The 72,089-nt window shown below is 32.7% G+C and overlaps 2 protein-coding genes across 2 annotated transcripts; one reads left to right on the forward strand and one right to left on the reverse strand.

Annotated features, from left to right (window-relative positions):
* The first annotated feature begins 10,802 nt into the window (after positions 1 to 10,802).
* On the forward strand, positions 10,803 to 12,262 carry LOC119835743 (acyl-coenzyme A thioesterase 13-like). Its single transcript, XM_038360724.1, has 3 exons — positions 10,803 to 11,003; positions 11,154 to 11,341; positions 11,740 to 12,262. The coding sequence occupies exons 1-3, from the start codon at positions 10,920 to 10,922 to the stop codon at positions 11,894 to 11,896; spliced, it is 429 nt and encodes a 142-aa protein (XP_038216652.1). The 5' UTR covers positions 10,803 to 10,919; the 3' UTR covers positions 11,897 to 12,262.
* A 6,034-nt stretch (positions 12,263 to 18,296) lies between these two features.
* Positions 18,297 to 58,899, reverse strand: LOC119835485 (peroxidasin). The gene is made up of 7 exons (XM_038360332.1): positions 58,661 to 58,899; positions 24,273 to 24,488; positions 22,559 to 22,630; positions 22,252 to 22,484; positions 21,872 to 22,165; positions 21,525 to 21,797; positions 18,297 to 21,431 (listed from the first exon to the last, which is right to left on the reverse strand). Exons 1-7 carry the CDS (start codon positions 58,819 to 58,821, stop codon positions 18,586 to 18,588), a joined length of 4,095 nt encoding a protein of 1,364 aa, XP_038216260.1. The 5' UTR covers positions 58,822 to 58,899; the 3' UTR covers positions 18,297 to 18,585.
* Between the last annotated feature and the right edge of the window lie 13,190 nt (positions 58,900 to 72,089).

Here is a 72,089-nt window from a genome sequence, read left to right on the forward strand (position 1 = left end):
AAAGGTCAATCAGCTCGCTCCAGATTGAACTTTAAACCTGTTTTTGTGAACATTCACCTCGTGTATTAAATGTAGATAAAATGTTATAATTACTTTAACATACTTTAATAAGGATTAAAATTACGCCGTTTAATCGCATTTCAATACCCCTGGTTTCGATAATCACTCAGACGAACTAAACGCAACTTTAAAGAAAAGCACCGCAGCGCAAACACGAGCGGAATATAAAAAGTTAATTAAAAATAACACATTACATTCACCTTTTAGCTCACAATCGCCTTACGTAATGTTTACGGATATACATAGCTTCGTAATTGAATAATTGAAACTGCTCCAAAAATGCGCTCTCTGTTTCGACCGTCATTTCACGTAGGACCGGTTTCGGTGAAATTGTATCGTGTTGCAGCTTAAGTTGATGTCAAATGTCTCTACAGCTTTGTGCGTTTGTGCCATAACATAGTATAGTCATGTGTCAGGATTTATGAAACTTCGCCGCTTGCAAAGACGCTTGCTTGTGATTATCGGTAAAGTTTGGGGAAATCAATAAAGAAGTTTCTATTTAAAGGGCTTGTTGTATACAAATTATAAATGAGAACATTATCCGTATCCTTTTCTTCACCCTTCCTAGGCTGTTTCTTTTATCCCGTTTTCAAACCTTATTTATTATTTTCCCTTTGAAAGCTGAACACCCGTGTACTGGGTGATGGTTGCATTTCATCAAGCGAACCACCCTCTCGTTTTCTAGCTCTAGTATAAAGAATAAATTATATGTGACCTTATCCTCTACACTTAACCTAACATTTCCATTGAATGTAGAAATATTTCCTTACGAGAATATCGATTAACTTTTATATATTTCGCATCTAGAACGAATTATGACAATACCCAAAAACTCCAACAACACTTTCCCACATTTTCTGTAAAAGTAGGTAAGAGTTTTTATCTTAATTAAATTTTAAAGGCACTAAAATTAGTGCGTAGAGAAGATGTAACTTAATTAGATCGTTAATAAATAGCGCTATGGAGCTGTGGCTTGAATGGGATTCATTTAATTAATTTTAACTCAGTTTACCTTAAATTTGTGTTATCTTCGAATCCTTTAGTACTTAATACGAGATAGGTATCAAGTCGAACGTCTAAAAAGAATATATAAGAGCATTTTCTAGTACATATCTACCTCCGTGTTGGGCTTTCCCGTTTCAAAGTTCATGCTTTGCAGCAGACTGTTTAACGTTTGGATATCAAACTATATCGAGACAACATTCAGTTTACATAGGAGCTCAAGTTCACGACTAATGATTATATAAACGACGCTGTATTTAAGCTGATTGGGCTTTGAATTTTTCTGAAGATTGCGACAGAAAATCAGTATGAAAAGTAGTAATTAAAATAGAAAATTTTTCTTCAACAGATTTTCCCAGGGAATATTCTTGAAAGCGCAGGTCAATAAAAATCAATAACTTCTGTACGGTTAAATTCCCATGAAGCGTTTATATTTGGCTCAATTAATAAGTTCACTCCAAGTAAAAGCGTCATTAAAGTGGTTTTATACTTTCAGTATTTGGGCCGTACATAGTTGATTTAACGAGCACGTGAAATTGGTTGCTAATTAAAAACGTAAACCCATCGTTTATGAAGTGGACTACAAATGATGGCTATTGAAAATATAAGATGAAAAAGATGTGCTGAAATAACGATTATAACCAAACACGCAAGTTCGAGATATTTATAAGTATTCGTAAATATAACTATCTATTTTACATGTGAAAATAATTTTAAAGTGTCAAACAAATGATTAGGGACTATATATCAATCATTTTTGTTATGAAAATCCCTTTTATCATCGATATCATCCTGCTAGTACATTTTTAGCTATACTAAGGGAATAAAATTTTACTAAACAAAACATTCCATTCTTTACGGATACGATGCTGAAAAAATTTAGTCAAATATATATTTATTATTTATATTATATTGGACGGAGAGATTTCCAATGGCTTGGTCAGCACATCTTACCTAGTTATTAGATGCTCTTGATTTATCATCCTTGAAAACGTAGAATCGTGAGCTTATAATAATGTCGCGAAGATTTTGATAAATGTTTACAGAGTAGCTCGCGAGATTGCAAGCTGTCGAAAATTTGTGCAGCCAATATCCGCTTGCGATTTTATTGCGACATATATATCAGTCATTCTAAAAGTGGGCGATTACGCCTCCTGTAAGCTTTGGAGACATAGGAGGGGAGGAAGGCGGCGGAAGAAGGACCAGAAAAAAATTTAGGGGGCATTGAAGTGGTATTTTAAAATTTACAAAAATTAAAAACCTTACCACCTACATAACAGCCTGAAGACATAAATTCTAGAAAATTGATCTTGTGTAATAAGTAACTTGGATAGTAGTAGTAGTAGTAGTTGGATAGTCATGAAGAGTCATGATTTCACCAGTACACATTTAACTCGTATCGTAACTCGGATTCAGCTTTTTTTTCAGACTTAGGTGTATAATTTGTTGTTTGTTTTGTTAATTCTTTTATATTATTTTTTTTTTCTATCACACTTGACGTTAACGTGAATGTTGTAATTTCCTGTAATTGAAGGTGCAGAAATCTATGAATGTGGCAGGCTTTGAGAAAATGTAAACTGTGTCCTTTGTTGGAAATCATTATTATTAAATAACTAAATAAACAATTTTTTTAGTGTGCGAAATCGTTGTTGATATTGTAGTTTTTAAAAGCAATTGATTATGACAGGGAGCGCTTGGCGAAATAAGTTTGAGGATCTGTATGTATTTTGCCGTTAATGTAAAAAAAATCTAGAAATTGTATATAATTCCAATATCGTAATCAATACAAATAATATTTTCTCTGAATAAAGTAAATATAACGTTGTTAAGCTGATAATTATGACACTAATCATCAGTATCCATAAAACTGTTTGAGTGGAATAAGCCCTAAATGCCCTAAAGTGGCATTGGCCGGCCGTTGCCGCGGCAGGCTCGCATCGTTCGCTCGGTGCATGCGGAGATTTAAAGTGGACCTCACACACATTTTGCTTCGCTTCTATCTAACCTTTTTTCAGTCTAAACATTTCCATTTGTTTTAAGGAAATGTAAAGGAAAGGAAATGTAAAAATTTCCTAGTAAATATGTCGAATTTATTTCACACATTTCTGGACGACATAAGGAACTATAATACATTTCTTAGAAATTTTTTACAACAATGGATTACATACATTTCTGTTAACGTATAGGAGAAATGCTAAAGTTGAGTCGAGAAATGTGAAGCGATGCTTACAGCTATGAAATTGCATCTATTGAAAATTGTCCTTCTTTACATTTTTGTACGAATCTTTGCAATACCTACAAACGTCAACGATTCTTATAATAGATACGCTTATTTATTTTTATTTCAAATTTCAAAACATATATTTGTGTTAGGTTTTTATTTATTTACTTCTCACATGGTGAATGTTTTGGAAATGATGAAGGCTAATATTTTTATTTCATTAAATTATGCCTAGAAAAACGGGATTGTGTTGATTCTCGAACACAAGTTTTTAGATTAATGTACCTTTATATATATTCTTTTATTATTTATAATTAAGGCAAGTAAAATGCGATTGCGTTTCATTAAGTCCGTTAAATACTTCCCTCACCGACTCTAAAATCGTTAATTTTATTAAAAAGGTGTCATGTTGGATATTAATAGGTATGTATAATTTAGATCATACAACAGTGAACATTTGTAATAATTCGTCATCATATTTTTATGTCATATTTTTCACGCGTTCTAAATTAGAAAATTTCAGTTCATTTTTAAAACAAATGTCCGAATAAATACCAATCGTAATTAATCTGAATTCGGATTATTTCAAAAAACTACACCGAATTACTAAATACAGACTGAAAACGTGAATCCGCTTAAAAATTCAAGCCGTTTAAATTCTCACTTCAGTGATTGTCATTAGCGCATGTTACGCGACCCAATTTTATCGTACTTGGCCTAGGACTGTCACGTTGTCCACAGCGTTGGAATTGAAAGTGTGTCAATATATGTAATGTTATATAATAACGCAATACGTATACGTGTCCTGTATGACGTCAGCTTCTTGCGAGTTAGCGACGATAGACCGAAATTTGAAATGTTAAAATCGCGTGTACGTGTTTGTAAAATCGTATTTTAAGGACAACGGAAACAGGGAAATGGGTTTACGGGAAATGTTAATACAATGAAATTTAGTTCTATTGTACCTTTTGTGGTTATCCTGCTATCGCAGCTAGCATTAATTAATTCAAGAGATGCTTTGTCCTGTTTGATAAATGACAATATTTTGGTGTTCGCTATAAAGCATTTCTAATCTCATTCAGAGGTTTCGAACGTCGATATTGCTTTGACCAGTGCTCTATATTAATTCAATGCAGAAATATATATTAATTTATTTAGAGAACTCATAAATTCAATTTTAATGCAAATACTATCTAGCACCTGCTGATTAATTTTCAGCGAATTTAATATGACCATGTAAAAGATTGTACGCCAATATATTACGTATGTTACCTGTGAAGAATTCTCGTATTATTTGAATAAAATAGTATGTAAAGCATCTTCGATCCTCGGGGAAATAGAATTTAGCTAAGGAAATAGGATATAACCTGCACTCTCAATACGATGTATATTTGTATAGTATTTAACGGATAAAGTATCTATAGGTAATGTATGTATGTTTTTTTTAATGGTTAAACTTATATGTTGACAAAAAGGGCCTAGTGATCAACAGATTGAGAATTATTTATTTATACATTGTTTGCACTGTATGCGCACCATCTTGTAGACCACAGATAACATAATACTATACCAGTAAGAGTCCTTTAATTCATCATTGCGCTTCAGTCGCGAGAGCCTAAGAGTAACTAATGAACGGGGTTTAAATATCGGGAGAAAAGCTGCGCCACGCGATGTAATACAAACCAGCAGCTGTATCTGTTGTAGATGGTTGAAATTAAAAGTAAAGTATAGTTATTAATTCATGAAATGAATTTCGCTTTAATAACATTAGATGAAAATATAAGGTAGATTTTTAAGTGGAAGCGTAAGCCCGTAAAGAAAGTCAATGTATGTCAGTCATGATGAATAATGTATTATATAATTCCATATAACATTAATCCATTCAACGTCAAATCTAGCATTTTCTAGATTTGACGATAGGAGAATCGACGAAATTGTGAAAAAAGAGTATGCAATTGTGGTTGTCCAGTACTATCTGGAATACTGTCATGAAATTATATTAATTACTCACTGAGCCTTAGTATTTTGAAGTACAAAAATTAACATATGCCGATACTAAGCACATCAAATTGCATAATAATCCGTCCAGCCGTTTCGAGGTAACACCACATCACGACAATTTCATATATCAAAATAGATTCTTAAATTATTTTAAACTTTGATACTAAGAAAAGAAAAGATTTTAAAAAGATTATGGTCAAAATTTACATCGATAATTATAATAGTCATTAATATATATAAAAACTCGTCACATTGTTTGTCCGCGATAGACTCCTAAAATACTCAACGATACGATACGACTTTAATCAATATATGCACACCACGTGCAGTTTGATCCAACTCAAAAGATAGGATAGTTTTTATTATTTCCATAACGGTAAATGACATCCCAGTCGGAGCCGAGGCGTGCATCTACTAGTGATATAAAATGAAATAAGCCTTAACACTTGTTGCTCTACAAACTCAATTAAACTTGACCTATGAGCCGGGACGTGCATATAACTGAATTGCCATATCGCATAATATAATCGCCGGCTAAATCCGTCAAATGAAAATGAGCATGCATTTAAGGACACGAGCAAACTGGAGAATGAAGTGAAACAGTTAATCAAGGCATCCAGCCCGTGATCCTGGCACGTACGACTTGCGACGTGACACAGCCCGCTATTGTTACGCAAACGTGGTCGAATTTTATGCAATAAATATGTTTGGAGAACATGAAACCATTTGATGACGGTTTGTGTGGATTTTTAAATAACTCTTAACCAATGAATAGATTAAATTTGAGTGTCTCTTTGTATTCAATATTGAAAAAACGTTTAGTAAATGCATATAGATGATGGGTAAAATGTACCTGTTACCAGAAATCTGTATAATCCGGTATTCCATGCAAGATAGATAGCCCTAGGTATTGTATAGAATACCGGATTGTGCATATTGCCGGTAACACAATATTCTCGGTGCATATCTTATATCTAGGAACATTTATACAACAAATCTGGGATTTCTGTTCGTTATATTAAAATAACCGGGCTAACAGCCTAATGTCATGAGGCATACTTCCTATCCTACACGCGGACAAAGTCACGGATACAGCTAGTCTACAACACTTGTAATTCAAGACGTCTAAATGATTCCCTAATTTTTTTTTATTTATTGGATATAGCTCAATTACTAAAAAGGTTACACTATCTGTACCTGTGGTTGTCTAATTTATCGAAGTAGGTACGTTATTAAATAATTAATATTTTGTAGCGCCTTGTGTAAATTAAAAGCATTGCTTTGGATTCAATCGATTTTAATTCGAATCAAGACTATTGAGATAGACAATGTGTTGATTGATATAGATAATTACTTTATTTGAAAAATATTATGAAAGCATTAAAATAATTGAATTGGGAATGGTAGTGGTGATCATTGCGTTTGGTAATTATTTTTTAAAAATTTAATGATTGACCCTAGCGGCGATGCGGTTTGATTATTCTGTACTCAAAATAGCATTTCACCTACATATTGTGATTACATGATATTTGGGGTTTGGTGATGAAGACAAAGGAAAATTGCGGGAACTTTTTGTCGGCTCACAGTAGGTACATTTTGAGCTAATTACAGTCAGTACGAGAAATGGTTGCAGGTTGAGTATGTACAAAAGTAATACAAAGAACTTGGATATGCAAAGTACATGGCTTTGTTAAAGTTTTAACAGTAAAAATATACAAAATGTAAAATATTTAACATCAAATTGAACCGCCCTCAAAAAGTAAATGAGAATGTAAATCGAAATATTCGGTGCTTTATATTGAATATTTGCATTGCTTTGAGCACCGACTTAAAAACCATTTCACAAAATAGCTTTGTGTTTTTCAGCGGCAATGTAAACGATACCTTTGCAAAGTTTAAAATCAACACTACAACCAAATATCCGTTATTTAAACAGGCCGTATTTGTTTATAGCTTTCAAAAATCTATTTACGCGTCTGTGAGCTGGTACTAATAAAACAAAAATATTTTTTGTAAATATTCAATGAACAACGTATGTTTGGCATCTGATTAATATAATCGTGGAGAATTAGAGTCTGTCTAGGATATCTATTCACGACGAGACATAGAAAACACTAGATTTCTATGACCTGAAAAAACTTTATGTTAGTCTTTCAAAAATGCTAAATGTAACAATAAAAAAAATTGCTTTATTCGTCAGATAATTATGGAAACTACTGATTTTGTGTCGTCTATTGATGCACTGGTCGACGTTTAGCGTTTATAAAACCAGAAAGCAATGGGCCGGTAAAAATAAATAATAGAAATAATAAAAAAGCTTTTATTTTTATAAATTATCCAGAAATAAAACCAAAAATATACAGTCTAATTGAGAACCTTATTTGGGAGCGTTGGTTAAAAACAATATCTAATTAATAGACACCTACGCATGCATTATTGATAAATAATAATAATAACTATCTCCTTGAGACAGGTTCATAACAGGATGTTCGTGGGTGACATTGTCGGCAATTGTTTGCGTAGTATCATCTCCCCTCCTAATTAACTGTTTATGCTTAATTGTTATTACAGAAAACATATTCGTAGTCAGTAAACAATTCTATGTATTCTTTTTTTTTGCACCTGACGAGGGCGTAGAAAAACAAAACGATATTAATTAGTGCGTCCTTCCTGTGTCATATCTAAATATCAGACGATTCATCTAATTAATATAATATTGGACATATTATTGATAATATTTAGCAAGATTAGTTATTGTTACAATAAATATATAATTATATAACGGAAAACTAATGACATTTATATAATTAATTCATGGAAGTATACAGTCTATTATACTTATTATTTGCGTCTAAGTATTAGCTACCTACGTTAAAGATTATAATTGATGTTATAAAACGTTTAATTCCGTTCTAAATAGGTTACACAACTTAAATATTCAAACCTTAGAACGCTAATTTTACACTAACCAATACTTCCTCTTCTTCTAAAATGATCCCAATGGCGTCGGTGGGATAATAGGCCAGATTACATTATGAGATTACACGAAGTCTACAGTGGGTGCGACGACACACTTAAAATTTACAACAATTTTCGGATTCCCGTCGTCGATTCTGGGTCAAATAAATAATATTATCTCCTGCACATTCCTACATCCCTAACTACAATATAAAAGTTCAATAAAATAACAGACTCTTATTACACTCTTATCAGAATGTGGTTTATACTCTTCTTCTGATTTTTAAGAATTAAAAAAAAAAATGCAAAGTACATATTCTTGTTTTATTAAACTGATGTATAAGAAATTATTATGTTTCATTACTAAACAAAATTTCTACACTCGTATTGAGGAACAATTGTTATAAACTAAAACAACAAACTATAAACCAGATATCCCGCAACTTAGTATAATTTGGAAACTATTAAACCTACATTGCAAATTCTCTTAGCATCCTTAAATTTGATCCTATCCTAGTACGTACGAGATATAATGAAATGGCAGTAAAAGGAACTAAAACTGAGCCTTGTGCTTGCGGGCTGTGCACAACCGCTAAACGGCTTACTTCCTCCGTTTTACTACTAGCATAGTTGTACATAATAATGTTATCTGTGATTTTAGTTTAAACGCAAAGACGCTGAGAAGTCATGAATTTTCTGTAGATTAACATAACCCTATATTGTTGGTTAGCACCCATTATAATTTATGTTAGGCAATTTCATTTTTATACGAAATGTAGCAAACTTTTTCACTAGGAAGTTATATTTTTTCATTTTTTGATGAATGATTTTTTGATGTTGCACATCTTCTTCTTAAGGTATTTTAAAATTTAAGTGTGATATACTTTTTTTTATTTTATTTATTTATTTATTTATTTTTTTTTAAGTGGGGAAATCTTGCATAAGATACCCACTTAAAAAAATGCACGGCACCCGGGGAAGGAGCCGTGGGTTATGTCGGATTCCTACCGACTAAAACCCCACTGTGTTCCAACGCGCTGCTTTAGACGGGACTGCGGGAACACATTGTACTCTACCGCGTGTCCCGCCCAGCAGTTGCCCGTTTCCAGGCCCTCCACTTGGTAGACCACCCCGAGGCGACGTAACCTGGAACACAAGCTTACGCCGCCCGCTCGCCAACGGTGGATTGTTCCCCGCTCCACCATCGGCGTTTCCCAAACCCCCGGCCCCAACACCGTCCGACCGGAGGGCGCACGCCGAAAGGCCCTCCTAACGTGTGATACACGCGGGGGGCCCTCCGGCGCACTTTTATAAGGGTTTCCCTCGCAGCCCCCACCTCACAACCAGAGGTGGCGGCCCTCGGTCTGGCCCCACGGACCGGATTACGAGTTGGCAGACGGCCGTCAGAGGACAGCCGTTGCCCCACGCCCACCTGCAAGGACTCACCGCACGTCACCAAAGCGACGCGTCGGGATCCCGCCAAACTGTGCTGGTAGTTTCACTACCCACGCACTAAACACATCGCACGCGGCCTCTGGCCGCCATCCACCGCCGCACAAGTGCGGCACCCTGCCAGTCGGCCGGATTGAGCCAAACGAGACCCAATCAACCAGCCTCATTATTGCCCAGCGGAAATCGCCAGGCCGCGACCACTAGCCGCCATCCCTCGCCGCATCTAAACGGCACCAAAACCAAACCTGGCCCCTCGGGGGATCCTAGCTAGCCAGCCAGCCAGATAGCCAGCCTTACAAGCAGCTAGTCAGCCAGCCGGGCAACCAGCCGGTTCCAGGCAGCTGGCCAGCCGGCATTATAGCCAGCCAGCCAGCCAGCCAACCGGTGGGGCAGCCGGTTCCAGTCAGGCTGCCAGCCGGTACACCAGCCAGCCAGCCTTCAGGCCAGCCAGCCAACCAGCCAGCTATAAGGTCCCCTGGCCGTCGGGTCGGTCGAGTCTCTCAGACCACTGACCGGCCGTCCAGCCCCTCCGCGTCCAATTAGCTTCACGCAGAGTGCCAGAGTGTAATCTGAGCTACTGAGCCCCCCCCGCCACGACAAGGCTTGGAACCGATGGGGGGGAAGTGTGATATACTTACTACGTCTCTTTTTACATTAATTATTTCCATAATAGTATATTAATACAATATTGAAGCTTTCAATGACAAAATAGACAGGCCATGAATTTTCCACATAATTCCCGATCCTGTGAGATTTCCAAAATAAAAACTATCATTTGTGAAAAAAAGTCCTTTCTTGGGAACTTACTGCCTCGGTAACAAATTGAATCCAAATCAGTTCAGTGCTTTCGCATATTTTATAATTAGTAGGGATTAACGTTTTCCTTTAATATTATAATGTTATTATAGCGGAACTGAATGAAATTTAAAATATTATATTGTGTAATTATACCTTGTAAAGTATAAATATAATAGTATCACATATTAAATTAAATTAAATATTAAAATATTACATTTAAGAACGCGGCCATTGCTTGAATGACGAAACTGTCAACGTCAAAAGCTGTCACATAGCTATTTAAAATTTAAAATGCTGTCATAATGTTGCATGTTTTTAATATGTTCACGAACCGTGAACCCAAAAGTAAAGTAAATAAAATCACGAGAAAGAGATTAGAACAGATACTATGTATTATTAATTGTAAGATAAATAATACGTCTTCAAAATGAGTAGTAAAGCGGCAAAAGTAGCGGAATTATTCACTAAAACAATAGCAACTACCAAGTGTTTTGATCAGAACTTACGTAAGGCAAGTGGTTTTGTATTATTGTCGATATGAAAAAACATATAAAAAACATAACATAACATAGATATTATTTTGTTCTTTGTAGGATCTAAATAGATATAGACTACGATTTTCAAATAAGGAATTAAAACAAATGCCTTATTTATTTGATAGGTTAAAGTTGTATGCTGTACAAATGGTAGGCTACTCACAGAGTTCAAAGTGGGACCAGAGCACCTGAACCAAAGAGGAACACTCCATGGAGGTTTTATTGCACACCTTGTTGATGCTATCTCAACTTATGCCCTCACGGCTAATGAAACTGTTGAGACAAGGGGTGTTTCTATAGATCTTAGCATAAGGTAATAAATGTTAATTAATAAATTTCTGTGCACTAGCCATTCCACTCAGGAATAATGTTGGTTTAATTTGTGTAGGAATTTTGAAATTGTGACCAGAAGTTTCTCGGCTTATGTGGTATGGATGAATAATCTTTTTACTATTTTTTCACAAATTTAAAATTTAACAATGATGTTGTTTTTTTATAAAAAATTATCAATACAAAATGAGTATATATTGTAGAAAATGTGTTAATACAGGTTATGGAGCTGTTGTAATGAAAAAATATTTATATCAAATAGTTTTTTTTTATTCAGGATAATTATAAATAAGCATTACTTACAGTAATTATTTGGTTATTTAAAAATAAAAAAAGTTTAATTATTTAATTCAGTATATTACATTTAACAATTTCCTTTAGTTATTTGAGTGCAGCAAGAGAAGGTGACAATATAGAAGTGGAAGCAGTTACGAAGAAATTAGGCAAGAAGATTGCTTTTCTAGAAGTTGAAGTGAGAAATAAAGATAAAAATCAGCTCCTGGCTACTGGCAGACATACCAAATATGTGGGAATTTAAATCTTTTTTTTTACCAGTACTGGTATACTACTATATTATCTGTATCAATACTTAGAGAAAATTTGACACAAAAATATGTATAAAGTAATGAAATGAAATAGAAAAAAGGATAGGTAGATAAAAAAGATTTTCAGTGATCACTGGAGAGTTAGGTACCAATATAGTAGTTTCAAACATTTATTAATACAAACCAAACAAAATTTGTGTTGCATTGTATACAGACTTTTAAATGGATACATGATTATAAACTCAGAGTACTAAGTGATAGTAGAAAATTGTAGAAAGTGAGTAAAATGTAAATGTATTTAAAACTAGAGCTCCACTCTGGCTTCACCCAATACATATGTAAATAAAAAATTATAATAATAATTGTTTTTTTTTTATTTAATCATAGACTATCACTTTCATTAGCCATCATATTATAGCCATAGGCTAGTCTATCATTTCTGAAGTTGCAACTTTCTTACAGTGAAGGAATTTTTCAATCCAATACTCAATATTCGGAAATATAAATGTTGAATTTGCTTTGAGAAATCATTAGGCACATAAAAATATGTATAAACCTATTTATTAATTTCTTAAAATTTTAAGTGTGGATGCGAGATTTTTGTAGAAAAGAGATTTTTTTTAAATCTCGACCAGCATGTACATGTGTGCAAGGAATCTTTAATATGTAATTATTCATGTTGGGATTAAAAATGAAACAAGAGAATTGGGTTTTATTTTTATTTTTTTTTCACTACACATCAAACATCAATATCTTAAAATAGTAGCGCCATATAAAACCACTCCTTATGTGTTGTAGTGAACATTATGACAGGATGATAAACATGGAATTAGTTTGGGTTTCCGATACGACCATAAAAGCTCAGATTAGGATATGAATATGAAATGTTTGGAGCTCGCGTCTGTTGAGTAAGGAATTTTCATAAATGCATTTGAGAATTTAATGATTTAAGCAGTGACAAGGTCAATGCTGAGTCCACTGCGGCGTGTTTTCGTGTTTGTTAACTTAAGTGGCAGGTCATAAAAATATTTAATTTTACAATTGCTAGAACAGCCGCCACGTCTTCTACGTTGAAAATACAATGAAAAGCAAGCACTGATTGCTTTGCTTACTTTATTTTAACATGTTCTGTTAATAAATGGATTCAAGGGCTCTCGACTTAATATATTTTAGCGATCACGAAATGAAGTTTCGACTTTTTATATCCGTTTCTGTTACGTGCACGCCGATGTGTCGTCTCGGAAACCCATTACAACGAAATACAAATAGAAACGAGTCAAAATATTAAACAGCATACGGCAATTATATAAACATATCTGATTGATTTAATTGATTAAGTCGATTATTCACAAATTAACTATAACAAAATTAGTAATAGGGCATTACATTTCGTATTTTCAACTAAATTTTGTTTCGTAAGAAACTGTATAAACATTTTATAAAACTCCCATGAGATATTTAACTGCACACTATGCCCCAATAGGTTTGCGTATGCCGTGGGTCAAATACAAGAACTAAATGCCGAAAGACAAACAATATTATTCTGTCATATTTAAGAAGACATGCGGAAAGTTGTTAGATAATTATTACTAATACCTTTACCATACAATCATAAAAATATACAATGATTCTCTTGTTCAAATGGGACACAGAAACATTTAAATAAGTATAACACTTTTGATACAACGTAAAGTAAACCGTTACATATATTGAATCAAAGTTACGTGTACACATCTTCAATCAAAATGAAATTGTTAGGTTGCTAATAAATTATAACAAAAATAATTTAAAAAATGCATATGTATTTTATGGCATTTTAGTCAATTTTGATATGTGTCTACAATTAAACATAACGTAGTATACCTATACGTAAAATTGATAATTGAAATTAAATTAATTAACATAACAATCATTTTTATAAAATAAAATTATCATCCTGTCTTCTCCAGCCTCTAGGTGAATCCGTAACACACCATAAAATAGTAATGTCCAAAAGATTCAGGCTTAACTACAATATAGCGATAAGAGACAAACAATTAACTACGGTGATGAGCACACCTAGGTATGGATATGAAGCCAATACCCGCGCCTTCATTCCACTTTATACATAAGTATCACCCCAAAGTTACAAACATCTTTATTAGTTTAGTAGCTCTTACACCAACATTCTCATATACTAACGAACTTTTCAATTTGTAATGATAGCAATGATAGGTATACAAATTTAAGGATGCATTATTAATGTGGTCGGAACTTTACTGAATTTATAACCATCTCCGTATGTTTCAAGCTTACCTACATATATCATAATTGACATCACAAATTCGATCATTCTTTCTATATTGAAGGTATCCACTATTCCTATTAGGTCTTAAAATCTCTACCTTATGTAATCAGTCAGAATTTTTATCACCTTTTATACTCAAATGTTCCAAATCCTCAAAGGAACGATAAGCGTATGACAATTTGATTAGCATTTTGCTATTTTAAAAAATTTTGATGTTTTTCTATCGATCACAGATGACCGTTTTGAAATGGGATCAAATTAATGAAAAATAAACATACAGCGTTTTGCGAATTTTACTGGTACGCAACCCATCGTTTAAGGCAAAATAGTGAAGATGCAAGCATAAAATTTATATTTTAAAACGTACTTTATTATGTACCTAGATTTAAACACATCCCAAAAATACATTTCTCTAAATACCCTTCATCACCGGGAACAAACCTATTTATAATGCTACAGTTATTGTATAAGGTCTAAAGTCTAGTATAAATTTAGATTATGCAGTTAAAATAGTTTGATTTAGGTAGAGTTGCTCAAGATCTCTTATATTAGAGTTTCATTTTAATAGATATTTAAATTTTAATAGTTTTTATCAGTAGTCTGAATAATGCACTGTAATTTCATAACCAATTTTCCAGGGAATTCAAAGTAACCAAATTATTTTAAATGCATAAACGACACGACAATGTCATTAGACATGTTTATATATATTTTTACAATATTGCCCTTGAGCGGATCCTTTCAGAAATTGTCTACTAGAAATTCTGTGCTCCTAACATTTTTGTGCAGGCATCTACGAAGTTAGTCGTAAGTTTGTAACATGTTGCACCTACGATTAAAAGTATCACAGTGTACTATAAACGTTGAACATGAAAGCGTAAGGACATAATGTAGAAGCGTAAGAGGTAACTTTACACTCTACGTATAACATCGCAACTACAAACTCCACTTCGCAACCGTATTGTTAACTTTACTTCGATAACCTTGCTTTTCATATTAGTACGATATGATACCTAAACTTTCTTAATTTAGTGCACGAAGCCATCTAATCGTAATCAGGGCTTTAGTTCACCTACAACCACAGCTGTTCATTGGTCCTACCTTTCATTTCATTTGTATTCGTACAGTCATGATAAATTGCGAGCCTTAGGGCTTAATGAGTTTATATTGTGTTCGAATGAGTACCTCTGACTTCAAGTGCAAAGTTAATTTATCATGTTAGCTTAGGAAAATAGACGGTAAGATGAATTTACTTGGATTTTTTTCTCACCAAGCATTTTTATATTACCATATAGAAAGCATCTAATATTTTATAAAATAAAGTTACTGTTCTCCATTGAGAGAATTTTATCAGTTATTAACATATATAAACACCCCTAATGGCACTGTTGTTTAAATTGAGCCAGAACTTTTGGACACACCAAGATTAAGCGACAATAAGAACCTATTCTATTCCTATACTAGAATACGTGATTAATTTACTTTAAATATTAATGACTATTATAGACACCGATTTTCTAAAAAGCATCAATAATGCGCATGATTGCGATGAAACTATCCATTTTCATGGCAAAAGTACTTAATAGCAGAACATTGATTTTGTATAAATTATTGAAATATTATTTTTCGCTTATCCATACCATTGTATTTGAACCTTATATTGTATTTCAGCTGCAATACTCCGTTTGATATTAAATTGGTTCAGGATTAATTACGCCTTGTGAGAAAGACGCAAACAGAATGTCATAGTCGTTTTGTGGTTATGAATCTCACTACTGAGTAAGTCGTTATAATCGGTATCGGAGTCCATCCAAACGGATTAATAAATGATTCCTGGTGGGTATTGATATTGATTATATACGTAGTGGCGTGAAGAGGTAAATTAAACCGAATTAGGATGTTTTTCTGTCACCAGTAGTAGCCGCTGTAAAGTCTTGTTTTGCTGACTCTACGCAATACGACAACAGAATGACGGTTGAATTATATTTTCTATAAATTTCTTTTTAATTCATACTAGTCTAGGAAGGTTTTGCGCATGAGTACCGAAAGCTATTCCTAATCAATTTTTAATCGATTCTCTTCAAAATACCCTACTGATGACATAAATGCATATTGCCATGTAACAACACCGTGCAATATTGTTTAAGCCGAAATTGTTTCATCAACTGCGAGAGTTGTTACTTTTCAAGCGCACAATTTTTCATGTTCTTTATTGATTTAGAAATAAGAAAGGGTCCAACGACTTTTGAAGATAAAGTTAATATTTTAAGAAATATCTGAAGAAAGACCTAGCACAAATATTATTAAAAAAATCAATGTAAGCAAGACGTTTTTTAAATGCATTATAAAATATTTTAATAGTGATAAAAAAATTTTTACTTTCGCGCGGTCACCAATAGGTAAATAATATAGTTTGAGATGCTTTGAACCTTTAGAAAATTACATTTCTTAAAAAATGTTAGCTTTATCGCGAAAAGTCATTGGACCTTTTTTATTTGTAAATCAATAAAGAACGTAAATAAATTGTGCGCTTGAAAAGTAACAACGCTCGCAGTTGATGAAACAATTTTGCTTAAACAATATTGCACGGTGTTGTTCCATGGCAATATGCATTTATGTCATCAGTAGGGTATTTTGAAGAGAATCGCATAAAAAATTGATTTGGAATAGTTTTCGGTACTCATGCGCAAAACGTTCATAGACTAGTATGAAATAAAAACGAATTTTTAGAAAATATAATACAACCGTCATTCTGTTGTCGTATAGTCAGTATAGTCAGCAAAGAAATAAGTCGCCGTTACTTTATCGGTCTTAAGATTGCAGCGGTTAGTGAAATATTGTTTTGAATTAGATTTGATTTTAAGATTTTGATTTATGAATTTAATTACGGTTTTCCATATAACGTACCTACGTACCGCTTATCAATTATCAAAAGCGCAAATAATATTTTTCGCGCGCGCACCTACGTAAATAAAGGAGAATATTCAGTGCTATTAATATAATTTTAATATTTCGAATGTGTCCGTACTCATGATTTCAGCCGATCTTTATAATACCTTCCAATTATCGTCACTAACCCCAAAATTTTGAACAAGGACGGAACCTGATAATAATTATTGTGCTTATTTTAGTTTAAATCGATGAAAATGCAAATAAGGAATACAAATTGTCGATCGTCACGCATAATGAATGCAATGTAATAATACTGACTGAAAGTAATATTTTTGAAATCAAAAACAATTGATAATGATAAATAAAAATGAAATGAACTTAAGAAAATCAAGTCTAGAAATGCTGTAAATTAGGATATGAAAGTTAAAATAATCATAATGTCTTACTTATCTATTTCTATATATTATTTTGAGTAAATAGACACCACATCGATATTTTTAATTAACTACATTACTCATACCTACTTTATCATCTATGTATATAACAGCAAGAGGTTGGATATTTAACATAGTAGGTAATAATTGTAATTAGAAAACCCTGCAATAAATACTTAAAAACAAGTCAACCATAAATAATATAGTCAATATTTTACATAGTAACATTAGTAAAAACTTCAGACGAGTTTTAGTAATTAATCTTATGATTTAATATAATTAGATAAAAAATAAATTCTTAAATATTTGGACCACATAGGAGAGTATAGATTTATTGTAAATATTCCGAAGTATTAAAATATGGGTAAAACACAAAAAAAGATAGAACCTCCGCTAATTGTAGAACATTGAGACACTTTTTTATTTTTTTTTCCACTGATTTTTGTATTTTTTTTTGGATTTTTATTTTTTTATTATACACGTAACATTACCAGGTAATATAATAGTCCAATGTCTAATAAATGCAGAATCAGTACCGTTTGAGTGGCTCAGTCGTCGGGTTATGTCACCGTTCTTATACTCTACAAGTACATCAATTTTTTTTTGTTTTTTTTCTTAATGCTTTTTATATAATTACGTAATCAATAATTGCCCAATAAGTAATTGTCAATTGTATGCATGATCAAATCCATTAGGCACGCTTTGTCGTTAGATGGATACCACGGCTCTTACTAACTAAACACCAATTTTTGTTTTTGGATTTTATATATGTATTTTGCATTTTTTTTTGTTTTTTTATTTTTTACTGACATTTATATGATTTAGGCTCAAGTATTAAAAACTTCACCTATCAACCACGGACTGGTATCTGTAATTGATGTTGCTCTCTGTGAAGTTTTTACCACATCGAGGTTAACGTTATTTGTATTAGTATTTCTATGAATTATGTGAACAATATCTATTTTAGTTTAATATTTACAAATGCAGCTTTCCAGTATCGTAACGCCGTGTCAATGGATGAAATATCTATAGGTACAATCGATCGTCACGGAAAGTGTTAATGTCTACTTTATACTTTTTGGCAAGTGTTCTCGAGATACTCCACTTTTCTTTGCAGATCTTCGACGATTTTAAACAAGTCATTTTGAGATTCTTCTAGAATTTCCAAGCGGTGGTCATTTTCAATCAGCTGGTTGTGGTTCGGATCCATTGAAGCTTCTCTACGTACTCGTGTCTTTTCTACGTCATTGTCATCGCCGCAAGATTCGCAATCCATCCAATATCTTAAATCAATTGACGGAAGATCTTCGCACGATGTTAGACCGTCTTGTATTTCTGGTAGTATAAATACGTTCTCACCAATCGTGTCAATATTATCACCATTATCGCAGAAAATTCGAGCCAAATTTGTCTTTTGGATTTCTTTGAATTGATCCGGTTTGAATGTAAGGGGATTCTCAAACCAAAGTCGGTCTCCGTCACGCAAACGCTTAAACTGTTCGATAAGAATGCAGCGGAAAAGTGGCCCGACTTTAGCACCTTTAGACATATCTTCCAAGATTCCGCCGACCCAAACATCGATATTGTGTACAGAGCCATAAAGTTCCTTCAACTTATCCCTAACGCCTTTATCTGATATTTCACCTGCTAAGTCATCAAAATCATTCACTTCAGACATGTTACAAATACTGCGCCATTTAGTATATGGCGGAATAGCATGATCACGCCCTCTTTGAATGTTAATAGCGGCCAAATCAAGTGCCACGGCGTGAGCTGTATGGAAGAGTTTCTCAGTCAGTTCCGAATTCAAGTTCTGCGTTGGTGTTTTCAATTTCACTGGTGTCATAAACATGCCCCTTATAAGTGGATCAACTCCTCCTTCGTCAACAATTCTCCATGGAGAGAAAAACGCGTTTCGCAATAGTAAATGTCCCTGTGGTATAGGTTCAAAATGTTCATCATAACGATGTAGAATTGGGTTAATAAGCGAATGGCCAAATCTAAGGGCTGCAGTTGCGAATACGTTAGAGATAGACGGATTTACATCAGGGTTGTATTCAGTGTAATCACCGAGAAGGGCATATCCCTCACGACCAAGAATCAATGGTAACCAATGATAGTAAGTTATAGCTTGCATTTCAGCACCAACAATTTTCCTGGCTTCTTGATAAACCTTGTCGCCGTCCCAGAATGGATTAATGGCTTTCAATTTGTTCGCAAGTCGGTTATGTTCCCTCATCCATATAGTATGCATGGCTACTAGTCCAATCTGTTCATTAGCTCGTATGTCACCAGCTACAAAACAGCTCCGTGTGCTTTCAACTAAATTGAGCCTACAATCCATAGCATTGATACCAGTTGTTGGTAAGAGTGGTTTTGTACCATGATACGTAGCTCCAACACGTAATGTTCCATTATCGTTGGTCAGATCTCTTAAATCTTCAGCAACAGCGTTTTCAAAACCATATACTTGGGAAGCATCAATGAAAGAAGTTAACTGATTGATTTGTTCCCTAGCTTCAAGGTTTCCAAACAAAACTGAAGTCATGCCAGATCCACATACAGCACTTGTTCTAATAAAATCTATGCATCGACGATTTGTAATACGAGGGTCATTTGGAGGAACATCAATGGGGAAGCATGGTGCCGCATAATCACATGTCTTTTTGCAGTCAACTCCATCCCAAGTCTGGTCACTAACAGATGGTAAAGCATGGTCCAAATCATGGTCTAGCCATTGTCCCCACTGCATAAGCATATGAGTCAGATACTCGTCCCCAGTTATGTTTTTTGTCGAAATAACCTTTGTGGAAACTAATCTGGCACTGGGTAGGGAAAATCCATTATATTTTAATCCTTTATTCCATCCTACTGGCTGGCTGAAACCGTTTTCATAAATCGGATAAAGAATTCTCCTAAAAGGCGTCAAAGATGATCCCCATGTTGGATTTTCAAAATTATTGCAGCTTCCATCGATGGATCTGTACTTTTTATGGAAACACATATTAGAACAATCTTGTGCTTTCCTGTGTGCCACACAGCCAGAGAGACGTGAAATAATATCCAAGTGCTTAGTTGATAAAATATTTTCATAATTGAACGGTTCCACCGTTGTTACCTTCAATCCCCTTTGAATATATTCACGAACTTTGTCTAACGTTCTCTCATAGATTTCCGCTGCCCTTGCAATTTCTCTGGCGGGTGCATTAGGGAATCTTGTGAATCTATAAAGGTCGTGAACACTTGTTCCGCTTCGATTCGTAAACATTTGTTCAATTGTACGCGCAATAGCCTGGTCTACATCGCGTGTCGCTTCAGTCAAGGCTATATTGACATATTCATCGCCAGGCAAAATATGATCTTTCACTGTTAAGTATGCTGATGCGGTATCTCTGCCGTGATCATTATAGACTGAACATTCGTAGCTTCCTGTATCAGTTAACGATATATTATTAATTACCAAACTTCCAATCAAGGTGATCGTAAATCTTTCATTCGGTATTATTCTGTTTCCATTTTTTCTCCACTCAATATTAGCAAGCGGTTCACTTTCATATTCACATGGCATTTGTATTGTGGTTTCTTTATAGGCTTCAATATCTTCTGGGCGTGTGACAATCTTTGGTGAAACTACTGGCACTTCCTGCACCTTTAAAATAGCAGAGATTTCAGTCAAACCTTCCGAATTTTCAGCTCGGCAGTGGTAAATACCATCATCGTCTTCAGTAACTTCAGTTATGGTCAAATTTTGATTATTGTTACTCAAGATAAGGTTTTCTTTTGGAGGAAGAATCATAGTATTTCTATACCAAGTTATGACTGGTTTCGGAACACCACGAGCAGTGCAAGTAAATTGAACCTTATCTCCAACAGCTACCTTTTCGTCCTTTGGAACCAAAATAAATGCAGGAGCGACTGAAACAAACAAACATTATTTTATTCTATGCACTCACCTTTTCTGTACTGCCGGCGTAATAAAACTATCGGAATTATTCTTGCAATGCTTACCCATGACTTCAAGTGTGCAAGAAGCTGATATTTTTCCATTGATGTTTTCCGCTACACATGTGTAGGTACCAGCGTCTATGTCCTGTACATTTTCTATGACAATTGATCCATTGTGTCGCAAAGAAAGTCGATCGGATAGAAGAATTCTTTCTCCATTGAACAACCATGATATGTGAGGTTTTGGGTTGCCAGTAGCAACACAATCGAAACCTACATATTTTTGATTGATTCGAACCATTTGCTTTCGCGGCAAAACTGTGAAGACGGGATAGTCTGAAAAAATATTTCTATTTAATAATCAATTCTAAACTACTTTTGTGTATTATGCGAGTAAGAAATATCGTTACCATTTTCATTAGGTTTACTCTGCATCATCATTCTTGCAGGTTTAGAACGTATTTCCCCAGCTGGGTTCTTTGCTGTACATTCAAAGATGCCGACATCATTTTCATCTGCTTGGTGAACCATAAGTGTTCCATTATTCATTACCTCGTATCTTGACGTATCTACGTTTATAACGGACGAGTCGCGATACCAAACAATTTCTGGAGTTGGCTCGCCAGTTGCGTAACAAACAAACATAGCATCATCACCGAAGTTAACAACGACGTCTTCAGGTTCCTTTTCGAATTCAGGTCGTTCTGAAATATCGATATAATGAATAATATGGCTCCAAATAGATATTACCCACTATAATGGTGATTTTTTATATGACATGGTAACTTACTACAATTAAAGTCGGATTCCTTCATTGTTGCTAAAGATGTCCCCATATTGCCCGATGGGCCATAGCACGTGGCAGCGATGCTCATGTCAGTGTGTTCGGAGAGCATTCGAACAAACCAAAGCATAGAGCAATCGCAAATAAGAGCATTGCTATCCAACCTTAGCTTTTGTAGTTTCGGTAGACCCCGGAATGATCCGGGCGGTATTGTCTTCAAGTTATTATTATGCAAGTACCTAGAGAAACATAAAATTAGTTCAAATGATCTGTAGCATTGAGAAAATTTACGTTGAATGTGGGATATACTCACAGTCGTTCCAACCGTGGCAAATTCGAGAAAGTTTCGGGCTCAATCTGATGTATTTCATTGACATGTAAGTACCTGTAACAAAATTAAATATTTAATTAAAAGACATCGTAGTTACATATTATGTAGTATATTTTTCTAATGTTTAAATTGGTTTCTTGATCGAAGTATAAGAAAGTAAATCCTGAACAATAAGAAACTAAACATGAAGAAGGGCACATATGTTATTGGAATTGATCTTGCATTTGGCTCTATATATTTTAGAGATAAAAAATCTATTCAATTGTAATCGGACATATTCCACGCGATATATTGCCATCAATTAAAATACGAGTTTAGATAGCAAAATTTTAACCAATAAAGTAAATCTATTCTAGTCACCTAGATGCTTAACGTGACATAACATTGTGTGTTAGGTATTGTATAATTCTTAGTATGGATTTTATGAAAAACTAATCATGCTATATCATGGGATACTTTTATGTCAGACTAGCTGTCCTACGCGGTTTTATCTACGACATACACGATGTTGTTTCATTTATATTCCTCCTTCTCAGCCTCCTTATAATTAATTATCTATACCTAACACTAACATAAGTTTGAAATCGGACTATTAGTTCCTGGGATAAAATGATTGACAAGATTAAACTGGACGAAAACGGGACGTGATGATAGTACTGTATGTTTAGCGCACGTTAAGACTCAGTATTCTTGGCTGTTTGGACAAAAGGCATATCGCAAATTTCATAACAATTCCGATTAATGTTTAGCGGCGTCTCGCCTCATCGGTTTCTTAAACCCCTGCTGAAACATGAGCGCAGATAATTCTTTGAATCGCTATTATTTATATTATGAGAACAATTTTTTAAATGTTTTGTATGAAAATTTATATTATTATCCACCCAATAAAATAACACTCAATTTTTTAAATTATATATAACACTGTACCCCCAAACTGTTATACGAATTATGTACCAAAAACCGAAACCGAAAAACCGAAAAAGATCATAGTAGTACTATTTCTAATCGACAGTAAGGAAACAAATTTTCTATTCGAATTAAAATTTTTAATCAAATTATCAAAATACAAGAATTTAAAACAACGATTGGGTCAGCTAGTATAAACAATCTATTTCAAATATATCAGACCGCATGCAAAACGGTGACATCATTTTCTGTGAAACTCATTGAGGAATGGCTGGGTCGCGTGGGCTGTTTATCTCTACTTAGAACCCGGGTCATTGATATTATATAAAATGTATAATCGATCTCTTATCAGCGTATTATTATAACCACTGCTTCAATTGTATTTTTTTAAGTATGTATTGAATAAATTGAAGTGGGGTCCATTATATAACAATAACATTATATATATATTATTATATGACTGATAGCAAAATAAATTAGTGTATTTATCACCACAATGTTATCAGACTGTGTTATAAATCATTTGGCAAAAGAAATACTAACAAGCATTAGTATGTATACTGGAATAAGAAATTATAAATTTATTCAATGACAAACGGCGGGATTTTTCAGATTTCCAGAATTTCATGGAATTTTACTCTTTAATTTGTCTTTCTTTTTTTCAATACTAGATATTAAGAATACCACGTCACGTCAAAAATAATATTTATGAATTGTTATTTTTAAAACTACCACCGACATAACCTCCGACGAAACGGGGAATTTCATTATAATTATATCATATACTCACAGTTGTTCCAAGTGGATCATGCCCTGGAATACATCGGAATCGATGTGTCGGATCCTGTTCCTGTACAAGTACAGGTACTTCACCCTCCGGAGGCCATGGAAGGCGCCCGAGCGTACCTCCCTGAGCTGGTTGTCGTTCAGCAGCAGGGAACGCAGCCGGTGCAAGTGACTGAACACTCCTGGAGCGATGTCGTAGATGCGATTGAAGCGAATGTCCCTGAAACAAGATGGCGGAGTCATACCTTTGTTTGATACTTTTACAAATAAATCAAAACATTATAATTTTAATATCCATAAGGTTTTAGATATTCAGAATATAGTTGTGTATGTTTATATATTTAAATTAATGTTTGAACGTAATATAGTTGTAATGGTTAGGGAGGGGCGACTGAAAATCAATGATGCATCTACGCATCATACCAATATTGAATGTTGTAATTTAATAAATAATCTCGTTATTTTCTGCAGGCGTGCTTGATCCTACAACAGATCCTGAACAGATTTTGAAGAAAATTGTCATAGATGTAGCTTATGCACCCGATGCATGATACTTGCTTTTACCCGCATGTTCGATCGCGGTTGAAATCTTTCAGCACAACCAGTATGTTGGCATTAATAATGCTATATTTGAAACAACGTAAAAAAATAATTAAGAATGCTTTTTTGTTATGCTCTATTCAAAAACAGGCAAGCAAAGTAATGCACTATAAATATAAGAACAAAATATATAATTATTGATACCAAAAAACTAAACCGCGTTCAAACTGCTGGAACTAGGCTAAATATAAATAGGACCACATCGAAGGTACCAGCGATCAAATAAAAAAAAAAAATCATAAAGTCGGTTCACCCAGTTGTGTGAATACAAGAACAAAAAATACAGTAGAATCGCTTGAAAAGAATTGAAAATAATTTCGCGTGAATAATGTTACTTAAACCAACAAACATTGTCAAAAACATTAAGTAAACGAGCCTCAGGTATGGCCTAGATAAATGGTTGTAACTCATAGTTGTGATAAGTTGTACATTGTATCAGCGTGTGCTCGTGCATATATTCGCAAAGCTCAGACTAGTTTAAGGAATAATAATTAATCTATAAGGTCGTTTAGCGAAGACGCTTAGACATGTCAATCGTGCGCGAGGCTTAGGGCGGGAGGAGGTAGAAATAAGCCCGAGCTACCTATGTCCTGTCATAGCAGCTCGGGACACTAGTTACGGCTGCCGTGTGAATGTTTGAATTTATATTAAGAGCAATATGCAATTATGTTGTAAAAATGGTAGATAAAATCTCCGTTTTCGTTATAACTATCTTAGCGAATGTTATTGATTTGTGACAACCGCAATATTGCCTTGAAGTTTGTATATAACGATATAAGTGAACGTTGGACACAAAACCATTATAAATAACACACAACATATGCTTTTAAATATTCTTTTTCCACTCAACGGTAGAAACCAAACCAAAAATAGAATTTCTACCATTTGGTTTACCTCACATTTAGGTACTAATATCTTAATATTATTACCTATATATTTTTTTTTTCTTTTTATAAAAATCTCCAAATTATATTGAAAGCATAAAGTATGTTTAAATCCGACTAAAAATAGCAAATAATCTTTATTCCCAACGCAGTGTATTCCGGGTAAACACAATTCAATATTATCCATTGCATTTTGCTTTTGCTCATAATTTCGCAGAATATACACAACAAACGTCCAAAAATAAAATATCTCGCACAGCCATTTTAATTCTCGATATAAAAGATACACCAAAACAAAAAGGTATTAAGGATATCACATTTATTTCCTAGAAAGGTAAAAATAGATAATTTGGTGCAATATTATAATCATATGAAAATCTTTAAATTTATAGCTACAAATTTTTTACAGTCTGTCTTACTAAAGACTTTTTTCACAATTATTAATAATATAAATTATATAGTGTAACAAACTACTGTTAGAACAATACGACACAATACGCATAAGAGATTTAACAAGCATCATTATTGGATCTTTCGTTGGTTAAATACTTGCTTATATTTTATACATAAAACTAAAGATACATCGCTGTATATGCAATCTGACTTAATAATTACTAAGTGGAAGAACGAAAGCTACTGCAGGCATTAACTATTTATTCAGAATTTCAGACAATAATCATGTCATGAGCTGCGCTATTCAATAATAATATGACTTATAACAACATTTTCAAAGTCAACTTAGTGTTTGTAGTTTTTTTTAATCATTCAACCGGTTTTGAGGCTTATACAAACGAAAAAAAAAATACATTCTTTAGACTTACTAACGTAATTTTACTATTTAACTTCAACATGTTTATTTTAGATCTATTGATAGACCATCTCCATTTAGAAATAGGTTTTATTTCCTTTATATACTTATTTAATCATTAAGTAGGCGTTTGACCGATACCATCTTTACCACCCACCGGAATATTTCATAATGCACTGTATAGATAAGGTTTTTAATATGCGTTGTATACTTGATTGTGCCACTATCACGACTCAAACATATATAATACTTTTTTGCTATGACTTGTAAACGAATTCTTCCACCAAGTCCTTAACTAAAACAAATTTCTCACCAAAACAGTCGGACTTTAGGTGAGGACACAATTTACGTGTAATTGTTATTAGTGATCGAAGTATATATATATATATATCATACTAGGTTATCCAAAGATGGTATATTGAAAAAAGACACGACGACATTTTATAACGTATTTAAAATGTAGTATGAACCTACTGAAATTTAACGAGCTAGTTCAAATTTAACAATGGTGTAAATCTTTGAAAGTACGTATTTTAATAAAATCTTTCAAAATTCGTATCACAACTGAATGCGTTTTGTATAAATGCAAATAATCCGATTGTTACGACCACAATTGTTATATAACTCATGCAAATTGTATTTGTTTAAATATAAATATTTCCAAGGGAATTAAGAAATGTTTAATGCATAGTACGGTTAAAGTAAATTCAAATTTGCTTCGAACGTTATAATTCAAGGAAGCGGGACCGCAGAGATAAGCTTTCAAATTAGCGCATGAAAATTATGAAAAATTATACTTACACCATTTCGTTGTAGAATCGTCACAAATTATAAAATGAATGCATTGAATTGAATGGTTTATGATAAAACTTTTTACATAATTATTGTGATGGTGGAACGCGATGATGAATTTATTTCAAAGATTCGTTCATTTTTAGAGATATCGCGGGCGAATCACGGGGTTGATCACTAATGATAAAAAGTAACTATAATTATATGTGTACATTGGACAAACCCGGGACGAACCGCTAGTATATCATACGGATTAATATTGCTGAAGGGTGCCTTGAATTCATTTATGTAGCGTTTACAAACTTCAAAGCTATCGTTGATTGAAGCGTTTGTTATTGAAAGTGTGGTGGTTTAACTTAATCAGTTTATAAATTGCTATTTAAGCCTTTATTGGAGCAGGTCAAGCTTATATAGTGAACATTGATTTTATAAATCAGAGAATATTATGGTCTTTGCTAGTGAGTATATACGATAATGTTATATATGTAAGAGCCACAATAATGCATCACGCTGTTCATGTCTTAGAATTAAGTTATTATTTTAACTATGTACGCCACTCTCATTTACTATAGTTATCTTATTTTTTTCCTGCAATGTTGTGTCGATCTGTAATAGTGTCAAGCTATGTATTTATACAAAAAAATGGGTTTGCGATAACTTTTCTAATAAGTCACAAATCAGAATTTAAACTACGCAGGTAATTTGCTTTGCATTAAATATGTACTTAATTTAATTTCTATATTTGAATATGCAACACCATGGTTAGAGAAGTGAAACAGAATTAAAACTGAACTTTAAACAACAAAACATGTGATAAATATCGTGTGCTTACATATAATGAATGCACTCTAGTCTCTAACTAAGTAAGTTAAGCTTCTAATCCGAACGTACAGTGAAAATTACAATTAAATAAAGAAAAATAACATTTTAAATGTAAACAAATTTCCAGGAAATGTACATTATAAATTAATTTGTTAATGTGGGAGTCGAAACCGCTTCGGCACCAATTTAGCCAGCTCTTACTGGGAAGTACCACATCCCCCACAGTAGATCGGCTTGAAATAGTAGCATGCTACTGTTTATTTCATACCCTTCCTGCCTATTCCTTCTTTCCAATCGTCAATCCATTCCTTTAGCAATCATTGACAACCTCTGCGAATTTCCATGGGCGGTGTTGATCACTTACCTTCAGGCGAACCACTAGCTCAATTGCCCGCTATGACATTAAATAATCTATATACCTCATTAAATCTTATCAAACTGATCCAGCCTCTGTTATAATCCTTTCACTACCATTATGTAGATTTTTAAATGTAAAACCTTTAATTACCATAATCAGCTACTCGTTTATGCAAGAAAAACATTTTCTGCTTCATTTTTTAACAAACTAAATATTGATTTAATTGTTCAATCATATGCATACCTTTATATACAAAATATTCAAATACACGGGCTATATTTTACAAAATTATACTAGTAATATATAAATTACGTGTCACGTTGTTTATCCGCGATGGACTGCTAAACTACTCAACCGATTTTAATCAAATTTGCACACCATGTGCAGTTTGATGCAACTTTAGAGATAGTATAGATTATACTATTACAATTAGGATAAATGACTACCCTATACTCTATACCCAATATAATACTATTTATAGTATTATGTTATCTGTGATTATACGTAGGTCTCTAACTACGAGTCATATAATGCTGTCACTAAACCATCTGGATTCTGCAGATGGAAATATTTTGAAGAGTATTTATGCGTAGTTTATCCACACAGTTGCAATGATTCAATCAAGATTAAGTTTTTAATCACATGCAAGTACAAATAACTATCAAAAATTTTGTTTTCATTCAATTTACTATGTGATCTTGGTATGATTATTATTTGCAAATATATATCTACTGTGTACCTTACATAGTTTTAGTTTCACTTTTCAGATCTATTTCTCTCTAGAGTTAATCGTTTAATCATTGAAAATCTGAAATTTTATTAATATAAACAAAGAAAAGGTTCTATCTATTTTCAAATCTACAGTTTGATGAATGGTGTTCGTATTTAGCACAGCCATTACATACATTTTAAACTGCAAAAATCATCCTTTTGCGAGACCATTTAATAAGTTAAATAATATTCAATAGCGATGCATTGAATTTATACATGAAAAATTCACTATAACGAGGACTCGGAGCATAATGCTATTTAGCTTACCGTCACGTGTATTCGCTAACAAAGTCTATAGAATTCACACTTTTGCCATTTAAATCGAAACTCAACGGTACATTTCAGATAGCTATACTCAGTGGATTTCTTCCATTTATCACGAAACAGTTTTATAATAAATAACATCATTACATAATACATGTGCAAAACCTTCCTTGCACACAAGCTCACGCATTCACAAATCACACACACACTCTCGTAAACACTGCTTAACTTAACTCGCTCTCAAATTTTTTAAATTGCTATTTTTTACATTATGCTATAGAGAATAAATAAACAAATAAATATGTCACAGCTTTGTGTAGTTCATAGAAACACTCTCAGGACTGCTTTCATTTCTATATTTCTACTAATGGTACATCTTTTCATAATTGGAGTTTCTAATTATCAATTATCTTGAAGATTGTACACCTGCAAGGTGCCATATAATAAATAAATTGTATTGTACGTAATCAATGGTTTCCTGTGTTGTTTGTACCAAACATAACTGGGTGGCGAGAAAGCATTGTACCAAGACAATATTGGTTTCTGACGCAGTTGCATGGAACGGACTGTCAGAATGTCCAAATCAATACAAACATTGATACATTTACTTAATAATTAATACTATTGAATCACATATAGACTTATGTAACTATCAATGTAGGTATTTATGCATGATGACGTAATAAGTAAATTCGTTCGTAATTTAAAAAACCCCGTCATATTTCTAGCTAAGCCATTCATTCCAAATCAAACATATTTAATAAAGAATAGGTCGCATCTGGTCATCAGATGGGTAAAGGTCGACTTCATACTTCATACGGTCTCGACGTAGACATAGCTTTAGTTAAGTAAAATGATTTTTTAATTTGATCATTTTTATTTTTATTGATTTGATTACCACTACTCTAATCTTATATCTTTAAACGAGCAATTATTGTATATATATATCTATATATATAATTGGAATCTCGGAATCGGCTCCAACGATTTTCATGAAATTTAGTATATAGGGGGTTTCGGGGACGATAAATCGATCTAGCTAGGAATTTTTTTTAGAAAATGTCATATTCGTGTTTTATTCGTGTTTTATCGACTTAAATTTTCTTTTGTAACAAATAGGAGGCGTTTGAGTAGTCCCAATTTATTATGACTCTTCCTGACATCTATTGGCGAATGATAATACTATAAATGCGAAAGTTTGTGAGGATGGATGCATATGTATGTGTGCGTCTGTTACTCTTTCACGCAAAAACTGCTGAACCGATTGCAATGAAATTTGCTTCATAGATAGCTGGACAACTGAAATAACACATAGGCACTTTCTATACCGATATTCCTACGGGATACGGACTTACGCGGTTTCAACCGCGGGTCACAGCTAGTATGCTATTATGCAGCGTTAGAAGTTTTCTGACTTTGCAATATATATACCGCTAGTAAGTAAAATAAATTAGTAGATCAAGAGTTTATTCCATAAACGTTACAAAGTTATAAAAATTATCTCATTATAATATTAGTATATATGATGATATGAATATAATAGAACTTGCATAAGGTCTCTCATTAATGGGAAAGCACCTTAACCACTGAACCTTTTAGACGAATTTTGCTACAGAGATTTACCGGACTAAGGACTTAGGACAGTTTTTATCCTACCGGATCGGAAACTAGATGAGGCTATACTTTGGTTGTATACTTACTAACCGCCCTAATACATGTGAGGACTGGTTCTGAGGGAACATGCTTTAGGTAGTTTAATTATTATGGACACGAGTATCAGTCAAGTTTCTACGCAAATAAACCAATTAACAAAATATCAAAATAATGAGCTATATGATATATCTAATTACAGTTACTGAAAAAGCATAATACAACTCAATACTAAACAATCATTTCAAATTATACAATGCAAATTCATGATTCAATTCGGAACGGTTTAAAATAATTATTTCAAATACTAATTAATAACGATATTATTTGATACTTAACGATTGTGTTTGAATAATTGTGATTGAACAATACGGTAATGGTTGATATAAATCGATTAATATCAGCGTGAATTCACATTAATTTTGCATTATATGTCAGCCTGTAACTCGACACGACAATTATTGAAATATTTTATTTTAACATCACATTTGATTACGCGGTATGCTTTTTTTATGTCACAGTCGGTAATGGAGATGGTGGGACGCCTAATGGTAAACGCTACCACCATGCAGATCTTACGCCTCCACAAACGCCTCCACAAGTGGATTCCTAATCCCTTCCCAATTTAAAGTCGACATTAAATTGGGAAGGGATTAGGAATAAAGGAAAGGACTGGGAAGGGTAAGGAAAACGATATGGGCCTCCGGCTCCCCCACTCACCGGACGAAACACAGCAGAATATTATTTCTCGCCGGTCATTGGTAGCGCTTACCATCAGGCGACCCACCAGCTACATTGCCGACTATGACATAAAAAAAGGACTTTTATAAATTGTACCCATGAATATTTGTACCATGAATATTTTTATGACGACACGGGCTAAACTAAGCAAGCGAGAGTATCTTGATTATTTGTTTGTCTCTCTTTTGAGCTGTAATGGAGCAATTTTATGATATAATACGATTTAAGAGCATGTGTCTGGAGATAGGAGCCCAAGGAGTGCCATAGGCTACTTTTTACTTCGATAACTCAATCCAATGAGAATTTCCTTTGACTACGAGAGCGAAGTTGCGGGCGGAAAGCTAATTATGGTATAAGTGCATACATAAATGTATCCATAAGTTCATTGATAGTACAGGCCCACTGAAACGGCGTAGGTATATCGAGCTACTACTATACGTAGCTTTGTATTTAGGCACTCATGCCTTTACTGACGTTTAGATTCTATTTCGAACTACTACATTTGAAAATACACATTTTATCATGACATATCGTAGGTATCTAAGTAAAGGACTTTCTTCATATATTCAAGTCGAACTATGAAGATGCGACAAACACACGAGGCTTAAAGCTTTTTAACAGTGATTAGGCTCGGAGTTTGAGTAATTAATGTCACTTTAACACACTAATTAATTTAAGATGTATATATTGAATTAATAAGTTGTTATATACATAACATACAATGTCTCTACATAAAGAATAAATGCAATAAAATTGTAAATAATTAATTAATATTTAAACTTAAATGTTAATCCCATCACAATCCAAAAAGCACATTTCATTGATGTGTATTTGATTCAGGAATAAGCAGAAAATGAATACATTTCCAACGATTATAACAATGATATGGTTGCGAAATATGTGGCACATTGTTCTCTTTGAGCTGGAACACATTAAATATCGTGTAAATTTACAAATTCTTTAAAAAAGTATATCTTTGTTATTAAGATACAAATATTTCATGAATTCAAATGATGTGTATTAAGTATTATTTATACTAATATTATAAAGCTGAAGAGTTTGTTTTTTCGTTTGTTTGTTTGAAAGCGCTAATCTCAGGAAATACTGGTCCGTTTTGAATTTTTTTTCAGTTTTAGATACCTATAGATAGACATTAATGGAGGAACGCTTTAGGCTATATATGTGCCACAATAAGAGGTGTATAATTTTAAACAAATTTTAAAATTAGTGTCAGATTGTCTATGAAATGCCTTTGGCCAAGGTTTGCTGAAGTATCACATCAGCCAGTTGACTCTCAGAATAACCTTTTAAGGTGCTCAGATTTATATGACTTTCAGAATAATTAAAAGTGAACCTACAAAACTACGTTTTAATCCCGAAAGCTCAAAAGCAGCCATGTGGAAATTTCCCTTGTAACCTCTAGCAACTAACGTCTAATATAATTTCTTTCCCAGTCAATGAATCGTTATATGTAAGTACAGTGGGATTTATAATCGCACTGTAATTTCAATTTAATTTGTCTTCTTTAATAAACTTTATTGAAGGCGGGATTCATAGGAAGTTCCTTTCTAACGTCAATGTATTTGATTCAAAGGAATATGCATTTTAATAAGAAATTTCTGCAAATCAAACAAGGGGAAATAAGCTAAAAATACAATCATGATATTTATAATAGGAATTATTCCATTACATATATTATTTTTTTTACATTTTTATTCTATACATGTTTTATCTATTACAATATTAAAACATGATCAAAAATGTTTTAATAGATTAACAGATATCAGGGGTTGAGTACAACTTTTAAACAATTTTGATACACACGCCTCTGATTCCATAGAGATTAAATTTCAAGTACCATTTTTTATCTGTTTTCATTAAGTTTAATTTTCCGTACTGCAATCTAAATATCGTATCATTGTTTATATTTGTCTTCCTTTAAAAGATCATATATGACTTCAATATACATACAGACAGAACGAATTCGGTTTATTTGCGCGACCTCAAAATTATAAGAAAATTTGGTAAGTGCTAATCGTATCAAAAAAAAAATTTAATCGATAGATTAACAGTGACAAACAACTCAAGCTAAGTTTAAATTGTTATACATTTCTATGGACAAAGGTATGTCTCGATTTATTTTAAAGCAACCGCAAGACAGTAGTCTTCGATGTAAAACATGATTCAATTAAGCAGATGCTAAATTAACGCTTTATAGCAATAAAACAGATAACTTTAACGGGTTAAATGGCCGCAGTATTATTTGCACTCAGAATAAGCGTCTAACAGAATAATATTCAGATATTGAATTAGATAATTTACTTATGACTGCGAAACGTTTTGAAATAGACCATTTTGCACTGCCCTTGCTTATAGCAGATACATTTCTAAAGAAAAACATAATTCACTTAATGAAGTTGTATAGTAAAAATTTCGATATAAACCTTGTAATGTAAAAGGCTAACTATGATTTTGATAATTATATAACTTAGATAAAATCATATTAAATTGTTTTTACGTTCTAGTTTGTTACTTTTTATATGCTTGTGCTCAATGGAAAATCTATAGAAGAGACGGGCATTTTTATAGTAACCATTATACCATAAGTTTGTCAACCTTAATTAGTTTACTTTTAAGCTGTAAACATTGCGCTTATCAAGGCAAACATTCGCGGTAGTTTGTTTTATTTGACGCAAGTGAGTCATCAAATCGAGTCAGTTGAAATTTATTTATGATTATAATGAATGGTATTAAAGTTATCATAAATCGCCTGTAATTTTTGTTACTGTGCTGTATTTTCTCTAATCCATGATATGTCTTCTTAAACCGGTCATCTTGACTTTAAAATTGATTTCGATGTTTCAACTATCTTTGTTTGCAGTTCTACACCCAGGCGAATTGATAGCTGACGTTAAAAGGATGGGATAGAGAAAGGATTGATGAAGGAAATAGAGAAATGGACCGGGAAGGATGAGGAAAACGATACGAGTCACCGGCTCCTCCATTCTCAGACTAAAACACTAAATGCTACTATTTCATACTTATTTTCTGTGCGGGTGTGGTAGATAACCAGGTGTGTGCTGGCCCAATTCGTGCAAAGGCGAGCTCGACTCCCACATACGTTTTGAACTCCATTAAGTATCAGGTAGTAGAATTTATTGGTTATTTTGACGTATAAAGCGTAGGCCGGATCGCTATTCCAATACAAATTCATCGGTATTCAATGCATTATGTGATTTAAATTAGTTCAGCCTTGTATCGGGAATATGAACCGTGACCGATTAATCTTCGGCACTCCCGTTATCATTGTTTTCCAGTTCAGCAAAAACAAATTCAAAATGGAGTTAATAGCGGATGAAATTAAGTTGAATTTATATTGTGACCCGTAAAAAGTAATGCAACCCTTTCGTTTGTAGTATTTCTAAACGATGCACCAAAATTCACCTAAATGTTGACTCCAGTAATTGATACTCCGCAAGGATTCTTTATAACAATTTTCATTGTTTCTGTACGTTTTTGTTTCTTATGTATCTTTGACTTACTACTCTTTTTCTAATGTTCGCCATTACAAATCTTTCTTCTTCATAATGCGAAAGACAATAAACTACAAAACTACTGTTTATCATCGTACTTTCTCTCAACATAACTCTCCTTGACACTATTATTTGAATAAATATATTTTTCATATATACACATCATATTCACACACTATCTATGATGTACAAAAATAATTTATTAGTATATTTATTTATACTAATAAATTGTTTTTTACTACAATATATAAAACGCACAGAGTTTTTAGTATAAAAAAAGATTCGAGAGGATTCTAAGAGACGAGTGTGCTAGCTTGACTTTTGTACAGCAGTGGCCGGTATTAGTACTAAAAAGACTTTGGGTGATACCCATTTAAAAAAGAAGCAAACTATATAGGTAGATATACAATGACTTACTTAGATTTTGCATGTCATTTATTTATATGTGTTTCCAAGAAGCATTTCTTTTTGTTTTAAAAAATTTATGCAAAATTGTCCTTAAGGTAGACGTCATATATAATTTAATACTAATTTATAACTAGATAATTAAATATTATTTTATTTTTCAATATAAATAAAACTTTTTATGTAAATTACGGTTTGTTTAACAGCAATAGGGGTTTAAATATAGTTTCACTGTAAAATATAGAGCATGTATGGGCTGCTGATGATGATGATGATGATAATGATAACGATGTTGGTAGTAATGTAAATTGTATCGAGAGGATAAGAAATCATTCGGACTACAAAAGTTAAGCAATCACAACTAGTTACATCAATCGAGGGATCATGAGGATGATACTAGATTTTTCATTTAGGAAGATTTTACTGGTACAAAAGTGTTGTATAGTAATTAATAAATTATACAATTTTATTTGTTAGGATTGCATGATAAGTATTTGGCTCAATAATATCACATTCGTTTGAAGACCAGTCCTTTGAGGAAATTCATTGCCCTATTGCCCTTTTTCACAAGAAAGGTACACAAGAAACAAAGAGGTAGGCAATAGGGGCTCTGCTGTGAGGAAAAACTTTATCTTTCCCATTTCCCTTTAATTTGAAGAAAGCTTGTATCGTAGTAAAAACCAATGGACATTTTCTATTTAAAATGAAGCTTTATTCTGTGTGGTAACTACATTTTACTATAAATCAGGCGATTCGAATTTATTTAAAATATCTCACTAAGCTTATATTATCAAAAGCTGTTATATAAAAAGATGACGAGAGAGGTAGATGTAATTACATAGTGATCTTAATGGAACTTCATTTTTCATTCACGAAGCCTTCAAGAAAGATGCTTTGTACCAGTGCAGTGCCATTATATTGGAAAATTCGCAGAAGAGGAAAGCTAAAGAAAATGGGTAAGATTATCTTGAGATTTCATTATCCGATGGAACGTACTATGGGTGCAGTTGCACTTTACAGTATTTACGGGATTATGGAAGAAGATTATCTATTTATGTGCTTAAACAAATGAGATAAAAAAACTGTATGGAAGACCGAATTTGCGTTGTTTTATTTACGCTTACTCATGCTTGTGATATATGAATCTTTAACTTCATTAAACTTTCACTAAGTTTATTCTATTTACGATTAAAATAAAAAAATTCTTTATAAAAGATAAATTTTTTGGTTTTTGCACGGAAGGGGTCAAACTCAAAAAAAATTTAAGGTGTATTTGTTTCTGTTGCCGCTATAACAAAAATAATTATTATTCTCCTCCTCAGTCGGTTCCTCACAGTTGAGGATCGTGACCTCTCGTCACTTTTGTCTCGTCGTTTTCCTTCGGATCCCATCATTGGATTCTAACTTGATGATAATGATTCAAGTTCACAATTGCCGAATAAATCGTCGAACATATCACACAAAAAAAAAGTGTTTTTGGGAGTCGGTTAAAGAGCATGATCTTCTTATATCCAACCAGAATAAACGTGTAAACAGAAAATGAAATATATCATTGTGTCAGCAAAATCTTTTATTCGAATACTTGGCATAACGTGCACAAACAATTTTCGAATGACAATATGACAAATGGGTAAAATATGCAAAAATATTTGTTCTAGCGGCTCTCCACAACGCAAGGGTCATACGTACTGAGGCGTAGCTATCGTACGACTAGATGGTGCAATGCACAATGTAAATAGAGAGGGTCTATCAAGTAAAATATCTCTAGTCTGCTAATTAAATTAATTTCAAGAATCACAGAAATTTATTTTCGTTTTATAGCATTGTATCTAAGATGCAGCATTGAAATACTTCAACAGTTATCGTATCGCATTGTATATTAAACATTTATTGTAATAGAAAAAAGGGCGGCATCTAACTTGTATTCGAGAGAAAAAATAAAACGCTCATTAGTGAATTGGGCGAGGAAATCTCTTCATAATTGGATTTTTTCCTGTATTGATGTAATCTGGTTAATAAATATTTTATATTATCGTTAGCGTTGCTTCTTATGTATTAGTATATAGGTTCACATCGTGATATAAGTCCGGAATATAACGACCTATTATTTAACAAATATAATATTCAAGCAATATGAAACCATTATAAAAGAAATGTTAAATTTAAATGCGCAAGTGGCTTAATATAAATTATAATGCGATTTCAACTCATAATATAAAACAAGTATAAGCCATCTTACATACCCGTATAATTAAACATTAATTAAAGAGCATTATAAGCTCTCCAATATATTAAAAGCGAATCAGTTAATTACAGACCATCATAATGTAATATCGAAAATCGAAACTGCAAAGTTTGCAGCAGAAATTTCATTATAATTTGTAAATTTATGATACCTATAAAATTGAATGACGTAATTATTTGTAATACATTTTTCGTGATGATGTAGGTTTATTTTTCTACATATAAACTTTTTTGATAAACCTTTTAGCAATATATAACAGGTGTTAAAGGTTGAACAAAAATAGAAAGTGTTATAGTTCAAAACTTAGTAGGTACAAAGGTTTGTGTTTATAATGGTGCATAATTATAGTTTGTATGTTATATTTAGAAAGAGTTCATATAGTTTGTCTTGTTTATATAACTACAACGTTTGGATCCACATTCAATAGTCTTAAAGGAAAATTCAACGAAAAATACATCATATTATTTCTATTTTGATTCCATTTACATCTGTCAAATTATGTTCCATAAATCGCGGGATCTTAAGACTTTAAAGCTTGATTTTGTCCCAGTACCAAGGGAATAAAGACTGGAATATAAACATGACATGCACTCCCTTCTCAGAAAACAGCGTCTTGGTCCGCAGATGGCAAAGAAGTTACACAATGGATCGTAATTTGATTTTTCACAATACGAAATTGTCATCAGACTAATTATGTCGTTTTTTATACTTTTGTTTGTTTGTTTTATACGTTTGTTTTTTATACAAGCATTGTTTAATCACAAAAGTTGCTGTCTGGAAACTACAAAAAACGTTCTTAAAACTAAATTAAATCGAATGCATGTCACAGACTGTAAATATAGGTGAAGGGTAACAGCTGACAGATGTATTTAGAACACAGATGTGTTACATCACAATAATCGAGGTCGAATGATCCTTTTCACTTACTCGGGTTAAAAGCTTCGTTATTTAATAGGGTAGTATTGGAAATAAAATGAAATTGTATAAATGCTTTTTTCATAAATGTTTGATAGTTATAGAGAATAGTATTAAAAAAGTTTTAATCGATCACAATGCATGTATTTTTACTCCTTTACTTGAAAGGGCTTTATTGGTATAACAGTGGTGGCTATGTGGGGAGAACCTCGGACTTTATAATCGATAATTCGGGGTTCGAAACCAGGCGAGCATGCAGGACATAAAATGATTTTTCAACTTATCTGCACAGTCGATAACATCACCATTGCTCGAAACGGTGAAGGAAAACATCGTGACGAAATCGGCATATCTGAGAATCAAAAATTCGACGACATGTGACGTCTGCCAACCCGCACTTGGCCAACGTGGTGGATTATGGCCTAAACCCTAATAGGAAGCCTGTGTCCCAGCAGCGGGAACATAATGGGCAGATAATGAATCATCATTACAAAGAGTTTAAAAATATTAAAAAGTTAATTTTAAACTATTAAATAAGTTATACAAATTGAACGAGAATACGGCATTAATATGTATACGATAATAACGAGTTGGACTGACTATATAAAATAATATTGACAATTCTAAATCATAAGAGCCCCTCAAATAAGCAAAGATTCAGTTAAAAAATTACTCTTATGGCGTCTCCTCAAATTTTAGCGTTCATTTTATTTGTACCATTCATTCCTTGCTGCCTGATCTATATAATATACATAGGTTTCATTCCATTACATTAATTTCGCACAAGAAACTTATAAAAAGGACGCAATAAGAATACCTGGATAAAGAAATATTAGAAACCTATTCCATTTCTTAAACAAATTGCTTTATAACTTATTCAAAAAAGAACTTACGTTTGGGTCCGCTAAACTCGAAACAAGAAAGTAATACACAGAGACACATGTCACATGAGAACGTAACAAATATTTATTCCTATATATTTAATGTAAGATCCAGATGCGAAGAGTATATCTCTAAGCGTGTGTTCCATAAATTACAAACTGCATTCGTAAAGGTGAAGCACCACATTCATCGCAAGCTATGGAAGATAATTAAATGCTGAGAACTTTTTTTATTGAGAAAATTCGATATCTATTATTCAAAAACATATAATAACGAATACTGTATTTTTCTTAATTTTGAATTGTTACTACTAGAGATAAAATAGATATATAGTGAAAGACAATATTCATATTCAAATTTATTCCAGAATGGAATATTTAGACCGTAAACATAAAAAGACAGAATATGATATATGCTTTTATTAGATTGTATTATTTAAGAAAATCTGCTAAAATGTGATGTTTTTTGTTTGGATTTAAATTAAGCAGGTCGATTTGATAAAGTTTGAGCAACTCCTTTGTTTTTTTCACCATCAAATTTTGTATAGCTTGAAATATCTTCGCGCAGTTCATACTCGCATAACGTAAGAGCTTATTCTTCTGTTTTTAAAGCGCAGATGCAAGTTATACTTGAGGTACCTTCGACATCGTAATACTTGACGAAAACCCGGTTCGTACTTACGAAATAAAAAGCATCGTCGACAGTGAATTATACACCATCTATCCATGTGTATAAAGTTTAATTTTACCTTGTATGCATTAAAATCAACAACTTACAAATCGCATTTTGTATCAGATGAATTGGGACATGCATGAAAATTTTTATCTAACATTCACGTAAGACCGAATATGATTGTAATATCAATAAATCATGTTGAATATGGTCTACTTCTTAAAAGAGACCATATATCATGACTTTTTTTCTATGCTGACAGATTATAAAGAAAATATTGTGGAAAGCGCATTCTGACTATTGGAATCGTTGTCATGTCATTCTCCTCTGTAGTGACACATTTTTGCGATTAAATTCCATACAAATTTGTGTGTTGTGACACGAATGACACAATTCGTCGTGTGAACCCTTCATTGTTATTATTCCTATTTTCTCTATATAGTCCTTTATCGATCAGATGATCAGTATTCCTACGCTAAATAAGAAAGTAGTTACTAAGACTGGTCGCTAAAAATTAATTTAAAAAATGAATTTTCCGTTTTTTTGATCCCTCAAAATTATTCCTCTGGCTCATATCGGTATCGCCTCCTTAAAATATTATTTATTCCTAAACTTAACTAGTACAAAATTAAACACCAGAAAACGTAAACGTCTTCAACGCTATTACATCCACATTCTCCGCTTAATATATCGAAAATAAGTGATAAATCTTCGTTGCCCACTGTACAGCTATACAGTATGTAGGGACAGACAATAAAGCTGCGGAAGGTGTACTTGGCTCTGGATAAGCTGGTAACGTACTCGAGACGTGAGAGCAATTTTAAACTTTCACGTATAATAAATTGGATCTGATATGCGGTGGAAATGTTTATGATCGTTAAGATGATTTTAACATTCCGTTTATATTTTTTACGCGGATGGCAGTTGTATTTTGAAGAAATTTTAAAAGATAAATCTTATTTAACGGCTATGAGGCAAGTATACTATCTTATTCTAAAATATTTCCACCTACTTGTAAACTTATCAAGATATTGAAGATTTTATGAAAGTTACTTTGACCAAGAGAGGCTCAAAGATGCTGATCTGTAATATGGTTTTATTCGGCGCAGGATAAAATCAATTCTAACAGAAACTACAAAGCCTACAGAAATTATTTTTCGTATAACATATGTACCCATTTTATCTATTCATATCAGCTTATTATGCCACCACAAACCTTTTAATCCAGATTAAAAAGACCTCCATCCTATTTAAGAGATGACGAAAAAGTATTTATATGACAAAGATAACTATTTTTTTTCTGGCTGGTTCGCTGACACATTTTCCATGATATATCAATAACATGTTAATCAGACAATAGGAGTGTGATAGATTAGTATTTTAATATATAGGTGAATTCAAATCAAAATAACCTGCCGAAACAACGGTCGCCTTGAATTTGAAATTTTCTACTAGTTAAATAAAGTATTCTTTCTTTTAATTAAGCCATTTCATTTGATACCCATACTGAGGGGCTTTGGAAAAACATTACTCCGCCGTTTTGTGGCGGCGACTAACCTTGACCCATTTTCGTTAAACTTATCTAATAGATAAAAAAAATGTGGAACCTTGATGCTGCAGACCCACACACATACACCCACGCACACACACACACCACATATACAGCCACTCGGAGAAACGTCAAATTTATAAAAACCCGTCGTTTTACGTAGCTAAATATATGTTTAAAAACATTTATGAAGTATCATTTTACACTCCAGTTTCTTTATTTCCTGCTTCATAACTTAGGAATAACAATTTTATACTCGAGACTAGGTAAAAGTGACAGATGCCAAATAAATGCTTTAACTTTCCAATTATCTTAAAATATATCAATGAATGATGTAAGGTGCAATATGCTTGTAAAGTAAGTAGGTTTTAATTTCCTTTTAAATTTAATTTAGTCACTTTTAAAAAAGATCAAAGACTCCAATGTCAAAGGAAATTTTATAAACTTCAACTTACCTACTTCTATGAATGTGATTAACAAACGTTTTCGCTGTAAAATAATAAGCTTGCAAAGAGAGTAATTATGAATTTAATTTAAATTTCAAAAGTAAATTCTACAGTTTGGTCCTCGGGGAAATTAAATACATATTATAATGTAACTGGTCACAGACTATTTGTCGGTTGTGGCCGCATACGTAGTTGCAAAGATCTTAATGAATAGGTGTCTTTGTGGGTTTCGCCGAGCATTCCTGTTAAAATTAAATTAAACATACTTTGAGGACGAAATTATAGTGATATTGCCTTTGATTCACATCAACATTATTTCAAATATGAGCTTACTATTATAGAATCTCTTAGAAACCTTTGAACATATCTCTCCCACATCTCTCATTAAATATATCGGGAAAAGGCTTATGAACAACTATTTCCACTACATTTGCATGCAATACACCGAAAATTATAAATAGAACGAAGCATGAACCATAAGAAACGCCCACTTAATTACTCACCTCACCGAAAGAAATATTCTAAAGAAAATTCGCTGAAGAAAATAATATATTTAAACGCTAATATGAACCATGTCAAGTGTTCCTGCATCAGACGTCCAATAAGCGCCGAGTTTCACGCCGAGGAACATGGAATTAGAAATGTTTAATCAATCTTTATAAAACTTCGTTTGTGTGTGTCCCAGTCTATTAACAGGGGGCTATATTGGAAAATGAATTAAATGTAAATTAACGGCGATATTGTCTCTGTTCGCATGGTTATAGCAGAGTCAGTAAACGTTATAGCCCATCAGTAAGTTTCGGTTTTCGTTTTATGTTAAAGTAGACACAATTCATAATTTTATATCTAAAAAAATGATCGCATCATTGCGTATATAGATACGTAATACAAACACAAATTCGGAATGTATCACAATTGCTTCAAACAAAACTTTGTTTACTCTGTAAACTTCTACACACTCTTTACACTCACTACGCCTAAGTGAAACACAAATAAAACACAAAGCGTAGTACTAAACGCGATACACGTCGATTAAAAATGTTTCCGAAAACCATTAGTAGGTTCGGTGCGGAGTTACGAGAGGTCGCCATTTCCCAGGAAATGCAAATCCAAATCGAATCGCAATCTGGCGACTAGGCACGTTCCTAAGAAGTTTTAGAATTTCATTACTTATGCTGCGTCTACACAGAACTTGGAGCAAACAGCGGCCATCACGCATTTAATAGCCTCTATACGTTTATGTTAATAACGTCTTTGTTGAACTTGAGTTGAAAACTTAAAAATTTTAAACGGAGAAATTGACATTTCACATCATCTGATATAATTTTTTAACGTTAGTGTAGGCAAAGAAGCTGGTGAGTCCACCACCGCCTATAGATTGAAGATTGATTTGATTTTTAAAAGGTAAGATATATATAAAGAAACGATTGATTAAAGTTGGTAAAACGGGGACGAGAAGAATCAGAAAAGGAATATGGGGGTCCAGTTCCAAAACATGTCGTAGGATGAACACAATAGTATTTTGTGTCGAAGCGTGCGTGACTTATATAATATTGACCTTTATTCAAAATTCTTATTTATTAGATATAATATATTATTTTACTGACTTTTAGTTTATGAACATCATTATTAAAAAAAATATATTGTTTGTTTATTACTCATATTACACGTATCTACATTGCAAATTTAAACGAAGTGCATTCTAATATTACTGTTTGTCATCGCATTATTTTAAAAGACTTCAGTAATGTAATATTTATTTAAAAATTGTGGCATACGATCAAATAGGTGTACATTTTCTTCGGGCTCGATGCAATTTCCAGTGACTTCATATACTTACGACGATATATGATCAAGAACAGAATTTAAAATCGAAGCTATATAGAGTAAATTTCAAATTTCAAAATTCAAATTTTACTTAAGTCATGCAAATAACACGTGCGGTGAGATTATTTGATTAATGAACTCTTCGCGCTGAATTAAAATGCTAAATTGAATTAACGTTTATTTGTTTTGTCTTTGCTCCAAGATATATATTACACTAGCTGCACCCGGCAAACGCTGTTCTGCCTTACTCTTATCGTTTAGTGGTATGAAAAATAGATGTTAGCCGATTCTCAGACCTACCCAATATGCTTACCAAATTTCAGAGGAATCGGTCAAGCCGTTTCGGAGGAGTATAGAGACTAACATTGTGACACGAGAATTTTATATATATTACATATACAGTTGAAATAAAAGTACTTGACTTACAAAGACTTGCCATTTGTAGTACAACATTTCGATCAATCTATGTCAACATTTTATGAGCTTTAAAACATTGTATTTACGAACAAACATCCAAGTTAAAAACATGGTTTCCATACAATGATATATGTGTTATCTATTTTACTGTGACTTCATAAAATAGGAAGGCTAACAAGATGGAACGCTTGACGAGACGCTGGCTGTTTGACGACTGATCTAATAGTAAAGAGTTCTAAAGTTTTGATGTAGGAATCATACCATTCTTCTTTCATTCCTTTTCCCTTTCTTATCTCGCAACTCAAGCTGTCATATCTTACCCATAATTCCAGTTCCTTTCACGACTATTATTCTTATAGAAAATCAACCAATTTTAGAACATTATTAATGTAAAGGAGTCGAATATTTAAGGCCTTGAAACAAGATAATATCTTACCTTCCACAAGTTATTGTAGACTAAACTATTCTATATTTGTCTACGTCCACGCCTGGCTTGAATCAACACGCTAGAATAAATATTTTCGTATAACATGGATACCCATGCCACAGACAATATAATATTATACTACCTATGCTATCTGACCGATATAACGAACAGCTAACTAGATAATGTAACATATTCCTTTTAATTCAAACTCAAACTCAAAATCAACATTAATTTCTTAACATGTTTGTTATGCGTCCCAACATTAATAAATAAAATAAAAATATTAAGAATACCTAAGTAAAAATTTTAAGTGTCTTATGTTCAATTCTCGGTGGGGACTCACAAAAAAATTCTCACAAAAAAATTATATTAAAATCTTTTTTCATCACCTTCTATAAAAACCAAACGAATAGAGTATCAACAGGTGGTTTTTAATATAGAGAATATGCCTCAGAAAGGTAAAAGCAACCAGCTTTGGAAACAGTCATAGGCACGCTTACAAATCAAAAATGTTTCATAAAATATACGTCTCATCTTAATATCAGGTGATTGTAGTTACACAAACTCTTAGACTATAAAGAAAATCGATCTGTGAAACAGATGTATAGTGCAACTGCCCCATACCCCACAAGGGGACACGTGACTTCACTCCACACCTATTGTTTTAAAAGCCTTCTGATGCCATCCCACATGAATGCTATAGAACGAGGAACATTGTTCTACAAATCTATTTATCATAAGAATAATTAAATTCGCTCCACGATTTCTATTTTTCATTTATCCTTTCAGTATATATAAAGGGAAGAATATTGTTTTTACAAAATTAATTAGTATAATAATCCCCTGCGTATTGAATAATCTATTATTTTTATTAGGAATAAATTTAAAAGCAGCATGGAATTAACGTTCCACGCTTTCTATTTTTTTAAGTGCTCATTAGTTGTAATATTCAAATATCTAAGTATTGTTATAGTATAACTTATTGAATTACTATATATCCAATCTGAAAATCTATCGAACGATAATGTAAGTAAGAAAACATTTCCAAAAATTAAAAACATTCTTAATTATTTAGGTAAGTATTTTTTTTTTAGTTTTGTCGCTGGAAAGCTCAACCAAATCAAAGATTGAATCGACTTGTTGGTAAACAAGGTACATACTATGTACCTATCTATCGATTTTCGTATATTAATATCTTCACAAAGTTTCTCTAGAACGATTTCAATCACATCCAGATACAAATAACAGGAATTATTTGCATTCAATATCGTCATATCATTTCATGCTTGGAGCGGCCACGTTTTCGGAAAAAAATAACAAATTCTAATTTTACTTAATGGAAACATAAACATACGAAAAGATAATTTAGACTGAATAATTAATGATTTTAAAAATACAAACGAACGAAATAAATATTGTATCAGATTGAACCTCTTTATTATTGAAAGAGTATAACCGTATATGCAAGCTCAGTGGATGAGGATGCAAAATTAACAGCATTTAACAATGCAATGTTCAATTTTTAGCAGTAACACCAAAATTATCCGAAATGACATCTACGGACATCATACGTTACGCGTCAGGCTTTTGCAAATTATTTATCCAATACATATATTAAATAATTTGAATGTCTCTCTTTAAAGTTGTAAAAGAGCAATTTTACAGAACGGCTAGAAATATTAGCCACTTTTTCGAAGGCGAAGGAAAGGATTAACTACAGTTTTAATATGTATATGCATGCAGTAAAAGTTGTTCTATAATGAGATATATTTAAAACGTGAAATATTTAGCACAACAAACCTGCAGCTCCATCTAAATAAAACTAGAGCACTTCAATTGTGAAAAACAAATCAGCAATTCATTTAAATCTATCCACGCATAAGAGAACGCTTTAGTGACAAACACAGACATTTATTCATTTCAACAAATCCTTTAATCAGAATTTTATATTTTACTTCCCTTACCTACCCAGCGACTAATGAATTTAGAAGCCCATTCAATTATATGGTTTGTTTGTGAGCGTTTTAATTACCTATGTCGTGTTTACAGGCTATAATGAGGATTTCAAACGTACTGCACTAAAACACTAATTGTGCATTTAGAAACCCGAACTTCGGATAAGTATCATACTTCACAGGGAAGCGCTGCGGAGTAAACTAGCAGGTTTCGGGCATCATATGACAGTTATGACTGCATTTAACTAGGTGTGGAATATCCTGTGCAAACAAAATGATTACAATTTTCCAATAACTGTTTAATGAAGGGATAGACATCCAAGTACGTACAAAGTAACGTTATATTCACATAAATCAATCAGAACTTCAATTCGAGACAAACAAAGCATCGCCAAGCCCACAAGCCTTACTAACTATGAACTTGTTGTATCGAAAAGGATTTACCTTTTCGATAGTGATGTGAAACGGAGCTTATTTTATTTAATTTTTGTTATATTTATTATTATCCGTTAATTATATATAGCATAGGTTTCTGAATATTACCTACGAATGAATGCCTCTCTTTCTCTTTCTAGACTTTGTATGGGTATAACTCAATGTTAATGGTTTATACAATTTTCAACTCCCCACTGGAACTTCATTTTCTACAAAACTTACTCAGCACTTATTCCCCGTCATGTTGGGTATATAACTTATAAAAATCGAGCAAACTTTCAATATGAGGCTAAGAAAAATTGTTCAAACTTAGAAAGATAGAATGGCATCGAGTTCAGATTGTGAAATGACATGCTGTCTTTTTTTACACAAATTATAGAAGTTTATTTACTGAATAATATTTGATAAAAAAATGTAACTTATGTTACAGAGCTATTGTCATCATTCCATATTTCAGAGATCAGTGGTACCATGTCGGTTTCCATAGTCCACGACTAATGTTTTCTTAATTGTATCAGTCGTGATATAAATATATGCTAATTTATTATAGTACATATCTGCAAGCATTACATATGTATACACAGATACGTTCGATTTACTATCAAAAAATGCGGTTAAGAATGTTAACAGTTGCTCATTACAAAGACAATAATTCTACAAATTCATAATTTAGCTCCAGATTTGAATATGTAATTATATGTATATTTTTATTCATAATTAAATAAATTTATAATGGCAATGCCCCAACAATATCATGGTAATGTACTTTGTAATAGTTTGTATTGAGTGTTAAAAAAACATCAACAACAGGATGAAAACCCATGCCTATTAACTTTTCGAAAAAGGAATTCGGATCGTTGGTAATAAATAATTGAAAACGTTTGCATACAAAACGATTATTTGTTGACTTTACAAAACTCGACGAAAATATTATTTACTAGCTTTTCGCCCGCGGCTTCGCCCGCGTAGAATTCGCTTATATCGCGCGACATGGTAAGGAGTATTTTATGGTTATGGTTTGTTATTTTCCACGTTTAGCTCCATCTTCATATCAAGTTTCATCAAAACATTCATTTTCATTTTCATTCGGTTTGACAATAACGAACTTTCATACAAACTTTCATCCCCTCTTTCAACCCTTTCTACCCTTTTTTCGCGATAAAAAGTATCCTATGTCCTTTCCCAAATTCAGTTCTATCTTCATACCAAATTGTATCAAAATCGGTTCAGTGGCTTAAGCGTGAAAGCGTAACAGACAGACAGACAGAGTTACTTTCGCATTTATAATATTAGTAGGGATGATATTTATCTGTAAATTCATTTATGATACATTGATACAGATAATTCTAATCGACATAATTAATATCTGTTTTCATAACAATTTCTCTGACTTCTATATGTAGACTATAGAAATTCTAAATTCTCACGGACCACTCTCTGTCTTAATTCAAAAGGTTTAATCATCTATGAAAAATATAAAAAGTAGTACCTCAACGTGCCTATGTGTCACCTGTAATATTCACGTTCTACTTTAAATAATATATGACCAAAGAATATAGATATAACTCATAAATATGAGTTTTATCTCCGACAATTTTACATTTTCCACTGCGAATACGCCAATACATCATCGCTGAACGATTAGTCCCTACAAGAATATTTTAACGTCAAAAGATTGAAAATTTGGACGATATAATGCTATATTATGGCTTCATATTAAATTCCTTACACACATTATTGGCATCACGTACAGCTATGTCGTTTATTACATTATAAAATATATGTCTATGTTGAATTTATCCAAAGATTCAGACAACCTCCTTTGAATATATTGGAATCCAAAAATTTATATAATATTCTTATCCGTTTCAAAGATTCAAGGATTTCTAAGTAGTATAAAAGTTACTAAAACATTTGACAAAAATTCATTATAAATATCAAACGGTGTTTTCTTCTTCACAATTTGAAATAATAAAGAAGTTTACTTCTCCAACCGGTTCATTATATTTTTTTTCATATATACATTTCCTAAGCGGATGTTTCATATACACATGCAGCGAATGAAGTCTACGGTTGCACAAAAAATATATTTTGTTGCTATTCTCCAATTTTTTCCAATACGCATTTGCATTTTTGAAGTTTCGTATTGTTCTTCCATGTGGGCGAAACCACAAAATACAACACATACATTATATTTTGTCTACTGTATAGAATGTTCTAAACATTTCGATAACACTTTTTTATACAACAAATGCACAACCTGTTACTCAAGCAATACAGCTAATGTTTAGAAGCGGAGAAAGACCGACAGGAGATCAGAATCCACTGTATTTACATAATGTATATGGGTTATCGATGATTGATAATCAACTAACTAAATACTAATATACAAACTAGATACATCCATTCATTTCATTCATTCCACAATTTCATCTTTATAGCTTAAATGCATTATTCCTAGAGATAAAAGTGTGATTCACGAGCTTTCAATACTTCACGCAAAAGCTTAAGACGCTCACCGAAGGAAACCTATAAATTGGAATGCGAGACGTTTTTTAAATTGAAATCACAACGTTACCTAGACCTGAGTGATTTCATCAAACCGGCGTGCCGTAAGTGACTAAACGCAATATAAATATTGCGATAACATCTTGAAATGTGACCTTATTTTCACAGAGTTACAGTTTAAATTCAGTAGTTGCTTAGGTCATAAGAACAGTCCGGTCGTATTCTAGAAGGGTCTAAAGCTATGCACACAAATTCGCGTTAATTGCACCATTTACAACAGAACGGATTTCAAAGATTTTTGGTCTGTAAAACTAAGGGAAAGAAAAATCATTTAGCTGGGGGGAGCCGCGTCGTGCATCTAGTATATTATAAAACGTGTTTTCACAATATTATGTTAAATTTATCAATCATAAACTCTCAATTTTAAAGGAAAATTTTAATAATCATATATCTTTAAGTAATTTGGATAAACACAGCTGTCGGTGAATTAATTTTCGATACCTCATTGCAAGAGCAGAGGAGAACTTTTCAATATGCACATATTAAAGAAAAATGCAACATCGCACAGATCCTTCGCCGAAAACATCAAGTTTAAATTGAAAATTTATGAAAATCTCTTTTTTTTCCCACACGCTATTGTCTAATTAGATAGAATTTGGCCATTTTTTTTAATCGATCAAACATTTTTTGATATACACGAAAAACTGACGACCATTTCGATTGAATCAGTGTTTGACGGTTTTGGTGAGCAGTGTTTGGTAAATTTGAGGGCGGAATTTTTTTAAAACTGTGTTACATAATTACTGATATATGTACCTATGTGTGTAAGTATAATTATTTATGTATTTGTTTTTTTTAATGTTGATATGTTTGTCCATCATATCATTTTTTCACCATTTGAACCCTTTATTGTGCTGCTAACATATAATACCATGAAACAAAACTAAAACAAATATACTGCGCTGGGGGCCTTGTCACTTATACGTGGTCTCTGCCAGGCAGCCCACTGAAAGTGAAAGTGACATAACTAAAAGTATTTTGTTGTAAGTTCATGTTTAAAATCCGCAATTGAATTAGTTAGGTGTTTGTTTTGTGTGTTTGGAACTGAAATTGCTGTGTAAAGTGTGTGAAGCTCTTAACAAAATTAACAATATGTAACAAAAAACTACTAACTCAACTTAATATGAGCATATAATTATTTCATCACTGCATAGTATAAAACAAAGTCGCTTTTTCTATCCCTATGTGATTATGTACGCTTAAATAAAACTACGCAACGGATTTCAATGGGGTTTCTAATAGATAGAGTGATTCAAGAGGAAGGTTTATATGTATAATAACATCTATTAAAATACTCCGAATTTAAGGCGTGCGAAGCCGCGGGCAAGCGCTAGTATATTATAATAGGTATATACTATAAAACAAACTTCTACCAATGGCGCAGTTTCATGGAACCTCCTGCTACATTTCTCATAATCCGTTGATAAAGGGTACTTATAACTTGCAAGCTTGGACTTTACCCCACCACGCTTCTAACAATGCAAATTGTTTTATAGAAATTAGTATATTAGGTACATCTGTTATATCTACTCTCTTTCTCTCCAGCTCTGTATCTCTATCTGTCTTGCCTCTAGTTCTCATCAGCAGAACCTTGCATTATTTTGATTTGAAAATTAAAAAATTGGAAGAGTCGCGGCAGCCATGCTTGTTAGACTTTCGATGAACGAATGTTGTATAAAAATAAATGAAAAATATTACCGTCAAATTCCAAAGTAGTAGGGTACAGTTGTTTTACAATGTGTTGTACAATTCCAAAGTACTAGGTTACTAGGTTATAGCACGAATGCAAAATTGTAGATACGCAAAGCTAGACTAGAATATTAATTTACTGAACTTCAAAGGCTGTGATATAGAACTAATAATCTACATATTTTGGTATAAAACGTGAAAATCAAACGAGAATTTCACTACGTACGTTCAACACAGTGCTGTCAAAGACAATTGAAGCGCTGATTTTCTGTTGAACTCGCCGCGGTTCGAGCGTCAATTGTAATGAAGAAATCGTAAATACTCTTTGTCTACGCATTACTTTTAGCACTTCATTTACAGAACGCCGGGCTTTTATTTAATTTCCAGATTGTCATGTATTGTGATTGATTTCAATTTCGTGTTTTGCCCTATTGTCCAATGAAATCTTATTAAAACATTCTAAATGTTTGTAAAAACGCGACACGCGAGTGAGTTTATAGTTTGACCTCCGCTACATATGTGGAGGTGTATGTCAAGAAGGTTTTATAATGGTGGTTTGTAAGCAAGTAAAGACGTTTCGTATCTTGTAAAGTCTCTGGCATAAAAAATTACCAACTTGGAATTTATCACCTCGTTATCAGCGATTAAGCATTAAAATTCTTATCTCTTGCGCTTACATTCTTGTGTCGTTTCTACGTTCCTTGAAATAGTTCATTGTTTCACATCGTCTAAACGCGTTCGTATAACAATTTTCCTTTATTTCAAAAATCTTTGTCTTTTCTTATTAAACGGTCCTAATTAAAGACTCTCATTGTATATAATATTATGCGTGACAACGATTAATTTATACAAAAACACATACACACAATATGTGAACCAACCCATAAGAGGCAAAGTTTCATTATGCCTTAATTGTTATGAGAATTATCAATGAATTTTTTATCTTGAGATTTCAGAATTCCAATATGCTATTCCAATATTTTGCAAACAGGGTAAATTGAAACATGCTCTGTACTGTACGTTAGCTAATTGGAAGTGGGTCACTATTTTTGAAAAAATAATTCAAAATTACTAAAAACGCAATCAAAAAAGTTTAAATGTTTTGTTAATTTACACAGTGATCTGGCTTCACGATTCAGAATAATTTACGTCCAAGTGTATAATTAAAACTATTTTGTTATTTAAAAATAAAATACTTCATAACGAAGAAACTAAATAATCTATAAATAGGTTAAATGTAAATTGTAATGCCACGAAAATTCACGCATTTTTCCCGAATATTATAGCGCTAAGCTGTAAAATGTGAAATTCAATTTTATGCTAAATTATGCGCTCTTTTAAAATGAGAATATAATACGTCACATGCAGCGTTGGTGGTGATTACATTACTATTAAGTTAATTACTTTTATAATACGATGCAGGACAACGCTTTCGTACAAGTTCTCTAATAATAAACAAAGCTTGACAATAGCAAGCATAATACTATGTGGACATTTCATTAAACGAATGTACCTACCAATCCGGGTAAAAAGGAAACCCTGTCTCTTCCCTTCTCTTGGTGCCCAAATGCAATTTGTATAAGACCTTGGTAATTAGCAAATTATTCGTATACAATGTATCGGGTTTCTGTTCTCTAGATATTAGAAACATAAACCTGAGTTACCAGAATATCTTATATGCACTTGTTTTTAACAAATGCGTAGGTACACTGATTCGTGGACTATTCGCTTACGGGCACACTTTTGTGTATTTTCTTTAATTCTAATCTGTGACAACTGAAGTACTCTCAGGGGCTCCTAGAAGTAAACTATATAGGACAAACTGTAAAATTCGGACTTGATATTTTTTTCAGTTAAACATATCATTTAAATCCACTTCCTTTTTTAAAGCATAAGTGTCAAAAGCTTAAAAAATTTCAAAAGCCAGCATTAAAAAACTAAATTCTCATTTTCTCGTTGACTGCTAAAAGATTAACTCAGGCTTATAGCTTTTTATATACTACATCTACATTGTTTAACTTGTTGTTTCGTCAACACATCTCTTTTCTGTCAGAAGAGATGTGTTGTCAGTATTTCGGCTATTGTTGTCATTTTAATGTAAATTTTAAATAAATATTATACACTACGATGAGCTTCAGCTAGCATTATTGAATATTTTAACAGTTAAAAATATAGCAAATTTATTTATTACAACGTGTAATTTTCTTTTCTGATTAAGCCTTTCAAAGAGCGAGCAGGCTACTCTCAGATTGAAAATTAATTTATTAATTTTACCATTTGGTAAACTTTTTGTCGAAAAATACCAATTCCGTGTATCTCAAAGAGAATCAGAATCAAGTAAATGTTCTGTTTTTATTCACAATCACCATAAGCAACAACTTAATTTTTGTGCGGGCAACTGAGCTGGTGAGTTGCGGACATATTAGAGGGAACATATCTGCAAATGCGAGGCCCGAAAGGGTGAGGTAGAGGATATGCACCTCCAACTCCGCCACTCCTCCCTCCCCAGCCGATCTTATATGGCGAGTGTGGTATATCCCGAGTCCCGCTCATCCCATTCGTATCGAAATATTACAATATAATATAGTATTCATAAAATGTTTTAAATATCAAAACTTTATGTGTTTGCTGTCGCCTGTTATACGTTTCAACATTTAAACATAGCAGGTACAAATTTCACGTAGCATCAAAATGTATGAGTCATAATTAATTGTATAAACTATTAATAGGCGGCCGATCTCATTATTGTATCGAGAAAAATTATGTATGTTGATTGTTGATGTTAAAATATCTAGGGTATCCTTATTCCGTTAGACCGCGGTTTAATTAGAATTAGTTATAACAAAGACATTTACTTATATTGCTACATAGTTTATCTGATTGAAACTAATTATATATTTTTTTAATATTCCTTATAACATTGATTGAATATTGATCAATTTATTCATTATATATGTTTTATAATGTGGGAGTCGAGCACGCTTAGGCACGAATTGTGCCAGCACCACACCGGGGAAGTACCACAACTTCCCAGAAAATGACGTGAGATAGTAGCAGGTGAGTGGGGGAGCCGGAGGCCCCTTTTTCTTTCCTCACCCTTCCCAGTGCATTCCTTCTTTCCATCCGTCAATCCTTTCCTCATCTCTTTTCCCTTAAAAGCGGACAGCGCAGTCGCAGAGCCATTACCTCTGCGAATGTTCATGGGCGGTGATGATCTCTCGCCTACAGGCGACCCGCCAACTCAGCTCCCATGCCTATAAAAGGTCTCACAATAATATAATTACCGATTACTGAAGTCATCTGTAGAACTTCTTAGTATCCATTCAACTGGAAGCCTTGCTGTACAGTTTAAAAGTTGCCAATGATGCACGGCAGTGCGCCAGCCAACTCAGAAGATTAGTCTCTAGTTATTTAATCCCCGTTGATTGTATAACACCCAAAGGCGATATATACAGTACGATACTATTTTCATATGCACTTATTTATTGTTATCGATTTTCACACCCAAACATTTTTAATTAGAAAATAATGAAATGAACAATCATTTATTAACCGATAGAGTACATCTGCGGGTGAGAATACTTTTGCTTTTATTCAGCAATAACTGTTTGTATTTGGCCTGATCCTGGAACGATTGGTAAACTTAAACGGTTGCCAGTGTTTATTTATTTTCCCCATGTAAACTGCAAGCTTTAACCTATACGGCTGACTGTGCTTTCTCTTTATTGAAGCAATCTAGAGAAGTACCTAGTGCTGTATCATTTAATGTACTATACGCAATTAAAGTTAAGCTCTATTGATTTTAGATATAAAGATAATTATGTTGTTATTGAAATGAGTTCTTATTTTCTTCTAGCTCGCTCTGTTTTTACTCGGCCTACTATGCATTTCAACTAAAATTTGGATTGATTTTGCGATATTATCTGACGTTAACATAAATGTTTGTTCAAATTATTTATTGACACTCGAATTAATAAATAAAGTAATTAAATATTAAATATGAGTCAAGCTAAACAAAATCGATATTGAAAGGATTCCTAAATAGATAAATTGTATCGTGTTTTTAACTTTTTTTTCTTGACACTTAAAGAGCATTGTCATCCTTATTCTTAGTTGGATCGCGTAATAGTGAGGTTAATATGGAAGGTGTTAGATTAGTCTACCGATGAGAGTTCCACTGAGTGCGTACGAATGTTTGTTTAAAAGTGATCAAATATTAAAATTACGCATTTTGTAAAGTCTAATTCATTTCAAATTTAAATCAATCGTATTAATGGGAGATATATTGACAATAATAAAGAAATATATCAAATTTATCAGACAAATTAATTTCTTTCCTTAAGAAACAAATTAAGTTCTTGTTTTATCTACTACTAGCCGGAACCTGCGGATTCGTGTGTTACCCGCCTAAAATGTAGCCTATGCGTTATTTAATTCAGACTAATTTGTACAAAATTTCACACAGATCCCAACAGCGAGAAAGAGAAAGAGTGTTTACAATATAAGTAGGGTGTGTCATTTTAAGTAGTTTAATCTTACTAAAACGTACGTCTTCCAATAACATTTTTTTCTCATATTCTTAATGCAGTCATACCTATCAATTTAATCGATTTTTTTCGATTAAATGAGTTTCAAGTTGAATATCAAGTGATAGTTAAACATTATTAATATATTGAAATCAAACAACATAAATAAATAATTTTTGAGAACGCATGTTTGGATTAGACCTTTGATCTTAGAATTACAACAAATTTAAAAGATATTTATTTACATGGCCTTTACGCTTTGAAATGGTCAAAGCTTATTTCCATTAAGGCGAAAACAGGCTTTTAAAAAAGCTAAGCACATAATATCCGTGAACACGTAAATCTTTTATTTGTTCCTTTTTTCTGTAGATTTCGTATGATTTCGATTAATAGTTTATATTATTTAACAGATAAATGTTTATTGAAAAGTTTCCATTCTTATTATTAGAAAAATTTAATATTTTATTTGATTAGTTTACGTGTGTTCAATATTATTCAATAAAAAAAATGAAATAATTCTTTCCGCCGCTTTTTTCGTAAAATCAAAAAGTATTTTTTACGTTCATCTAATTTTACACATGTTTGCGTTCGCGCTAACCTTTGTACAATTTTATCCTCTCGTCTTCTATCCTCGAATTATATTAGTCACATACAAAGCTGTTTCTTTCGAATAGCCCTCTCTGAATTTGTACTAAATGCACTTGTGTTATAATTGCGAAAGTTTAGTCTGTTATAATTAAATTTCGCTTTGAGACCGCGCAGTATGAGGGAAATGGGATAAAATAAACACATCATGAACCAAGACGCGAATGCAAGTTTAGCAAACAATGTAAATTAGAAGATTGTATTCCTTTCGTATAACAATTTGTAATGTTCGTAAATATGACCTGGATAACGCTACAGGTTAATTTGAACAGTTTGATATTTAAGGATATAGTCTTTTATCTTGATTTTTGAAGTACCTGTCAGTGATACAAGCATAATTATTACCGTCATTTAATTTGTCTCAACTGTAAGGACAAAGCCATAGTTTAGTTAATGGGGTTTAAGTTAATATTAACGAACTTTATACTAAATTTATATAGAAACTTTAGACTAGCATTAATTCTATTTGTGCTTTGAAGTTTTATGACATTTTAGTAATTTTTTTAAAAGTCTCGACTCTACTATATTTGATATAACCATTTTTCTTTTTTTTTTCAATAATGTAAAAGTTCGTGTTATATTATTGGTTTTGATTGTTTAAAAAATTATGTCGCGAGGTGCGGAAGGTATTTTTTTTTGTTTTTATCGCATATCATTGCTATCAGGCGTCTTTTTTTATTAGTGGCAATAAATGAGATTATTTTAATATTTATTTAATCTATTAAGCAATTGCATTATATTTACGGCTTTTAATGTGGTGGGAATATTTTATACGAATTTCATTAAATTCGTTTTTATTCAGATATTTTAAATTATTTTGATTTAAAGTAAAATAATATGGTGGATTTTTTAAGCGATATATATAACATATAACATAATTTTTAAACATCTACATGTTTCAATAATTTTAATTAAAAAGTGAAACATAGGTAATGTTGCAACTTATAAATCAGAGCTGTATTGATTTAACGAGAAAATGCATCGTAAATTAATTAATCACATTTTTTATTTAGGTAAATTCATGTTTCAAGAAAATTCCCTATCAAAATTGAATAAAAAAATCTTAATATATTAGACATGCTCGTATATGTTTTAAAAATAATTTTTTATTATTTATATTGTTTATAGGTAAAACATTATTTAGATAAATTTATAGCAGGTTCATAATAATATTCTTGTCTTCTGAAATTTATTCGGCAGTAAGTCTTTGTCCAAATAATAATTGCACAAATATTTAAAATATCGTTCACTTTTAAACTAGTAACTTAATTTTCTAGTGAAATAAATAAAATGTTTGTTAAATGATAGTACGCAAATTCACGCTAGAATTAACTCCGCAATTAGTTTTCTTGCAATACATAACCTAATTCTGATAGGAAAATTATCCAACATAATTATTAACTTAAAATAATTGCAGACTCGATGCCACCAGCCGCTCCAGAGCATAATATAAATACAAACCGGTTTTCGCAGGGCAACACAGGCAAACCAAGATGAATATTTCGCTTTGCACGCAGGTCAGACTAAAATAAACGCGCCAATAAAACTTTGAAAAAGTTTACTTACAGCGTGTGGGCTTCTGGCGGCGCCTTCGGAACGGCTTGCAGGCCTTGGTGCAGGCAGCGGACCGAGTTGCGATCGCACACACAGCGTTGCGGGCATTCCGATAGGGATAGGAGGAAGGCGTTACAGAGGAGAAGGTACTTTAGGATAGTCGGGGGCCCCATAGCTGAGGCCGGTGAGGGTACCGTCTCGTCCGAAAGCTAGCGCGCGAATGATGCTGCGAGCGAGTCGCGGCTCCGCCTCGCTACAGATTGGATACTGTACGCAACAATGACGGCATTTTATCTCCTCATAGTACATATACATCCTATATTTAGAGTACAACAACCGATAGCACTCGAATACTAATTGTTATCGTCAATTTCAAATGTTTATTAATAATAGTTCGCTGCTGTTTTATGATACGCGCGGTTCACCAAGCGTGAAAGATTTGAGATTTATTAAAATTAAACAACAAAAAACCATTACGTATAGTCTAATTTTAATGAATATTAATAATTAAACTATATACAATGGTTTTTAATTGTCTTATTGTTATTAATAATTAAATAATAATTATTAATATTTATAACAGACAATGCCGTAAATTGAGACTATTTTTCTAAAAACATTTTTCTTGTAGTCATAAAAAATTCCTGTTTTCATGTTTTCTATTTTTTCTAAATCTTAGCAATAGGAAGTCGATTAAAACCTATATATACTTATGTAATTATTTGTGTTCTCGCTCTTTCTCCACTAATTTGTATTAGAAGAGCTTAAAGTACAGAAAGTTTATGAGATTACAGCGTCCTCATCGCGACGCTACTCTTCCAAACAATCATAGGTATTGGAAAGGAAATAGTATCTTAAAAATGGGTTAGTTACGTATTCTTATTTAATAATTAAACGTATTTTTCCAATGTTTGTAATAATTGACACTAACAAAAACTTTAAATGTAATTCATATTTCTTGTTGCTTTAGTAATTTTTAATCGAACTGCGCCGGAAATGGGTGTTTTTCTTAAGTTCTCTATCATTATCTTCAGAAGTGTCGTTACATACGTCATAATCATCTATTTATAATCTATAGTAGTGATATATAATGACGGATTTTGAATGCATTGAAACTCATTTTTTTCAATTCACAGTCGTGATACAAGGGAACATTTTGGTATGTGTTTAACATTGAAGAAACGATTTTCATACAATGAAATAGTAGATGCGTAGAAAAAGAAGTATGCGTAGAAATATCCAGTCCAAATATCCAGAAGTCTTCATGCAAATGTTTATTCGTATGAACACTCAACTTATCAAAAACCTTTTGCCCTAATTTGTTAACTAATTATCTAGCATGCTGGCTACTTACCTAGCCTTGTATTTATTTAAAAATAAAAGTAAATATTAGATGACGCCCGGAGGATTATAATTATGAATCATTCGGGTACTAGGCGTCGTAATTCGAAACGCAACGTGAATTGCCCGAGAAGAACTCTCTAAATTCCATAGGGAGATTTTCTTTTATGTATTTTAATATTTATATTAAATAAATTATAATTATAAGAAAAACATGAAACATTTTTCATTGGTGTAATTTTGTCACTAGTTATGCCCGTATCTCGTTATGCCCGTGTATTGAAAAGTACTTCTTTAAGTCTAATAATTGAATAAAGAAAGGTTTGAGTTTGAGTTTATGCCAATGTTATTTATATCTTTATTTTTTACATAATTCTGAGCTACAAAATATTTTACTTTGTTTCCGATATGCAGCGATACTCTGACAGCGCATCGTCTTCTATGTTTTTGTATGAGATATTTTTAATACTTTATTGAGTACGGTTATTGGAAACCTTATCGATTACTAGAGTGAAACACACTCTCGTTGTATGAAGTTAATTCAAAAGTTTCTATACATCATATAAAAACATAACTTTATCCGCTTGTAAATATTATCTAGGAAAACATCGTGAGGAAACTCGCAAGTCAAAGTACTTCGCAAGTCAAATTGTATCTAAATCCTCAAAAAAGTGGGACGATATAGATATTCTTGTAGAGTATTCATAATTCAAAACAGTTTTGAGTAAAGCTCGGCTAGCAAGCTGGTTATTTAACCATCGTATGGTCTTGTTAATAAACCTGAGTGCACACTAACTCAATTGTGCTCGCGAATGGCACAATAAAATGGCGATCGTACAATTTGAGGCATGTTTACACTGGCGTGGTGTACAAGGAAATTAATTTTTCCTCGCTGGTCGCCATGGAAATATATTCTCTTATAAGCTGACTCTGTTACTGGGAAGGGGAACGGATTGTACTGTTGCTGTTTATTACAGCCGTAAATAATAGCTTTAAGAGATTGAGATTTTTTTTTAAACTTACACGAATATTAACAACTAACATCGCATAGTAGGACTAAATAGATAAACTAACTTTTATAAGTACTAAGATGTAGCCACGTCTCATTTGCACAACTTTAATTTATAAATTAGCAAAGTACGTGTTAGCAATTTGTTCATGGAAGACCCTAAGTAAACATGATGTGAGTATAGCAATACGCCAATTTAGCCAAATAGTGCCCTGATCGAAGTTCGCAAAACAAAATACCAAACATTCCATGGTTATCAACATATACATTAATAGCATTTATTATACAAATGTATGTATAACGTGTATTTAATTCGCATGTACCTATGTCTGTTCCTCTGTACATACTTGTTCGTATATTTTCATATCCGTTAGACGTGACGCCTAAATATGACGGATGAACTCTAAAAGGCACTGGTTTAGAATCCATTCAGCTGCAACGTTTTGGGATAATTGATGAACGGGCATAACACAGCGACGCATGCACGTTTTAAGGGAGGAAAAGAAAAAAAATTAGTCTTTGTATACAAACCTTTGAATTTTGTAAATATGTATTTTGCATGAAATCAATCACTTGATTGAAATGATCGTTGATTGTAATAACGAGTATTGCTTCATTACAGTTCTATCAAGTACGTACAACCAACAAAGCAAACGTTAGTTAATAATATTAAAAATTAATTGAATATCCATACATTGTGTGCGCTTATACAATCTATATGTTGGCGCCAAATATGTCACTCAGACTATGTTGCTACGTTTTGAATGATAATAAGATATTACCTTGGCCATGGCAGCCACGTGGATACAGCGGACAGTCTTCCTATAGTAGTAAAAGAGCTGTAGTACCTATAGTTGAAAATAAACAAATCTATTTAAAAATAAACAGCGGTTTCAATTCATAACAAGTTATATAATTTATTATTTAATTATAGTGACACATTTTTTTTAGAACATAAGTTAGAATTTACCCTGTATCCTTCGTTGGTAGGCCTAAAACACATTTAGGGATCGCCCCATTGTATCTAACTAACCATGACACTGACATGCAATCTATCAATGATGTGATTTTTAATGGAAAACGCTGAGACGATTCATTCTTTTGGTATCGTAAAATGCCATAGACGATGTAGAAGAAAATTCATCAATTCTCAATCAAGATAAATAGGAAACTATACTGGGACAAATTAATGTATACCCAGAGTTTAAAGCCAACACCCTATGCCGTAGTTGGGAAATCGACGGAAATATAAAAAGCACTGCTTCGCCGCATGGTTTCGCCCGCGGACGAACGCAAGGGCAATAGCAAGTATCTATATAGCTCTAGTCTTATTCTGATGTATAAGCTATATTATTGTAAAGTTTCATTAAAATCCATTCAGTAGCAACGTGAAAAAGTAGCAAACTATCCATTCATACTTACAAACTGGCGCATTTATAAATTAGTAGAACATACTTCCCAATCGCAGCAGCTCAAACAACAAGTCTAAGGTCAGTAAACCGTCAAACACCATCAAATTAGTGTGATATACAAACAACAGAAAACCATTGAATAACAAACCAAGGTGCTAAATCGTTTAAACGCAATCATATGTTCTTAGCGATAACTATTATACAAACAAAATCTACTTTATTTACCTATAATACAAACTTATAGTCAACTGAACTTTGTGAGTTTCTTTCGTCTTCTGTTAATATAAGTGAATGAAAAGGAGACATGCTTTCGTTAAATGTTTACAAAGCACATTATAATGAATACCAGCTATTAAGTCTTTAGATTACAATGAATATAAAACGGAAATTTAAATAGAAATCCAAAATAGTCCAAAATGTACGTTTGAAAATAATTTGAAAACTCATTGAAAATATTGTATGGTTAAAGAAAAAATTGCAAAGCATACTTAGATCTTTATCATAATTGTACATTAATTAATGGTATATTGTTCAGTATTATGATGCAAGGTTGTTTTTTTTTATTTTATTTATAAATTGAAATAGAATTCATTTTGAACAATCGAGACCTACTTACTTCAGACACTGAAACATATATTAGAATTTTTTATAGTAGTTACAAGTCTTGGTTTGACATCATATTTTTGAATTAAATTTTGCAGTAAATTGTAAAATACTTTTTGAAATCTAAGCTTTTTGACGATTAATATTTAAATCGAAGTATTTAATTAAAGTAAATAAAGATGCAAATCTAATAATCCTAATCCCCATTTGGTGTTGTCTGCCCTCTTATACTAGTTAGAACTTTCATTGGTTCATCTTTTCCGGGGCTAGGATGCCACATACAGGCAGACAAAAACACGTAGAGACATGTCACACTAATAAACCCCCTCGTTTTTTGTGTTAGGGCTTAAAAAGCCGAGGTAATGTAAATATTTTTACATACTTCAGACGAACGAAGAAATCTGAATTATTTAAGATGCGGCAGAAAATAACATTTAAAAAGGTCGAAAGAAAATCAACTGAGTTGCTTTATTTGATTGGTTGTGACTGAATCAAAACGATTCAACGATTCTACGTCGTATTTATGAGATTTGATTTGTAATTTCCTTATTTTCTGAAGGCTACATCCCATTTATTACTGTTGGGATTTGGGATCCTACAAGTCATATAATTTTCATTCATTAAAATAAATCTTCTTCGTTCAGTTTCGTTACGTAGACTGACTACCTACAGATAACTTATGATTTTGTATTATATCAGAGCCGATGGAACAATATTCTGAGTAAATTATATAAATAACCTCCTTAGACGTTTTAAGTGTTTCAATAATATAATTATTTGAACCAATCTTCGAGCTAGAAACACTTCATAACAAAAAGCTATTAGATAATACGCAACTAAGAGGACCTGTGGTCCTTTTCATAGTTTTTTTCTTCTATACATTTTTCTCGGCTAGCAGCTGTTTTTTAGATCTTCATAAAAGTTTCTAATATGCACATAATTATTCGAGTCCCGCCTCGTAATCAATTTTTTTCTATTCTTTCAAAATTTCTCTATATATTGCTGATTAATACCGTATCATGTAATATTTATTCATGTGTTACAACGCGTTTTCTCTAGCTAGAACTAGATGTAACTAAGCAATTAGAAATGCCTAGTTTGAACTAGGGAGAACGCGTTGTAACGAAAATCGGTAAAATTAACGGTAACATATACAATGAATAATAAGGATTACATAATACAGACACATAACGCTTAATTACACAACAATTCGCTTAAATAACTCAATCACTTAATTCAACGTCGGCTAAATAGGTATCTATAATTCATACTAAACGCATTGAAACTAATCTGAGTCTAATTGCAACATAATACAGTTAGTCAAACAATACAATAAGTAAATACATTATTGTGCCGTGTTAATTCCTAACCGTTTCAATTTAATTGGGTCGAATTAGGCTTGATCAACTCCAGTACAAAACTTTGACAGTTCGAGTTAGGGTGAGCAGTTTTGGAGTTTTACTGCGTTGCTTTAAATTTTAAAAGTTGCTAGTACATTTTTCGTTTCTAATTGTCGTTTCGTTAAAAAATTTATACAGTTGCAAAATCGAAAATCGACAATAAACTCTTCTATATCCTGGTTTCGAATCTCTTTGAATAACTTCTGGTAGCCCTAAACGGGAGCTAAGTGCTAACAAGTTTGTGATTACTCCGTGTGTCACCTACGCCCTGCTTTGAATAACATTTCTAATTAAGTAAGTAGTATTTAAACTTTAAACGGCTGCCGTAATACGGGACGTTTCTAAAAACCTTTTAGTTATTTGGTTTCTTTTTTATATACGTTATATAAAAAATTCAAAAATTCGTAAGATGTACTCTCTGTTAGGAAATTTTAAGATTATAAAGAGATTGGTAAAAAATTTAGTGAGAAAAACAGTCCAAATATTTACGACATCTGTATCATATCCATACTTTGTCCAATCCCTGAAATGAAATACCTTGACTATTTATTTATATACTATTGAAATCCAATAACAGCATCAGGCCTTATTAGAAAATTAAATAAGGTCAATTTAAAGACATCAAGTGGTGTGCACGGGAGCAGCGAATTACACAATGGTCACATAGCATAGGACATAGTCCGTCAACTTTGCTTAAATAATTTGCTGATACAAACAGTAATAACAAGAAAAAGCTCCGCAGTATCGAAATCTCCGCGTTTCCATACATAATTTATTGTGATTATATTCCTAAGTATTATTCTGACGGACAATCCCGGTGACGGACCCATAACTACCGGATATTTCCCAGAATTTCGAACGTTTTCGAGGAGTATGCCAGCTAACCTTGTGGAAGAGAATTTTATATATATGAAGAACGATAGATATATTTCTTCATCCTCCAGAGCTCTACAGCCACATGTGGGTCTTGGCCTAGTTCAGTATTACAATTCTCTCTCAACAATCGTCTTCACGTCCTGTTCGACGCCATCTTACCACCAGAGCTACGGTCTTCCACGGTTTCACACCATCGAGCATACGTAGCCCTCTGTCGTCCATACGTGACTTAACGACATTCGGCACCCCGTACATTTCATAAAGTCCATGATTACATTGCATCGTAGATGAATTTGGCTTTTCAATATTTCAATGTGCTTAAAATCTTGATAAAAATTTCAATAGCTTGTCTATACATATAGCCTACAAAAATTTAAACACAACTCCTCTTCACTTAAAATCCAACGGGACATTATGCTTCTGAACACAACAGGAAAATACATACGTCTTCCATACACAACAACATGACCTAATTCGTAATATAAACAAGTTCAGGTAAAAACTGTATTGCCCTCTTCAACAACTCTGTCACAGAATCACCTCCCTCAGGAACTAGATTCTCGGCTGGACTGTAATTATAGTTGTAAAATACAGAAACCTGTTTCAATTAAAAGTTATAATTAAACTGTGGTCTTGGACTGTTGCGATGATCTGATTGTGAGAAATGCTAGTTTTTTAACTTCCAACGCAAAAAGAAGCTCTAAGTTTGAAGTCGACAACTGTCAGTGTGCCTGTTTGTGGCATCGTAGCTCTTAAACGGATGGACGGATTGCGATGCAATTCTTTTATTTGAATGTTAGTCCTCTTGCTGTGGTTCCTAGTTATGATAATTATCGGTCAATGATGGTTTCTATGTACAGGAATATGCACTTGAATAAATTAAATGATTACTTTTACACTACAAGAAAGAGTATATTTTCATTCCATCGCTTTCCTACTCCAACTCAACCAAAAACTCTAGATCTAAACAAACGATAATTTTTCAGGGACAGAAGTTCGTGCTATAGATATTCTTCGAGGTCCTTGCTTATTAATTACATAATTACACTTCACTAACTGAATCAAATGATCCGACTTAGCATATAATAATTCACGAGTACCTTCGCGACACTACACAATAAGACTATTATCTGCTGACGTCAGGCTTGTGCATGTACAATTTTGAACAATGACATAATTTCGCGCACACATAATCACGGGACGCATACTAAATATATGCGAAGAACAAAGGCACTCTAAGCGAAAAGGGTGAAACACGTTTATAATAGAACTTTCCTTGTCTAGAATGAATAAAGAAATTACTTTCAACTAGGTTTTGATCCCGTAATTGGACAATAAGCAACTCTTATACTAATAAACTGAAAGTATCGTTCTTTATGTCTTCATTTCAATTTATATTTAAAAACAGAACATAGGTAATATTATCTATAAATGTACACTAATTAAATAAATAGTTAATTAAATTATTAAGCTTCATACATCCAGGCTACATACATTATTATTACATGTTTATTAAATTAATACTATCGAACCAATTTATGCAGCCAAGTATTCATGTCCACGCCAGAATTCTGCATAAATTGAATTATAGAATGGATTTTCATCAAACTCGCACAGTCCTCTTAAATACAATCAAATTTAACACTGAAAAGAGAGTGAAATATGTGATAATATATAGGACCAAATGAAATCCAAACATGAATTTAATTTTATGGTACTAACAATTTTTGACTTCTATATAATATATATAGAAACCAACTATTCTTATTTTAATATTAATGAACCAAAACACCAAAGGTTGTTAATCAAAACTTTTGATTCATATCAATCTAATAACTGCACTATCCGATCAATACGTCCTTGATACAATTAAAATCAATAACATTTTGAGACACAATTGACCAGTTTGTTGAGTTCGGGGACACGTGATGCATGAGAATTCTATACATATTGCACTTTCATCATTTATATAATATCAGTAATCATCATCATCATCATCAACCCATATATTTTCTGCTGCTGGGACACGGGCCTCCTATGAGAGTTTAGGCCACAATCCACCATGCTGGACAAGTGTGGGTTGGCCGATGTGACATGTCGTCGAACTTTTGATTCTTGGACATGCCGGTTAATGTTATCTACATGCGCAGATAAATTTAAAAAAAAATTCTTTATTCCACGGTCGCCTGGTCTCGAACATACGACTTTTCGATTTTAAGTCCGAAATCCTCACAACTCAGTTGCTTGAATACAATGTCAATAATAATATTGTGGTATTTCATTCTAGAACTAAATGCATATCTATTTAAAGCTAAATGCTTTAGATTTTTCTAACATAAAAACAACCACACCCACGTAATTATATCTGAACTCAAATAAATCAGCACCCAAATAGAATCAGGATGATTAGTAGCTAACAAAAATTTAGAAAACGGTACTTCGATATTTCAGACTGTAGTAAAAAATGAATGGACAGAGGACTCTGTAAATTCGCTTTGGGCTTTCTCGTTTGCTTGATTATATGCATCTCGTTTTTGCGCCGGTCTTTGATATTGTGATCCCTTTGTGGGCAAACATTCTTTTAATTATAAAAGCAACAGTACCTAGTCCTAATATGTTTCCATACCTACATGCTTCATTATATACAATTATTATTTCTATCGTGTCTATCAACAATATAGTAAGTAATGTAAAAAAAAGAAGACATCATTACAAATCCTACCTGGCCTAAAAATGTTGAAGATGTTAGATATTACGGAGGAGTTACACTAGGGTTTTGAATATTATATCGAATATAGAGTTTCTTAAATTACACGAACCGATACTAAATGTATTTCTCCTCTAAATTGACAGCTTGTTAACGCACAATTATAGAACCAAAGACTCCTGGGTCTGGGAGATTAACTAAAACTTTAGTGCGAGGCCCTACGTTTTCCATAAAATAGCAAAAATGCATATGTAAAGAAAAATTGTCGCCCATACAATTTACTACCATGTCAAAAGTTTCCTGACCTCATTTTTATTACTATTTACTATTATATCAGAAACAAGAATACATCAGCTCTGAAAATGTCAACTGTCTAACTTCAGGATCCGGCCCATGAGTTACAGCCTTTGTGGCAGACGGACAGATATACAGACGGGCAGACAGCGAAGTCTTAGTAACAGGTTCCCGTTTGTGTCGGGTAAAGACTGATTATTAATATTAATGCAGACAAACAAAAGTTCAGTTAGAGTTTGAGGTGTGCACATTTATAAACTACTAGCTATCCTCCCGCGGCTTCGCCCGCGTGAAATTCGGTTATATCGCTTTCATCTCCCTATTTCAACTCCTTCTACCCTTTTCTTCGCGATAAAAATCATCCTATGTCCTTTCCCAAGTTCAGTTCTACCTTCAAACCAAATTACATAAAAATTGGTACAGTGGTTTAGAAGTGAAAGCGTAACAGATAGACAGACAGACAGACAGAGTTACTTTCGCAGTTACTTAGTAGGGATTGCACTTACACTTTTATTTTTCATCCTACGTCCAAAAAACGAAGTTTCTTTTTTCGGCGTTGATACTGGATAACTCTGAGGGATTTCAAGAGATTGACGTGATTCTTTTTATGTTTGATAGGGAATTGTTGTAATTGATTTCAGAATTTGAAGTAGTTCGTCCCACTAGAGACGGCGCTTTCCTTTTTGTTAGATCAGTATTATTTCATTCCAAATCAAAACGGTACTTACAACACCATCTATTTGAAAATTTCAGTTTTACAACAGATAACTCGTTTTTTGTGTTCAATTCAATTTTATATTCCGACGTGATTTCGACGCATAATTAAAGGCTTCAGTTGCCATGGTAACGCGGTGATTACTTGCATCTGGCTGAATCACACGACATTTCGAATCAATTAACTCACACTTGCATTGATCATATGTGCTGATTTACAAAAAGCATTAACAATTTTTATTGCCAGAAACAGTTTGTATACGGATGATATTCACTTAATTACAAAGAATTAAGAGGGTATTTAATACAAAGATTTTACGTATAATATCACTCGAATGATTAATTAAGAGGATATTGGACTTATATACAATTATTGCAAATTGATTGTTGTACCAATTGTTGTTTCATTTCATTTGTTTGTGAATTATATTATTTTAAATACATATAAATATATTATATTCAATAAAATATACTTATGTAATATATTATAATAGGTATAGTAAACACATAACATTAATTCCTTTTGATGCTTCTTTTAAATTTCTCCAGCTACATATTACCTAAAAAGAAAAATATTGTGGAGAATACCCTAAAGGAGTAATTGACAACAATTATCTATACAAAAGAAATCAGCAATCAATCAGCTGAAAACCCACGGAGCTATCGAGTACCAAAAAAAAATGTCGAAGCATGTTGAGAACATCCAAACTCTATGTAAGTACCACCAAACTAAAGAGAAGTCCCGTGTCCCCTAGTGGGGTATAGGGCAGATGATGTACATCTGTTTCATTAATCGATTTTCTTTACGGACAAGTAGGTGATCAACCTTCTGTGTCCTGCCAGACCAAGACTTTTTTTGTGCGTCCCCACCGGGAATTGAACCCAGGACCCTTCGGTTCTACGCTCACGCGTTAACCACTGTACCGAGGAGGCGATCGTACTAACTAACACAATATACCAATATACCAAACTAAATTAGTCGAATCTTGGAAAATATACATGCCAAAAATAAATAAATTCTCATTCTACATATTTTCCCATTCAATTTATTTCACCATGCTGATCGAATTGTTATACTCATCCATAAAAATATCTTTTAGTAATACTATTAGAGTACTAAGTATCCGAGTATGTGTAACTCTCCTTCGCGACTAAATGACTAAACCAATTTGAATGAAGTAAATATAGTTTAAGAACCAACGCAAGAAAGGACCATAGCCTAGTTTTTATCATGAAAATCTAACGGGAACGCATATAATGCGTAGTAGACTCCGTACGGGGACTATAATAAATATATTTTCTTATCAAGAAAACCTATTCGAATATTAAGTAAAAACACACAAGTCATTGTAAATAAAATAAGAAGATTAAACGAGTTGTCGAGTTTCATTACGATCAAACAAATATATTTCAACGTGGGGTCGTGTTCGGTTCGGATGCAATCTGAAGCTGTTCAGCGATCGGCGCGGACCGCAGTCCCGACGGCATTTGAACAGCGACGCGACATCACTCTAAAGCTTAGCTTTGCAACCATTGCGTCTATATAAATAGCTTTCTTAAATCTATAACAATATTACAATTGAATACTGGTCAGATAGTCACAGAAAAACGTAAACAGTATAAACAACTTTTTATTTCTTACTTTATACTATTTAAAATAATATTATTTCAAAATCTAGCATGTTCAGTTTTTTGATGCATCACTTGAGGGAACCACTTTCAATTAATTGTTAAGGAAATCATGTAGGTAATGTAGGTATCTACGTAGCGCCTGATTTTCGTAACATTAGACTGTCATTTTTTTAACAACTCATGATTTAAGTATAATAATAATTAAATAATTGATTAGATACTTTTCTCTACTAAGACTCCATATCTGAATGAATTAAAAAATGTGTTTTCTCTATTGACCCTATTAAAACATGTGTTCTGTGGTAGAACTACCTAGGTTGTCGAAATACAGCGTACTCTTATGTAGAAAATTTCGGGCTGTGGGGGGATCTAAACGCAGTAAGTATATATGTCGGTCTATAATCCGACAGATTCGACACTGCCAAACAAAACGTTTGTCGGATTAACTCGGTTCTTCTGTATACGATATACCCTTATCACAGTGGTAGTTGATATCAACTACAACAACTCAATTTGAGTTTTATATACTCGAATTGAGTTTTATATAGTTTACATCATTACTATTAATTGAATTGAGTTTTTTGAATTGAATTGAGTTTTATATAGTTTACATCATTACTATTAATTGAATTGAGTTTTTTGAATTGAATTGAGTTTTATATAGTTTACATAATTAATATGTTTTACATAATTGTACATGTATATTCGGTATGTGAATGTGTTGGAATTTTGTCGACATGTTTTATACTCCTGATTGGTACTAACTGGAAAAACAACATTTGACGGGTTAGCTTCTTTTTATATACAAATGTGTTTCTTCTCATTGCCGACTCTTAGGTACCTTTGTTTTTTACCAACAATTCATTTTACCACCTTTATATTATCTGTGCTACAGCCCTAAAATATGAATTTTCATTTTTGTACACAGGTTTAATCAAGCATCACCCGAGCCAAATTAGTTAAACATTTTTCATTAATGAGTTTCATAAAATAAATATTTCAGTAATTAATTATTTGGTATTTATTCCAAATTAATTGAAACGATACCTAGCGATTAAAATAAATTATCCTCAGCTTTCATAAAATTTAATGCTGTTTATTTTCAATACGTATAATATAAAATAATATCAATGTTTCATTTTATAATTATCTTCATTAGCATTGGTTAATATTGAAGGAATGCAATAATGCGGGTTTCTCTGCAGTGGGAACATGTATGTTCCCACTAATAAATGATTACTTTGAATATACTAAAATTATTGAATATTGAAACATTTTGTCAGTTTACATTTTGTTCCAATCAAATTTGAAGTTACAGTTGATTAAAATCAATTTACTAAAACAAAAAGGTGCATACCGTCATCCGGAAAAAGTATCGCGTCTGAGTATCAATAAACAAAATATTTCATCTACAGCTCTTAATACATCGATATAAAACGAGCAATTAATCTGA

Source organism: Zerene cesonia, chromosome Z (genome assembly GCF_012273895.1).
Source record: "Zerene cesonia ecotype Mississippi chromosome Z, Zerene_cesonia_1.1, whole genome shotgun sequence".
NCBI lineage: Eukaryota > Metazoa > Arthropoda > Insecta > Lepidoptera > Pieridae > Zerene > Zerene cesonia.

Coding starts and splice junctions, on each gene's coding strand:
- LOC119835743 (XM_038360724.1), top strand. CDS start 10,920: ATGAGTAGTAAAGCGGCAAAAGTAGCGGAATTATTCACTAAAACAATA. Junction 11,004..11,153: donor TTGATCAGAACTTACGTAAG/GCAAGTGGTTTT, acceptor TTTATTTGATAG/GTTAAAGTTGTATGCTGTAC. Junction 11,342..11,739: donor TCTATAGATCTTAGCATAAG/GTAATAAATGTT, acceptor AATTTCCTTTAG/TTATTTGAGTGCAGCAAGAG.
- LOC119835485 (XM_038360332.1), bottom strand. CDS start 58,821: ATGGGGCCCCCGACTATCCTAAAGTACCTTCTCCTCTGTAACGCCTTC. Junction 22,631..24,272: donor ATGATCCACTTGGAACAACT/GTGAGTATATGA, acceptor ATTTTGTTACAG/GTACTTACATGTCAATGAAA. Junction 22,485..22,558: donor TTGCCACGGTTGGAACGACT/GTGAGTATATCC, acceptor ATGTTTCTCTAG/GTACTTGCATAATAATAACT.